General features: G+C 39.5%; 4 protein-coding genes across 7 annotated transcripts; 3 read left to right on the forward strand and 1 right to left on the reverse strand.

The window, feature by feature from the left end:
• The first annotated feature begins 10720 nt into the window (after nucleotides 1–10720).
• On the forward strand, nucleotides 10721–32565 carry LOC135467929 (vacuolar protein sorting-associated protein 51 homolog). The gene is made up of 20 exons (XM_064745859.1): nucleotides 10721–10749; nucleotides 16460–16764; nucleotides 17182–17337; nucleotides 18383–18456; nucleotides 18717–18849; nucleotides 19517–19605; nucleotides 20146–20266; nucleotides 21018–21121; nucleotides 24326–24425; nucleotides 24713–24813; nucleotides 25590–25669; nucleotides 26367–26509; nucleotides 26944–27066; nucleotides 27927–28031; nucleotides 28321–28461; nucleotides 29052–29275; nucleotides 29707–29827; nucleotides 30880–30992; nucleotides 31698–31776; nucleotides 32449–32565. The coding sequence occupies exons 1-20, from the start codon at nucleotides 10722–10724 to the stop codon at nucleotides 32476–32478; spliced, it is 2370 nt and encodes a 789-aa protein (XP_064601929.1). The 5' UTR covers nucleotide 10721; the 3' UTR covers nucleotides 32479–32565.
• Nucleotides 32566–34493: 1928 nt separating this feature from the next.
• LOC135469004 (ferredoxin-fold anticodon-binding domain-containing protein 1 homolog) lies at nucleotides 34494–39343 on the reverse strand. 2 transcript variants are annotated; one of them, XM_064747519.1, is made up of 6 exons: nucleotides 39302–39343; nucleotides 38139–38333; nucleotides 37343–37499; nucleotides 36885–37088; nucleotides 36010–36144; nucleotides 34494–35625 (listed from the first exon to the last, which is right to left on the reverse strand). In XM_064747519.1, exons 2-6 carry the CDS (start codon nucleotides 38314–38316, stop codon nucleotides 34644–34646), a joined length of 1656 nt encoding a protein of 551 aa, XP_064603589.1. In that variant the 5' UTR covers nucleotides 38317–38333; nucleotides 39302–39343; the 3' UTR covers nucleotides 34494–34643. The 2 variants fall into 2 exon arrangements, with proteins under 2 accessions (XP_064603589.1, XP_064603588.1); XM_064747518.1 differs by lacking the exon at nucleotides 39302–39343 and having other exon boundaries at nucleotides 38139–38549.
• Nucleotides 39344–43412: 4069 nt separating this feature from the next.
• Nucleotides 43413–52135, forward strand: LOC135468998 (transgelin-2-like). Its single transcript, XM_064747511.1, has 6 exons — nucleotides 43413–43493; nucleotides 47633–47724; nucleotides 49045–49131; nucleotides 49714–49772; nucleotides 50741–50963; nucleotides 51746–52135. The coding sequence occupies exons 2-6, from the start codon at nucleotides 47665–47667 to the stop codon at nucleotides 51809–51811; spliced, it is 495 nt and encodes a 164-aa protein (XP_064603581.1). The 5' UTR covers nucleotides 43413–43493; nucleotides 47633–47664; the 3' UTR covers nucleotides 51812–52135.
• Nucleotides 52136–52396: 261 nt separating this feature from the next.
• On the forward strand, nucleotides 52397–60710 carry LOC135468690 (rac guanine nucleotide exchange factor B-like). 3 transcript variants are annotated; one of them, XM_064747076.1, is made up of 6 exons: nucleotides 52397–52515; nucleotides 56938–57029; nucleotides 57438–57524; nucleotides 58143–58201; nucleotides 58913–59135; nucleotides 60094–60710. In XM_064747076.1, the coding sequence occupies exons 2-6, from the start codon at nucleotides 56964–56966 to the stop codon at nucleotides 60157–60159; spliced, it is 501 nt and encodes a 166-aa protein (XP_064603146.1). In that variant the 5' UTR covers nucleotides 52397–52515; nucleotides 56938–56963; the 3' UTR covers nucleotides 60160–60710. The 3 variants fall into 3 exon arrangements, with proteins under 3 accessions (XP_064603146.1, XP_064603147.1, XP_064603148.1); XM_064747077.1 differs by lacking the exon at nucleotides 52397–52515 and adding an exon at nucleotides 53412–53468; XM_064747078.1 differs by lacking the exon at nucleotides 52397–52515 and adding an exon at nucleotides 55666–55692.
• The last annotated feature ends 238 nt before the right edge of the window (nucleotides 60711–60948 follow it).

Raw genomic sequence — 60948 nt, forward strand, 5'->3', positions numbered from 1 at the left:
TTCGTCTATTTTCGACAAAATTACGGCTGTTTGGGACTTCGAGAAATTTTCTTACATTTTTATTCACAACGTTTCAGATAGGTATTTTTTGCTCAAAAACTTTTTTTATTCAAGTAGTGACATAATACAAAACCATGACACGACTGCTGTTGTTGTTGGCGACATTCCTGATCGCTGCTGAACTGAGCTCAGCCGCCAGTTTTTGGGACAATTTGAGGCTGGACTGTGCCGTATCCGTGTGGTCTGACTGGGGACCTACTGTCAATGGGTATCGTACCCGCACCCGGCAGATCTACAGACAACCCCAACACGGTGGTGCCCCTTGCCCTAACCTCTCCGAAACTGACCAGGGTAAGTAGACCTACATTTGTGCAATATTATTTGTTTTGACATTGGTTTAACTACGCGTTTGATTTTCACAATTAAGGATATGGGCAGTGATAAACACATAACATACAAAATATAGCAATTTTTTCCCTCCCGTCAGATCCATGGGTTGAGATGACAACTGCCGCCAAGGCGTCTATAATACAGACCAATTTCTTGTCGAGATTCAGCAAATCATCTTCTTCTCGCAAACGTCGACAGACTGTTACAGATCGTGACATTCTCTTCATCGTAGACAGTAGTGGAAGCATTGGTAGCAAAGACTTCAGAATCGCCAGAAACAACCTGGCAGACCTTATCGGCAAAATCTGCGGCAAAATTGGTTTGGGGAAACAGCAAAACAGGGCTGCTCTTATTACTTTCTCAACGGAACCCAAAGAGATTTTCGATTTTGATACATACGACAATTTGAAGGATCTACAGAGATTTGTTCGAAAATTACCCCGTATTACAGGGAGCACCTGTTCGGGAAAGGCTCTGGAGTACGCCAAGACAATGTTTACGTCGAGTAAAGGTAGGAGTACAATGACTGTCTTAACGTGTACATGTATACTTTAAATTTTTTAATGGATTATAAAAATTACATTTGAATAGGGTTATAGTCCATTGTGCCCTTAGCCATTTGAAGCTTTTCTTCTGACCTCCTCGTAGACTGTCTGCTGGACGTTAAACACCGCGATATTGACATTGACTTCCGAGACCAGACGCATAAGAATCGTTCCAACCATAAAGTGAGTGACGCGACCCCACAAAGTTTTGGATTTGAGAGGTTGGAAGAGAGACCAGCGTGTGGTGTCAGTCAAAACTTCATGCTTAATTACTTTGCTCAGTCGTTTTTATAAATGTGAATGAGTGAGTGAATGAGTGCTTGGGGTCGTATACGTCGTATACGTAACAATTTTTCAGTTAAATTGCGACGTGTATAAATGTGTAAGCATTTACTACATACATCATGCAATGTTTTAGGGATGCGGCGTGACCGGGATTCTGTAAAAGAAGTGGTAGTCCTCACGGACGGGCCATTCCAACTGTGACCTTGACGTTGTGTTGAAGGCGAGAGAACTTCAGAACAGTAGAAGCCCGGCCATAACTATCTTTGCCTTCGCTATCAGTAATTTCACCATGGAAGGCAGGAGGGAGATAGAGGACATTGCCTCCAAGCCGACTTCACAGCATTTGTTTAACTTCATATCGTTCATAAAATTTGAAGAAGTTGTTCATAAAATCTTGCAGCACACAGATGAAGATACCTGCGCCCCTCTGACGTTCGGTTAAAGCACTTTCAGAATTCGCATGTTTATTATGATCACTACAAAACTCTGCGGAGGATGGTATAATACTTATGTCATATAGGATTCGTCATTCTGCTTATACACTCTTGCACGTATAAAAATATATCGCCAATATTGTTTCCCAAAGACAAATCAATAAAAACTAATTCTTTTCAACTCCCAAGATTAAACTGACTTCACACTGTACGTCGCGCACGTCATCTTTCAAATAGGCATATGAACAGCAGCTAAACGTACTTTCTTGGAATACTTTTAATAAATGTCTGACTTATTTTGAATTTATTAAAAATGAGACTAAAACAAATATGTATTGAGTAACTGATGTTATTTGCAGCCTACTTGTACTTACCATCTTAACTGGGTTTAGAGATAACATTCCGTAAATCACAAGGCATGTACTGGTGGGATTGGTGTCAGCGTAATGTGACTCCTTTGGTTGTCATGGCTTGTGCTTTCAAAATCGCGTCCAACTGAGGCAGCACGTACTACAATTATATCAGCATTTGAAATTATGTACAAAGGAGAGCCGTCAAAATATGGCTGAAATAATGTTGAAAAAAAACAAAACAAAAGCAAAATGTCTCTCTGAGAAAGAAAAATGACTAGGGGTGCATTCAGCTCATTGAATGGGGGTTCGAAGTATTGAAACCATAAAGACAAAGCCCCAAAGACTCATTTTGGGGGTATTTATTTTTTAATTCTGCTGCACTGGAGTTTAAAAAGGTTTCTCGAGAAACTTCTCACATCCACGGTGACGACGGTCAGGTAAACTATGAGTTTACGCAGTATACCACCACCCTTAATTGGTCAGATATTTGGCAAACACCCTATAGCTAGCTAGTCTAGTACCTGGCCTCCGGATCACCAAGCTGTCTGTGACTTAAGTCAAAACTTAATGCAATCGTTAAACTTGGTATGTCCCTTTCTGTTATTTTAGATGAAATCTGTTTTACAATAACTTACAAAAAGCTTTATTGAAATTTTGACTTAAGTATTAGATCGCTTGGTGATCCCGGGGCCTGGACCCTTGTTCTAACAACATAGGCATGTCAGTCAGGGTCAAGCGTGTAGACCAACTGGCTAGATGGCTAGCTTAATGCCACGAAAAAGCGAGCTAGAGCGGACATCGAGCCTGCGAACTCATTGGTCCGTGGTTGATCGTCATCTGTGAGTGCATCGCTTCTGATGAATTAGTCAGCCAGGGATCCACAAAGTTACATGGGTTTATATATACCGCTTCAGTATAATTAGCAGATCAACGTGTGTAAAAAATGTGCAAACAGTCACAAAGGATAGATCAACTCAGACCAGAAGCTTCGACGCATCCACATTTATAAAATGCACCCAACGATGGTGAACACGAAAACACCATCCGAACGACAAGAAAAAAAGCAATAATAACGCCACCATGATGGCTTCGGTGGCCTAATGATTCCGCTCCGAAGTCAGGAGGCCTGGAATCAAACCCGGAATGGCCTGGTGGTAACATAATGTGACTGCGGGCTGAGGTGTCAGGTCTGCTGTCTTCGACATGATACTTCAGCGGCGGCAGCACTATGGTGGCATGAACTCGCCTGCCAGAAGGACACAGTATATGTACATTTAATGTCGCTTCCTCATCATATGACTGAAAACATCCAGCATACATACATTAAAACGCTGTTAAACAACAGAGCGTTCACCGCACCTAAAGAAAGCAGATTACAAAGATTACATTTCCCTTGTTAATAAATATAGAAGTGGATTGTCCAGAATCTTTGGTGCTCGGCTTCATAATTTTGTGTAATTACATTTAACCCGAGGTTACATAGAGGCATATGTATGATGTTTACTAAAATTGGCTCGCTGATTATATGCACAGTTGCGATCAAAGCGAAACTCTAGGATATACACGTACACAAAAAATCACTTCTGTTGAAATCTAACAAAACAACTTGTTTTGTTTCATTCAACACAGAATTGCCCAGCCCGCTTTCTTCCCACCATAATGCTGGCCGCCATGGTACATGTATAAGTGAAATATTCTCGAGTATGGCATAAAAAAACACCACTGAAATAAATTAAACAAACAAATCGGCACAGAAATGTGTTTCCCCAACACAAACAAATGTGTTAAGCAAATGTGAAGTATGTTTGTGTTACAAAATAAAGCACAAACAAGATCTTCTGGTAATTCAACACTAGATATAGTTGTTCAAATATGAAGCAACAGTTCTGTTGGAAAGAACACAAGTTTATGCTCACACAGCACAAGTGTTTTTTGTGTGTAAATACATGGTTCAACTTTTGATTAATGACACTTAAAATAAACTAGCATGACTTGCATACTGATTCGACGCAACAAAAATACTCACTTGAAGAATATAGATTGATTTCTCCAACCGATTAAAACTATTTTCTCTGTTGGGACCCACTGAGTGAGTGAGTGAGTGAGTGTCAGAGACGTCTCGTTTGTGATTTATCACCTGAAATAGCTTTATTCATTAAGGTTCATTCCACAAATGCACAGATAACTCTATATGTACATGTGTATCCATTTTACATGCAGAAGTCTAGCAGTCTAAGTGAGCAGAATACTGATTTGGCGTAACTTGACATAATATCCTCAGAAAAAGTCACCATAGAACACAATGTTTCAAAGGAATTTTACTCCAGGCTGAAAACATTCTAAAAAGAATCCTTGAACAATTTTCCACTGTGTTTCATCTGACATAATTCACGCCAGTATTTTTTTCTGTCCTTAAATTTACTCACCTACAACGACCGTCCCTTGCTTCTTTCCGGCATCATTGAAAACTTTTTACTGCTAAATTCTTTATACATGTTTCCGTACCAGTTTTTGGTTTTTACTTCATATGCTTTCTTAGTTCATCGGTGCTTTGTGTTGAGCGTTGTCTTGTGAATTATAAGACCACGCTTAGTGTTATAATTATTGGTCTGGAAGGCCCATAATGGTAGGCGACTGAGATAAAAGGCCCGATATGATGCTTACAGGCAACAAAGTCCAATTTTTGCCATCCAAGTTAGACGCACTTAACTGTATAGAAATATGAATTTACATATGTGAATACTGAGATGAATATGAAATGTTCTCAGCCAACCACTGATATCATTTATTTATTTATTTGATTATTTATTCGCGGAACCCGAGAATATTTCACTTATAATTATAACGACCAAGACTAGGGAACTTAGTCAAATGATGCCCAATACGAGTTAAGGGCATGGTATTTGTTATAGTTTGTAGCAAAAACATAACAATGGGAACGAAATACTTTAACATCTTGGCGTACAGGCTAACATTTCCCAAGAGAACTAGAATGCCAAAGTTGGAAAGATATTCAAATTAAGATACAATAATGTCTATAATATTATAATAGATAGCTATGAATTACAAGGGGGGCGTGTCTGTAAACATCCATCGTGTCTGACCAACGGCAACAGAGTTTAACGATAAGCAATGAAAAAAAAAAAACATTTTACATCCATATATGTTAGCAGAACACAACTGTAATACCACTGGTAAATATGCCCGTAAAACGGTCACACGAAACATTTTAAATCTGGCTTCTTTGATTTACCTGAGGATTTTATTCTTACCATGCATGACCCCCGTGGGGTTTCCGGGGTGATAAGAATAGGACCTCTCTAGGCAAGCTTGTCGTAAAAGTCGACTAACCTAGAGCTCTCCTGTGTGAGACCGGTGAATATAATAGGCTCACATCATCCCGGTTGTGTGAGAGGCAACCTGGGAGCGATCTGTTTGCCGTGGGTTGCGACCCGTAATCTGCGAGGACGGGATGCTGGTGGCTGAGGGCGTGTTGGTCTTGCGAGATACTCACGCCCAACACGACACTTTGGCCCTTACTTGGAGAGAGACGGGAGGTCGGATGGGCCCGGTCCGATCAATCGGCTTGGTCACGTCTTGCCTCGGCGTGGTCCCAAAATTTCTCCATAACACAACTCCTTAGAGAATAAAGGTTATTTCTGAAATTTCGTTTACAGGACTGCGTTTTGGGGCGGTGGCTCATGGGTCAATCAAGTAGTTCATGTCTGATGTGCTGCCTTCTTCATCGGGTGAGAGACGGAGGAGCTCGTGATCGGGAAATGGCTATGCATATCAGGGCCATCTACTTGAGTATACCTCATGTGGAAGCCTTGGTGTCTTTCCTGCTGGGTATCCCCAGTTTCAGACATCGCCCTTGTTGGCACTCCGTGGTGGGTGAGGGACACATGGGGTGAACTTTTATTACCTACATGCCATTTCTTCTTCAAACCTTTCTTCTAATGTCTCTATTATAACTACGAGGTCTTCCTCTCAGCCAATTTCAAGTGCTGACAAAAGGAGGAAATTGGAGGTTTTATCTGACTCAGTTGATAACGGACATGACTGTTGGCCGGCTTTTATAGTTCTCTCAACAAAGAGTGAACAGAAGCCGGCCTCAAAAATTCATCCATTTGTACTAAAAAGGGCCTTACAGGGTTCAGCTCGTACATTAAAAAACGTCAAAAAATTACGATCCGGAGACATTCTCATTGAATGTTTCCGGAAACAACAATCCATAAATTTATTAGCTCTGAAAAAAAATAATTGATATTCCTGTGTATACCTCCCCTCATAATTCCCCGAACAGCTGTCAGGAAATTATACGTGACAGGGATCAGGATATGATTGACTTATCAGAAGAGGAAATCTGCACAGAACTGAAATCACAGGGTGTTACCAGAGTGTAACGCTTCACTACGAAGAAATCTGGTAACATCATTAAACTAAATACATACCTTCTGACCTTCAACAGTAAATCTATTCCGTCGTATATCTACATTGGCCTGTACAGGCTTAGTGTGGACTTATATATCCCTAACCTGTCACGTTGTTTCAACTGTCAAAAGTTTGGTCATGGCAAGGGCCAATGTAAAAATAAACTGATTTGTTTTTCGGTGCAGCAGTGAGGGTCATGATGGTTTCGACTGTAGCAACACAGATAAGTGCTGTAATTGCAGTGGAGATCACACGGCCTCCTCCAGGGACTGTCCACTTTTCGTAAAAGAAAATCAAATAATCACTATAAAAACTAAAAACAATATATCGTATCAGGAGGCCCGAAAACTAGTCTCGCCTCCTAATACTTCACTGCAGACTTTATTTGCCAATGCGGTCAAGCGAGTATCATTTGTTGCTACTCAAACATCAATGACTTGGCCCATTGGAAACCAGAAACCTTGCCCTGTTTCTGTTGAACCTACTGTTCGACCTGCTTTCAAAACTTCCTCAACCCAGACTACCTCAATACAACAGATAATACCAGCGAATAATACTGACCAACACGATAACCCTAAACCTAATCAACAACCTAAAAACAAAAATACGCCCGGCATTAAACCTCCAAATAATAATAACAATAAACCTAATAAACCTAGCGGCCCAACAGAGCGTCCCTCTAAGACCACTAGGGACCCTATCCAAACTTTTAATAAGTTTGGATCGTTGGAGGACTTTGGTCCTTCAACATCAGATGCGGATGTGATGGATACATCACCCGCACTGGGGAGATTTAACAGCCGATAACAAGGAAGGGTCGTCCGTGGTCCAAACATAAAGAGAAATCCCCATACGTCTTCCTCCATGATGTCTGCTTTAGGCAAAATTATACAGTGGAATTGTCGAGGCCTTAAGGTAAATTTTATTTTAAAATAAATATGTCCGTGTTTCATTGTCTGAAACAGTCACATTATGTTCAGTTTACATACCGCCAAACACTTATTTGTTAGCTTTCCATTTACATAATTTAATGGAACAATTGCCAAAACCTTTTATAATAATGGGAGATTTTCATTCCCATAACCCCCTATGGGGCAGTAATAACATAAATGATAAGGGCAAGATTGTGGAAGACTTATCAATGCAGCAGGTGATCCTATATTAAAATTTAACGAGCTTGTTTTACGAGCTGCCGATAGAACTATCCCGAAGACCTCGACAAATCCAAAATCCAAAAGTAAACCCTGGTATGATAAGGACTGTTGCCAAGCCATTAAGGACCGCCAAAAGGCCGAACGAAATTTTAATATACGTCCTAATGATAACAACTTAAACCAGGTACGTATTTTTCGAGCTAAGGCTCGTCGATTACTCCAGTCCAAGAGACGATTTTGTTAGCGGAACTTTGTTTCGGGTATTGCGTCAAAAACACCCATGCGTAAGGTCTGGAACATGGTTCAGAAGCTTAAGGGCAAGAATAATAAAGCAAAACTTCAGCATTTAAAAGATGGAGATAATATATTAACTTCTCCACCCGATATAGCCTATAAATTAGCTGAGACAATTTCCAAGAAATCTTCTTCTGAGAATTATACTTCAGAATTCCAACATATTAAAAACCAGAAGGGGAAAATTAGATTGCCCTTTACTTTACTGAATTTGCAAGATTATAATCGTCCTTTTAATATCGAGGAACTTAAGACTGCGTTAAAAAAGGCCCACGATACTGCTTGTGGTCCTGATCACGTATATTATAAGTTTCTGAACCATTTACCACCTGAGCCACTTGAAACTCTCTTGGACTTGCTTAATGATATTTGGATAACTGGTAATTTTCCACCATCATGGAGGGAGGCGTGTATTATCCCGATTCCCAAACCGCGTAAGGATCATACTGATCCAAATAATTACCGTCCCATAACTCTTACCAGCTGTGTCTGTAAGACTATGGAACAGATGATTAATGATAGAGTTGTTTGGTTTCATGAAACCAACAAGTTACTCTCTAATATTCAATGTGGTTTTCGGCAAGGTAGATCTACCATGGATCACCTTGTTCGATTTGAAACTTTTATTCGTGATGGTTTTGTTAATAAGGAACTTGTGGTGTCCATGTTTTTCGACCTTGATAAGGCCTACGACACCACATGCAAATATGGTATTTTAAAAGACCTCACGGATATGGGATTAAAAGCTCGCTTACCTTTATTTATATCTCAATGTTGATCTAATCGTCAATTTAAGGTACGGGTTGGGTCCACTCTTTCTGACTCTTGAGAGCAGGAAATGAGTGTACCCCAGGGCAGCATTCTATCCCCAACTCTGTTCAGCATAAAATAAATAGACTAGCAAAAACATTAACATCTGGCACAGAGGGTTCTTTACACGTGGATGATTTGCTTATATGCTACCGAGCTAAAAATATGAATAATATCGAACGTCAGTTGCAGATTTGTCTCAATAAGACCGAGAAATGGGCAACTGAAAATGGTTTTAGATTTTCAACATCTAAAACCGCCGGTATGCATTTTTGTAACAAACGGAAGCTTCATCTTGATTCCGAGCTTAATTTTTGTGGTGAACAGGTTAAAATTGTTGTAGAAGCAAAATTTTTATATAATATAAAATTTGACAGTAAGCTATCTTTTATACCTCATATTAAAATGCTTAAGCTAAATGTACAATGGCTCTCGATATAATTAATCGTGCAACGATTGGGGTGCTGATCGATTAGTTTTACTTAATTTATATCGTTCTCTGGTGAGGTCTAAATTGGACTATGGATCCATCATTTACGGGTCCGCTAGGAAGTCGTACATTAAAATGCTGGATCCTGTTCATCACCAAGGTTAGAGGCTCAGCCTTGGTTCTTTAAGAACCTCACCAGTAGACAGTGCATACGTGGAGTCCGATGAGCCTTCTTTACATCACAGACGTATAAAACTGAGCCTTTAATATGCTGCAAAGCTTAAAGCACATCCAACAAACACTGCCTACGACTGCGCTTTCAATCCATTATGCGTAGACAAATATAATAAATGTCCTAACAAAATCCCTTCGTTCGGTGTTCGTGTTAGGGACCATATTGTGGAAGCCAACATTAAACTTGGGGACATAGCTCCGGTGTCTCTTCCGGAGTCTCCTCCATGGCTTCTTCCACAACCTAAACTAATATTTGATCTACGAAAACATAATAAGTCACATACAAATCCTCTTATAATTCAGGAAAGGTTTGCAGAAATCAAGGCTAATTATTCGGATTACAAATTTATATATACCGATGGGGACAGAGTTGCGGCTGTGGCTGTCTTAGAGCAGCGGGTCACTTCTCTTCGTCTACCACTTTCATCTTCTATCTTTTCTGCAGAGGACAGAGATATACTCTTGGCCTTATCATATGTTTCCTCTGGGCACGCCCAGAAGGCAGTGATTTGCACTGACTCGTTGTCTTGTCTTTTAGCAGTTGAGAATAATAAATTTAAAAATCCATTAATTCTTGAGATTATAGCCTTGCATAGAAAACTGGTTAAAAGAGGTAAAGATATCATATTCTGTTGAATACCAAGTCATATTGGTATTCATGGAAACACAGTCGTAGACAGGGAAGCGAAGGCTGCCTTAAATAAACCTGTATGTCATTTTAAAGTCCCGTATTCTGACTTTCGCTCAAATATTCTAAAATATATTCGTCGCCTTTGGCAGGGTGACTGGGACTTGCAGATCCATAATAAACTGCGTGCCATTCATCCTGTCATTGGCTACAATTCTCATACTTGTGGAATGTCTCGAAGAGACCAAGTAGTTTTAACAAGGTGTCATATTGGGCATTCTCGTGTAACACATAATTTCATACTAGATGTGAGCAGTGCTCCCAAGTGTGTTGGACGTGATGCCCAATATGGCATCAAACATATCTTGGTTGACTGTGTGGACTTTGCCCAGGTTCGGGAGAGATTCTACACAGTCAACTCTATATATGATTTATTTGACCACATCGCTAGCGATGTTGTCATAAATTATTTGAGGGCCATTGGTCTATATCATAAAATATAATTTTAATTGTCATAAATATTTACAGAAAAAGTTATATACATAAGAACGTTGTTTTTTTTTAATGCCAATCCAAAGCTTTCATTCCTATTACCTGAAAATGTAATTTTAAACCTGGGAAGAGTTTTTGTTAGAACTAGTACGAAGTGTGTACTACACCGGAAACGGACTATCCATACAAGACATCACACACAGTTAATGTTTTACATTCACCCCTGTGGAAACCGAAAATGGCTGCTCCTTCCGATACGTTGACAGGTAGGCAATCCCAGATTGTGTCATGCTAATCATGTGCATGTAATGCTCTGAACCTCATAGAATTCAGATAAAGAAAGGGTTTTTATGCTGTTCGGTATGCATATGTGATATCTATGAAGCTAATAGTTATAGAAGTATCTAGCGAGCCGAGATTGACAACAACAACAACGCTACGTGTATGGTGTACAGCTTACACTATGACCTTTCTACATTTAGCTTAACATTTTAACCGTCCTATTTGTTCTTGATAACATGAGAAAATCGGCCTAAATTGTATTCAGGTATTAGGACAGTAGGCTGCTGGGTAGGGAAAAAATTAGGGCCTACCTTTTGCTCCGTGTCCAATTTTCGTTATGTTATAATAAGCCGAGTCTTCATTTCAAGAGTTAGGTGAGTTACTTCACGCTGCCTGCGAACGGCACCTTTGAGCCAGCAGAGTATCACCACACTTCAATTGGTGGGGTCCCAGATATGCTTGGGTTAGTTGCACCGCCTCCTCCCTTCCTTTCACACACACACAAACATTTTTCCTGACAGGGAGAAATGGGCCCAACATGTAACACAAGGCAGGCAGGCCCTATTCATATTGTGGCGTATTGTTCTGAAAAGAAATAAGGGTGGTATTTACACTTTGAAATAGTTTATATGACAAAGTTTGTGTGATAATTGCTGTAGTTATATTTAGGGTAACTATTGATAATGAGAAATGTACGTGTACTCTACACATAAGAATCCACATATATACCTTATCGATCGTTTTCTTTTTACTCATCTGTCCCTTAGGAGTCCCTGTCTCTGCCATGTCTCTGAAACTACAGGAAACTCCTGAGCCTTTGCTAAGGGGAATATTGTATGGAAGCCAGATTCAGCCATGTTCTCTTTCTTGTATATTTGCCCTAAAGCAACAAAAGCGATATTTGAACGACAGTATGACATTTAAAGAAGACTCCAGTGCCATTCAAATGATAGGGCAAGATTTATTGGAAATTCCCAAGAGACTCCAATGACATTCGGTCAGTATTTTCACGCAAGTCTTACACCCTCATCAAATTCTTACATTGTCAGGTGACTCTGACGTCCTCGTTGAAATCTCGCTCCCTCGTCAATTCTCGACCAAATCTTGCATTGAGCATTGAATCTCGACGTAATCTCGTTAGAATGTCGTGTTTTTTTTTAATCTGGTCAGACTGTTGATTTCTCCACGAAATGTGTAAGTTTATGCCAAGCTGGAGTTTTGTACTGAACGACAGTGCAATATTTGGACAATACTTAGACGTGATTTAGATGACATTCAGTTGAGAAGGTGACATTTTAACCAAATCTTGCTGTTTCGTTCAAGTGATGGTTTAATCTCAACCAAATCCCGCACTTTCATCTGAATGACACTTGAATCTCGACTAAATCACAAGTTTCTGACTAAATGTCAACTTCATGTTCGTCCAATCTGTTGACCTAATCTCACCTTCCAGTCTAGTTGGGGGCTACCAATGGCAGGTCAACATTACCGCCAGGGTCCCTCAGCTAATGGTCACATCAGCAAATTCAAGATGGGCTATTCTCAGCTGAATGTATGTGTATATATGAATAAGGCATATGTCTGACTGGGGCCTACTTGCATTAGAGGGGCTACTTCCCACCCATTTGTTCACAGATACATTGTATGGGTCGCTTTTACTGCAATAATGAGTTTTAATTGTTGTTAATGATGTGAATGGTTATGTATCCTTAAAGTGCATGCAGAAGAGTCACCAAATAAGTTGCAGTGTGTGTCTTCATGATATTAACCTGTGGATGGTTTCGGGTTTTCACCCACCATAATGCTGGCCATCGTCAGATAAATGAATATTCTTGAGTACGGCCTAAAACACCAATGAAATGAATAAATTCATGATATTGCTTGGCTATGGTAAAGGTTATTATTACTTGTATTATTAGAATTATTTGAAACTTTGCAAATATGGACTTCATGGTGCATTGCATTGAACATATTTTTTTACTGATATCAGACAAGAAGCTCAGAAGTTCCTCTTTTCATTCATGTTATGCTTTCATTAGGGGATCTTTAATGTAATTGTTGGGATTCTTCTTATTAGGCTTTCAAGCTTTGCTTTTGGAGGTGAAATGACACAAAACCGCTACAGCTGTAAAGCTGAAAATGGCTGAGTGCAAAGGGTGCAAATGTGTGTACTGTATGTGTGTACTGTATGTGTGCGGAAAATCGTTGAAGTGTCTTAATAAGGGTGGAAGTTGCATTGCTTGAACAATAATCCTAAGGCATTACTATATTTGGCAGTTTGACGTCCCCATGTTTTTAAATGCATTTAAATTCATTAATGCGTCTAGGATGAATGTACGAATATTGTAAGCACTCTACCCGACGTTGATTGACATCAGGACATTGTGATCCCAGATTACCGAATTTATCATCTGATTAAAATTTTCTGAATTTAAACAATTTAAGTACGTGGTGTAGTGTGATGTTCTAATCACGAATCTGGACTTTTTACTCTTTTACTTTTCTCTGATGCACAGTTTTGCCGCAGATTTCAATCAAGTTGTGAAAAAGCGCAATTTCCACCATATTTGGAGGTCTCGTGACAGCAGGCTACATTGCCCAAAGGTCGATTTGCTCTGTTTGGCACATCTACATACCTCCTGGTAGCCCTGACAAAACTGGAAGGCGAGATTTGGTCGAGATTCGGGTGTCAGTACGAGATTCAGACGACATTAAGTCATGAATGCGAGATTTAGTCGAGGTTTAAGCGCCATTCAGTGCGATTCCAACGAGGACAAGATTCACTTGGCAACACAAGGTTCTGGCATTGGTGCAAAATTTGCATGAAATTGTCGGCTGAGTATCGTTGGAGTCTCAAGAGAATCTTTAAAAATCTTGTGTTGTAGCCCTAATCTCAACCTAATGTTGACTAACTCTCACACTGTCATTCAGATATCACTGTTCCTGTTTTGGGGAAATGTGTAGGAAAAAGCATGGCTTCATCCAGCTTCCATAATATTGGAACTTCATGTGACATCACAGGTTTCTTGCATTAATTTGGATTTAATTTATTATTTCCCACCCGTTTCTTTTCATAACAATCACTTTTGTTGTCCATCGGTGGGTCAGATTTACTTATATGTGGAATTCTACCCTGAGGAGAATTGTATGACTCTAAGGTCACCTTGAGTATATGTATGTTAGCCGTGAATAATAACTGCTTTAAGTTATGTCCAATTTTTATAAGGCTTTGCAGGTTCATTTTGTGGCCAACCGAAAACCAGTCAGTCCATGCGTATATGTTTTTTGCATTTAAATTCCCATTTTGAATTGGTACATGCGGCTGCTTTCCATGCAACCTGTATAACTGCTCCAAATACTAGTATATTGTCTGGTTTTGATAAAATTTTGTGTGCAGTTTGACTTTGTTGAACCTCTGATCAAGTTTGATAACCAGCCGAATTGGTGTTAATGTTTTCATTCTGATTAGTTGTTAAGTTTTATGCTATAACTCCTCAAAACATTGTGTATTTGTGAATTAATAAAAAGCAGTTCATTGTGACTCGATTAACATACCGCAGATGTGGAAAAAATTGTGCTGTTATTTTAGACATCCTCTACATAAAGCTGAGACTTCCAGATGTTTACTGTCATGTATCTGACTTTGAGTTAGTAATCTAATGTTCACTTTTATCAGGGGTTTCCCTTCCACCATCAACTCACTCGTTGCTGTATTCAGAAAGCCTGATTTTTTGAGTTGGTTACCTCCTCTTGTTGTGTAGACAACAGCGAAGTTGGAATGTCAGACACAGTATTGTTTTGTAATTCTGTGGTCTACAGTGTAACTTCAGTTCTGCCGTACAGATCTTTTGGATTTACAAATACTTTATTAAAATGTATCAATAGAAAGGAAGTTAGTATTTGCTTTACTAGACTTAAAATTTGCTTTCAGTGTATCGTATTGTTTACTTGTGTGATCAAGAAGCCAACGTTGCATTGTGGGAATGTCAGCGCTGCCTCGTTTTGCGTCTGCTCATTGGGCAGACAGTTCAGACCAGTGACAGATTTCCCCTTGTAATTCTCTTAATTGACATTTTTCGGAAAATACAGGCCCAGGAGGTTTAGTAAGCAGTCAAATGCAACTCATTTTTATATTTAGCTGAACCAACTCAAAATTCTGAATTTCTTTTGGCGGTATGTCCCATTAGTACAAACTGATTTTGTGATGTAGTTAAATGTATCTTTAGCAATTTTCAACCAAGTAAACTCATGCATGTACAAAATGTACAGCTGTAGCTCAGTGTTGGCATAGGGACAGGTTTCAACCAATCAACAACAGTTTTCAACCAAATAAATGTGTTCATGCATGTTCACTTGAGATCAGGGAAAGGGTGATTGATTTTTGTCAGTGTAGGTAATCTGGTATGACTGATGTTGGCCATGTTTGATATCCTTGCCCAGCAAACCTTTCTTATTAAATACTGAAGACATGAGCACATAGTGAGAATAGCAATTTTTCTCATTATTAGACAATGACAAAAAACCCATCAGCTGTTGAACTTGTTTGTATTGTTGGTCTTTTTTTTTTTTTCCTATGTGGCCAATATTGGCCTGGGAGTATTGTTGTACCTGTAGTGGTCAGCATCTGTCTGTCCTGTCCTGTCCTGTCCTGTCCTCATTAAAGTTCAAGTTTATGAAAACATTGCTAACATGATATCTTTAACAATTTACCCAAAGTGCAACAACCTTCACCACACTTACATTTTGCGATTTTCAATGATGACCTGTTTTTCTGTCCATTCGTTTCCGGTAAACATTTAATCTAGTGCTGAGGGTTTTTAAGGTTAGTGCACAGTGTTTTTATTATTTATTTTTTTTCTATTTCATATATTTTTGTTTCAACTAAAAGCAAAGACATCTAGCAAATATCAAGTACACGTATGAGCACATGCTTGCATGGTTGTTATTTCATCACTATTTAAATTTCATTTTTTTTATGGTATTACATGTACTTGCAGTTCGTGTTGTATACAGTATATATTTAATACATGTAGATCTAAAATGTACTAGTGAAACTGGGTATAAAGGAATTAAATATGAATACACATGTATACATACGTATATATACAGTTATAGTCTATGCACTATAACCTCAATGCCTAAAGACTGAAATTATATCTAAATGCTGTGAAGCCATGCTGATTAAATTAATGGATGTGAACTCATAAAGGAGCCAGGCCCGATAGCACAGTGCATGGGAAGTTGAGTGGTTCAGTGAAGTGTAAAGGTTAGAGGGACTGTTTGTGGTGAAGTCACTCAGGTATGATAGTCTGTGTACACTGAGCCTATACGTATACATACATATATATTTACCCTCTGGGCAGTGAAAAGCTCCCTGTGTGTGTGGGTTCTGCAGTTGGTCTTAGGTGTTGTAATCCTACTGTGAGACTGAGTTAGGGCTGTATTATTTTGCCAAGTCGGTCAGTTTGGTTCAGTAGCATCTGTTTAGGATGTCAGGTGTACCAGTGTAATTACCAGGTACATGCAGTCATACATAAAGGAGTATGTAGGTCTTATATTCAATATATATACATGTATGTAACAGTTTGTATGACCAAAAGCCTGTGTGCCGTTTATTCTGGATATTGGTCATTGGCAACATAATGTACCATGTACATGAGAAGTTACTGTGCTGTATGTACTGTGATTTGCTAGATGAGGACGGGGGTCAAGGAGGGGAGGAGACGCGCCGACGACGGCATGGCATGCTGAAGATTTATTACGGGATGGACGCCGAGTCCAAGGGGGAAGGGGCTACATCAGACCCCTGTGACATTAATGGAGCCCACTTCCAGCCAGACATCTTTCTGACGAAAGTGATCAAGGAGAAATCATTGACAGAGCTGATGGACAAGGAGCATGAGATGGTGAAGCAGATCAAGGCCCTGGATAGTGACATGCAGACCCTTGTGTACGAGAACTACAACAAGTTCATCAGTGCCACTGACACCATCAGAAAGGTAAGCCCTTACACAGCAGGTCTCAATATTTGAATGTTGTTTAACAATATATAGACTCAAGAAATTTTCACATATAAATTGGGAGAGCTCAGATCAATCCCGGGTCGGGTCATATCAAAGACTGTAAAGATGGTATTTATTCCTGCCTTGTTTGGCGCTCATCACTGAGAACAAAGAAAAAGGGCTGGTTGGCCGGTGTGATTTTATATGGCTTTTTGGGACAGTGGTGTCAAGTCTGGTGTCTTCGGCACGATACTTCAGTAGTGGCAGTATATGACTGCCACACATACACCTAAAAGTCATTGTACAACAAAATTCTTGAGTATGCGCACAGCACCATTCAGATAAGTCAACATGTACAAAAAATAAACATTATCGGCATATCCATATACACGATCTGTTCCTGGCGTTTTGCAGATGAAGAACGACTTCAGAAAGATGGAGGATGAGATGGATCACCTAGCCACCAACATGGCCTCTATCACGCAGTTCAGTGCCAACATCAGCGACACACTTCAGGGTCGCCGGCAGCAGATCATCAAGCTTTCTGGGGTTCACTCCCTCCTCAAAAAGGTAGGCTTTTTCTGGCCCTGGACTCATGGCATTTTTCTTCATATTCCTTTAAGTATATTCATTTTCGTCCATGATTGGTCAGCTGAACCTGAAGGTATAGGTCTTGGCAGGTTATTTTTGTAGTGCCACAGTTCTGCCACCTCTCATTTCAGGCACTTAGCTTGTGTTCAGGACTGCAAAATTACAGACCTGTAGAAATATGCGGGCTAGAGATTTGTTGGCGTCACCTTTATTTCTTGGCACTTGCTTGCCTTGAAGATCATGGAGAGTGTAAACAATGTCACCTCCCATGTGTGCAGAGTTCCCTTTGAAGCTGCAATTCTGTCCTTTTCTAGAAATCTGCAACTGTTTCAACCTGTAAAGCACTGTTTTCAGTGGAATGCCAAAAATGTCTGTGTCAGTAAAGATACAAGCTTCATAGGACTGTGTAAGTTATTTCTCTACACCCCATAGTTCTCTCAGAATGTTTCAAAATGTCCTCATGATAGGCTAGGTTAGTTTTAATATGGGACATTGATATTCAAGACAATCAGGCAGCCAAAGGTACATGTAAGGCTGCCGAAATTGTTTATACAAGAGCTGTATTGAAAAGGTAATACCCTTATGCCTCAACTTTTATGCATTTGAAAGAGCGACGTTCAGTACAATTTATGCACATTTTTCATTTGATTTTGGAGACAAAATGATGTTGGGTTGGCCAGTTTCAGGGCTTTACAAAAGTACAATTTTATTAGTCAACACAGAATAATGTCTTCAGGATATGCCTGAATAAGCACCTTGCAAACATGTGAAATGATTGAAGAATGATAGTATGTCTGTTCCAGGCACTTTCTGTATTGTTGCTGTGCAGAGAACGTACAAATTATGTGGAGAGCTGTGCAGAGATGTGTAAGATTTATCTTATCCAGATAGTTGTTGTTTGAACCTATTATCATACATGTAATTAGGGCTAATCTTAATAAATGAGCTGTCCAAGCTGCATACAATTCCGTGTTTTTCAACACTATTTCTGGTATTTATGTGTACATGTTGTTCTCTTCATCAGCTGCAGTTTTTGTTTGAGCTACCTGCCAGGCTCAACAAGTGCATAGAGATGCAGGCATACAGTCAGGCTGTTAGGTAAGAGTTGTAATTAGGAAACAGATTGTCAGCAGGTCTACCTCAGAATTGTTGTCTGAACAAAAACACACTCTAAAACATTTCATTTCAACATTTTTTGTTCATCAGTTCATGTTGTAAAAAATAAATGCATTTCTGTTTTACCTTACATGTTAAAAATATCCACAGTGTGTTGTTAAACAATGTTAGGAATTGTGTTTGCATTTAAAGTCATGTTTTGTAGTATTTGATAAGTCAGACATGTTCATTGTTGTGGACAGGTATTATGCTAAGGCCAAGAAGGTGCTGCATCACTATAAGCACATGCCAAGTTTCCAGGGAATCCATGAGGATTGTGTACAGATTATAACCCAGCTGGCAGCTAAACTGCGGGAGACTTTCAAGGACAAAGATGTGAGTGTCAGTGATAGACAAGGACTTGTATCAGGCCCCACATGTTCGATATATTCACTGTATACCTGTATATATACATGTGTATGAGTGTCTTGTCAAAGGCGAGGGTATATGCACTGTATACCTGTATATATACATGTGTATGAGTGTCTTGTCTAAGGCGAGGGTATATGCACTGTATACCTGTATATTTACATGTACTTGTGCATGAGTGTCTTGTCTAAGGCGAGGATATATACACTGTATACCTGTATGTTTACTTGTGTATGGGTGTCTTGTCTAGGGGGAGGGTATATGCACTGTATACCTGCATATATACATGTGTGTGATTGTCTTGTTTAAGGCTACACCAATTTTATTTTGTGTTTTAAGGGCGAGCTGACGCTAAAAAAATCCAAAAAAAAAAAAAAAAAAAATAAGATGTAAAAGTCACCTTTTTATTTTGTCTAATCTTGATGTTTTCTTACAATTTTCCTGTTTTTCAAGACTTTCCAATCAAGTTGATATGTCTATAACAATTCCTGGAACAATCCACATTTCAAACAAAAAAGAAAATATTTTGTTTTTATTCCTTCCACTGTATGTTTGAATCTAGCGTTACCTAGCAACTGTAATTGTAAAGGTCCTCACTATTAATTCTTTCTACTCATGTTGTCGCTGTTTTCAGTCCTCCCCCAAGCAGCTGACAGAGTGCGTGGACTTGTTGTTACAGCTGAATGAGCCAGCAGAAGAGCTCTGTGATGAGTTTCTGGATCAGTATGTACATATATTTTCCCCTAGAGTAAAGTTAACAGTGCAGCTGTTCAGATACAAAAACCTTCCTTTTCTCTAAGTTTTCTAATGTTGCTTAAAATTAATTACAGCGCATGTGAGAAGACAGAATCTGGTTTCTTTCACAGTTTTCATTTTAAGTGCAGTCCCGTTTTTAGTCAGTAATAACGCAATAAGGGTCGCTGTGATGGTAATCTCCATGTATAAAGTTATACTAATAATTGGCTCAGTTTGAGAATCTTTAATATTACAGATGGTCAGTTTATATTCTTTAATTGCTGGGTGCTTTGTATGTTAGAAAAATTGAACTCATTTGTCAGCTCAGTGTCAGTACGCTATACTTGGTCTAAGGGGGTGTCACGTCTGGTATCTTCAGCGTGATGCTTTTGTTAGACAGCAATATATGTATCTAGCATCAAATCCCACTTGAATGAGAGCTCTTTCACTGATGTCAATATCCATCAATCTGTTTCTACCCCCATTGTCCTGAGTGCAGCATTAAGACTGAAACATTGTTCTTGTCAGTGCCCGTCACAAGCTGTCATCTGACCTGTCTGAGCTGGACACTCAGATACGTCTACAGGCTGGGGAGGAAGTGGTCACTGAGGGGGACACTAGTGCCCAGACTTACCTTAATGCTCCTATGGTACGTACATGTAATAGGGGAGTTTTGGGATCGAACTCTTGTGTTGCTAAAGGTAAAAATAGTCATATTGTGGCATGTGACTTGTCAAAAATGAAGAGTGTTTTTTGTTAACATTAATTTACCGATCAGGTCCCCAGTTTTCTCCCTTGATTGTCTAAGGCTAAATTACTTATTTTATGTTCAGTGATAAAAACTTCAAATTCGAAACTGGCCTGTTGTTTCTGTATGACAGGCTGAAAGTAAATATACATGTGCGACAATATCAAAGTCTCATTTCTCAATAAGTCTGGAGACACACGTACTGTAAACAAATGTTGAGACTGGGAGTAGAAAGCATGCCCTGTGACTGGGTGGGTGTCAAGTCTGGTGTCTTCTGCATGTTGTTCCATTGAGGCAGCACTGTAAATACTTTGTCATTGGAATGATCCAAGGAGATACCTTAATAAAATTTAACCAAAATATCTGAGAAAAAAATACTAGAAAGACTAGAAAAATTGTTTTGAATGTGAAGGAAGAGATTTCCAGATACAACCAACATGAGACAACAGTTATAAAAACAGATTATAAAAAGCGAAATAGATATATTTGAAATAAAGCTATCAAACATGTTGTATATCTGTAATATTTAACCTTAACCAGGGGTTTTCAAATACCTGTATATGTTTTTGTCTTGTGGAACAGTTTCATTTAAAGTAAAGCACAGTTAGTGGTATGTCACCATAACTCTGCTGTCTTAATTCTCTTGTGACAGGACATTTTGGAGTTTGTGGACTCTGGCTGTAACAACTTCCTCAGCAACATCTGTCTGCTCATCGCCTCCTACAATGACATGTTCCTCAACAGACAGCAGGATGAGTGAGTTACCTACTTTAGCCTTTCCCCGTCATCTAACCATCTAACCAAAAGGGAGACAAATCTCACTCAAGAATTCACGATATCCAAACCCTGGAAATACTCCTCACAGCGCATGCATCTCTCTCTATCACTGTCACAGCTGGACAGTTTTGTATCTAAATGTTGAACAGTGCCAGTGTTGTTGTTGTCCCCACAGAGAGTGATAAGAGGACTGTAAGGAGTATACTCCTGTCTCTGGATTTTGTGAATGGAATAATTAGTTATTTATTGCATGTAACTGGTTTCTAATAACCGTCGCATTCGCATCTGGCAGGCTGGCGGAACAGTTCTGAAGGTATTTGTAGAGGGTTGGGATGCGGTAACTCAGGAGTTGTTGCGAGGTCAAAACCTTGCATTTTCATTCATTTGAAGATAGATATTCATGTACTTCTGTGTTAAAGTGCTTACAGGGCATGTGTAAAACTTTGTATTGAATTTATTTTTTTTATATATTTGATTGGTGTATTATGCCATACTCAAGAATATTTCACTTATACGACGGCAGCCAGCATTATTGTGGGAGGAAACCAGGCAGAGCCTGTGGAAAACCCACAACCTTCCACAGGTTGCTGACAGACCTTCCCTCTTACGGCCAGAGATGTATTGAGTTTAGAATAAGTGGGTGAAAAGTAGCTATAGACAGACTTAGTGATAACATGCACTGACAACCATGTTACTCATCTGTTCAGGTATTTTGCCAGAAATATTATATTGGGAACTCTATTTAGATACATTTTACCAGTGTAAACCTATTTCTTGTTTTCATTTAGAAGTTCAGAAATTAACCGTTAAATGGTTTTAGTCCTAAGAAATCACTGCTAAAAAAGCATACCTAAAGGACAGGTTTAGGTAAATATGACAACTATTAATGGATGTGTTCCCTTTCCACCAGTGGCCACTGGTCTGACATCTTGTTCATACAGTATATGTAAGTGAGACATGGGTTGGCTTCTCACGGTGTATGACCCTCTCCTTAGCTTCACTCTGCAGGTGTGGGGAATCAGAGCAGGGGTTGAGGTGGTCACAGCCTACATGCAGTCACTTCATTGTGGTTGTTTATCATTATCATGCAATTTTCATGCGACCTAGAAACTCCTAAATTACATGTACAATATACTGTATTGCCAGGGAATTCTGAAAAAAAATATCAAATTGTAGCGAAAGGAAATATTTTGTATTGTAAACTGGAAGATAAGCTCTTTTTTTGTCCTAGTGAGGGTTACATGTATCTCCATATGCAAAGGGAACTTGTTTACACGTGTATGTACAGCAAAATTATCTTTGATCGCAAGGCACAGAAGGGCTACAGCACAGTACTGACCAAAATAACCCCTGCACAGGTTCAAAACTTTGTGCTACAGTCCAGCAGCTGTGTGGTATTATATGGCTCACAACTGCACAGTACTCTCACATAATGATGTACTGCAGATTTGCAGTATTGCAAGTTGCATGTGCAGCTGCTGCAGAACTGGCCAGTTTTTGAACCTTTTTCAACCCTACCATTCTATTTTATGTCAAAGGCAATTGACCCGTTTAAGTATCTCTACACAATATCTATATGTTGCCATGAAAGTTACACAAGGTGCATTTTGCGACTGCTTCATAAAATGGTTCCTTAAACCGAACCGAATGGTGGGATCACTCCTTTACTGTGTGTTATGTTGGTTAGCCAGTTACATCATCTTTCTATGTATATGGTCAGAACCATGGTATTTGTGCTGGCAATTTGTTTTCATTTTTATTTGCTGCTGCAATTCATAACAGTGGAATATACCCTCAAATAATATTCAGCCTGCATGGAAGTGACACTGATGGTTGAAGTCTCAGTTGCGAGCATCTCCATTGTTTTAATTTTCTTACGTCAATTTTTGCTTTGTGGATCAAGTACATACGTGTACGTGTAAATTGAACAAAAAACAACTGTTTTTTTAAACACTTGTACGTTAGAAATGGCATTAAAGCCTATACATAGTTTTTTTTTAAAAAATGGTGCTCTCTTGTGTGGTCTTGCATGAATGTCTGTGGAGACTCGCTTGCCCTCCACTAATGTGACATACATTTATGCCACACATGGGAGAGTTTGCTGGTAACTCACCATAACTTGGTACAGCTACCTGCGGATGGTCGTGTGTTTCCCCCGGATTCTGCCCGGTTTCCACCCACCATAATGCTGGCCGCCGTCGTATAAGTGAAATATTCTTGAGTACGGCATAAAACACCAATCAAAAAAAAAAAATATCAAAACATCATACATACACGTACACGTAGTTTCTTTACTTTCATTTACAGGTCGTTGTCTATAAATGGTTTGATTTTATTTGCTCTGGGGCAGGGTCTGTGCACAGCACTTATGGACACTGACTACTGTATGTTGTGCAAAAATTAAATTATCATTGTAAAAGAGATAATTAATAATCAAACATAATACAGTACTTCTGGAGGAAATTTGCATTTCTGAACAGATGCATGAAAGTGAGACTGTCGAAGTTAATATTCTAGTGAATCATTTTAAATTACATGCGCATTTCACAAGAGAGGTTGCCTTGGTTATTGACATGTTACATGGTGACCATTATGTAAATGAAGGTGTAAAAATCAAAGGTTATGAATCTGCACTGGGCATGTACGTTTTTTGTTTGTGATGTAGAATGTTTACTGTGTAAGACATGTCATTTTGCACATCACTCCTACTTGTGTTAACATGCATATCGCCTTGTTTGCAAACTTCGTATACTTTTAAATATTATTGAGAATGTCTGTCATTGCTTTTATAAAATTGTGTGTTTTTTTTTAATATTCCATTGTGCATGTGTATCTTTTTTTTCATACATGGATCATCAAGGAAGAGAATTATGAAATACTGTCACTCTTCAACCTTTTCAACTACTAAAGAACTTTTTTCTGTGGAATTTATGAATATATTTATTATGAAAATGGCAAAAAACAACTAGTTTGTGTCACAAAGACGCAAGCTTCATAAAACTGTGTAAATTATTTCTCTACACTCCATAGTTATCTCAACCATTGTCTCAAAATATTAGTCGCAAAGGTGGTTGAAAAGGTGAAAAAATTAGAGTATATGTATATTTTAAGTCTATTTGAAGGGTTCCATTTTGATTGTGAAGTTAGCACTGTTCACATGAAATGTGTGTATCTGTTTTGTAGTGAGGGCCTAGATGCCATAGCATTGAAGAAACTGGTGAACTTTGTAAACTGTTTGATGGAGCAGTACTTTGGATTTGTACAGAGGAGAGTTTTGCTGGAGGTTGGTTTACAATACTAAAAGCGCAGTAATACCAGCTGTCCATAGTAACTGAGAAAACAACGTAGTTTTGAAGACTATATAAATGGAATGTCATTACATGCATATACGGTATGTATATGTCCATGTTTATTGATATAATTCTAGTTGATATCTAGAGTACAACACTGAACAAAAAAATACAAATGTAGTTTATGTACAGTGCCACTGATTTCTTCAAATCCACATTTCCAGCATATTTATGAACTACATGTATGTGAAGTGTGCTGTTTAAATTTCTTTTCTTGCAGAAAGAAACTGGAGACAACACAATTCTGGTGCGGGCATTGGATCGTTTTCACCGGCGTCTTCAAGCCATGAACAAGCTGATTCCCAACACAGACTTCTCCAGGTAAAGTCAATCATTACTGGTGCCATAACCAGGTAAAGTCAATCATTACTGGTGCCATAACCAGGTAAAGTCAATCATTACTGGTGCCATGACCAAGACAAGTCAATCATTACTGGTGCCATAACCAAGACTGCTTCTGTTTCTGGCATGAAATGAACATTGAAATCTTATTGTATAACGTTGACACCCATTTATCGACATTGAGGTGATGAGACTACTCGCTGGAGTGCCAGCCAGAGTTAGGTACTCGCCGTGCTTCAGATGCCTGACAAACCTCGTGACTTGAAGCCATGGATGCTGGATTCCTCCATGCAACCTCATGTGCCTGACAAACCTCATGACTTGAAGCCATGGATGCTGGATTCCTCCATGCAACCTCATGTGCCTGACAAACCTCATGACTTGAAGTCATGGATGCTGGATTCCTCCATGCAACCTCATGTGCCTGACAAACCTCATGACTTGAAGCCATGGATGCTGGATTCCTCCATGCAACCTCATGTGCCTGACAAACCTCATGACTTGAAGCCATGGATGCTGGATTCCTCTGTGCAACCTCATGTGCCAAGGGCTGATCAGGCACAACAAAAAACAAAGCTGTGACTGACACCAATGATGTTGTACAATTTGACAGTACAGGCATTGATGTTGTATACACAGTGGCACTTTCCTGTTGACAGGGCAGGCACTGAGATTGTATATCCATGATTAATTGTCTGTTGACAGTACAGACATTGATGTTGTATAATAACACAGTGACCATTTCCTGTTAACAGGGCAGGCACTGAGATTGTATCCAAGGCTGCCAAAGACAGGACTGCCCATTACCTTCAGACTCTCAAACAGCACTTCTCAGGTAGGTATCCATCAGATAGTGCAGAAATAGTCGCTCAGGTAGGTATCCGTCAGATAGTGCAGAAATAGTCGCTCAGGTAGGTATCTGTCAGATAGTGCAGAAATATCTGCTCAGGTAGGTATCCGTCAGATAATGCAGAAATAGTCGATCAGGTAGGTATCCATCAGATAGTGCAGAAATAATTGCTATATTGTTCACGCTTAAGTTTAACTTCAGCCCAAAATGACCCATTCATTACTTACTGAAATGATAAGTATGACAGCACCTTATAAAGCCGTATATCATGCCACATAAAGCATGGAATTTATCTTATCTTCTGGTATAATAAGGAAAGCAGGTTAAGCTGTCAGTGTGAGAGAACGGTAATTTCCAGTCTAGGGATACCTCAGCCTGACAGTCATGACAGTGGAAGCCTAAGACATGCCGGTTACAAATGGAACTGGATGTAGTCTTCTAGCCTACATGTTGGTTAATCTTAATCAAACCAACTCATTGTGGTCCATGAAGTAAACTTTGTGGTGGAAGCAGCTAATTATCTTTGATTATGTCGAACTTGTCTTTGATAGGCGTTTAAAAAAATTGGTGAGGTCATGAAACATGATCCATGATGCCCACCATGGAATTCAAATGTATGAGTGTACATTATTCCTTGATAGAAGATCTGAAACAAAAAGTGATGTTGTTGTTGTTGTTACAGACTGCTTGACCGATGTGCGTCAGAATCTAGCAGCACCTCGTCTCCTGGGCAAAAATGAAGGTGGTGCTAACCTTACAGAGCTCCTCAACACCACAATGACCTCTATCCTCGATCAGATCAAGTCGGTGTTGGCAAACTTACAGGTCAGTTTTCCTCACCATCAATGGATTATTTCTGGTGGGCGGTGACAAGATACATATAATTGTACATATTCATGTACATGTATACAGGACCAGATCTGTTTTAGTACATGGATGAACAAAATTATCTGAGTCTTAGATAATTCTACACCTTTCATCTGTATATTAAATTTCCTGCGCCCGGCCTAATTACCATGATGTGACATACTGACAACATAGATCACCTTGGTACTTGAAACTAGCCTAAGGTTACGACCTCTTTGAGGTCAAACATTATTTGTGGCATACTTTATTTCATACACCTTTTATCTGGATTTTTTTTTTTTTTTTTTTGACTTTATTCTCTAAATTGTCAAGGTTTTGTTAAAGTAATCAACCTTGTTTGAGGCATATGTTATTTTGTACATGTAATCCGTAGGTTATGTGTTCCCTTTCAGGCCTTCATATCCCCAGACATAACATTTGCGATGAAGCCCTATTTCCGTGGTCCATTCTGTACCCAGGATGTGAGGGAGGGCTTAGTTGTGGCTTATCTACATCATATCAACCAAGTCTGTCATGTGAGTCACCTGTCTTCATGTTATCATTGTCTTCTAATCTTTTATGAATATTCGAAAACAATGGGAAATTTGACATTGATTAATTGGTAATCACATGTGTATGCTGTTCTCCCAAGGAGCTCATTAGATCAGAGATTATAGTAAGTCACATTTAGTGCTAGATTTAAGAATACTTCCGCCCTATCCAGCTCCAGCTGATTCAACTGTGGCTTTAAGAATTAGGAACTTTGTCTGATGCCTATTATAAACAAAGGTTGGTAGTTTACTTTAGTCACTCTGGTTTCCTTCCTCCATATAAAACTGTAACATCTTTGACTTCAGTTTTAAACACTAAATCAGCACACATGTAAGTGAGGTACATGTGCTGCATACATGTGTGTGAAGAATGATTGGCTTTCTGCAGACATGTGCATGAAGAATGATTGGCTTTTTGCATACATGTGCATGAAGAATGATTGGCTTCCTGCATACATGTGTGTGAAGAATGATTGGCTTTCTGCATACATATGGATGAAGAATAATTGGCTTTCTGCAAAACATGTGCATGAAGAATGATTGGCTTTCTGCAGACATGTGCATGAAGAATGATTGGCTTTCTGCAGACATGTGCATGAAGAATGATTGGCTTTTTGCATACATGTGCATGAAGAATGATTGGCTTTCTGCAAAACATGTGCATGAAGAATGATTGGCTTTCTGCATACGTGTGCATGAAGAATGATTGGCTTTCTGCATACATATGGATGAAGAATGATTGATAATGATGGCCGTCATTATATAAGTGAAATATTTCTGAGTACCCATAAAACACCAGTCAAATAAATAAATAAATATCTGATGAGAGTGTGTTGTGTGTACAGGATTTCTGTGAAGGAGTCAATGACAGAGTCTCCGTTCCTCCTGCCCTGCTTCTTATCCTCGCCAGACTCTGCCAGGATTTTGATAACTCCACCATCTCGTATCTAGTGAGTCTTCATATATAAATGTACAGTTAGAAAAAAAGTTTAAAATTTATGCATGAATGGTTTCTTGAAGAGAATATCAAAACAATCAAAACTTAATGCCTAAATTAAAGTTTTGTTTGATTTCATCTTATTTTTACTCCTTTGTTTTCTTGGAAAAGACACAAAACTCTGTTTATGTGTATTCTTAAAGCATAACAATACATGTAGCCATTTTTACTGTAAATGAAATGAAGTATGTTTTAAGTGTTGTGTGTGACAATGTCATCATTTTGGGTTGTATCTGCGACAGATCACCCTGACAGAGGAACAGTTTATGCTAGCTGATAAGACACCCATGAGTTCTGTAACAGAACTCACCAATGAATCCAAGGCCACAGCCCAGAAGCTGCTTAATCATTATGTCAGGGTTCAGGGCCTGACTATATCACAGGTGGGTACATGTAAAAGGGTGTGTCACTTGTCAAACAATCAGGGATAGGGATTTATGAAACTAGGTAGACCTCAGAGTAGAAATGTTTTTCCGACATAATACCACACCCAAGCACATGGCATTAATGGCATTGAGTGCAAAAGATCTGCTATTAAGAACCCATTAAATGGGTTTGCAAAAATGTGTTCAATTTTGAAAAATGGTGTTATCTAAATTGGAGAACACAACATAGTTTGTGGCAATGTCACTGTCTAGGTTGTAGTGCCATGAAGTAAAAAAGTTTTTTGTAAGTGGATTTGTAATAGAAGGTTTATCATAATTAAAGGTGTGGGTACAGAGTCCACCGGGAATAAATTGTCGGTATCTGGTCTTAACCAAATTGCTCTGCCGCGTCCAGGGTACTCATTTAATACTGTTGTGTAAATGTCAGGAGGTTTGCCAGGTTTCACAGGTGGGTAGTGTGAGTTACCTTTGGCACCTTTTTCTTCAGATGTCATGAGCATCTGTGCATAGCGGTTTGGTTTAAATATTCCATTCGTACATGTAAGTTCTGCAAAATTTAATCATTTGCGTATTTGCCTTTAACCTAGATGCTAAGGAAAAGTGTGGAGACGCGTGACTGGCTAAACACAATAGAGCCACGGAATGTGCGAGCCGTGATGAAGCGAGTGGTGGAGGACATCACAGCCATTGACAGCCAGGTGGGTCAGCTGTACGAGGAGGGAGTGAGGAAGGAGAGGAGCAGTGACTCCAGCCGCAGGACTTTCAGCCACAGTGTGTCCACCCAAAGGAGGCCCCAGTACTTTACGCCTAGGTATAATGTCACTGATTCACGCCTACCATATACTCAACAACCAGACAAGTGACACTATTACAGTATTTTCCAACCTAGCTAAGATAAACCCTAATGGTTTTTAGTTCTGATAAACCCTGATCACAACCCAGTATTATCTTAGTACTTCTCACCTAATGGTTTACGACCATATGTTGTAGACCCAAATCCTTTGTGTTCTAGACCCTTAAACCTCACTAACAAAAATGGTGTCATTATTTCTCACCAACGTGTAGGTATGATACACCCTTAAAATTCACAACCAGATATATCCTGAGTGTTTCACAAGACAAAATTTACAAGTGTATTTCTTACAAAATGTAAACACAGGAGTCATGCTATGGCATATAATACATGAGTAGACATGTTTCCAGTGTGTACTGAAGGTTGTTCTATTGTTTGTCTGTTATCAGTGTTGACAACAGCCTAATGAGTAACATACAGAAGCTATTCTCTGAGAAGATCGAGATCTTCAGTGCTGTAGAGTTCTCCAAGGTGTCCGTGCTGACTGGGATCATCAAGATCAGTCTGAAGGTAGGTTTATATGGTATTTGTTAACTTTTGGGACTGGTGTTTTAAGCTTTAAGACAGTGACAGAATTAGGTCTGGATGAAACTGAGCTCAGCATGAAGAGAAACAGTCTTATTGACATAGTACCGTAGGCAAATACGTCAGCTTGATGGTATAAAGCACCATGTTTGCAAAGTAGAAACGCAGTAGGCCACTCAGTTGGAGTTCAACTGAAGTTGAATTACAAGACTAGACTGTACATCACATGTTGGAAACTTTGTTGGCAACTTGCCAGAAGTGCTTTACCCTCAGCACTCCAGTTTCCTCCACCCATTGTACAATGCTTTACCCTCGGTACTCCAGTTTCCTTCACCCATTGTACAGTGTTTTACCCTCAGTACTCTGATTTCCTCCACCCATTGTACAGTGCTTTACCCTTGATACTCCAGTTTCCTCCACCCATTGTACAGTGTTTTACCATCGGTACTCCAGTTTCCTCCATCCATTGTGCATTGTTTTACCCTTTGTACTCCAGTTTCGTCCACCCATTGTACAGTGCTTTACCCTTTGTACTCCAGTTTCGTCCACCCATTGTACAGTGTTTTACCCTCGGTACTCCAGTTTCCTCCACCCATTGCATAGTGTTTTACCCTCGGTACTCCAGTTTCCTCCACTCATTGTACAGTGTTTTATCCTCGGTACTCCGGTTTCCCCCACCCATTGTACAGTGCTTTACCCTCGGTACTCCAGTTTCGTCCATCCATTGTACAGTGCTTTACCCTCGGTACTCCAGTTTCCTCCACCCATTGTACAGTGTTTTACCCTCGGTACTCCAGTTTCCTCCACCCATTGTACAGTGTTTTACCCTCGGTACTCTAGTTTCCTCCACCCATTGTACAGTGTTTTACCCTCAGTACTCCAGTTTCCTCCACCCATTGTACAGTGTTTTACCCTTTGTACTCCAGTATACTCAGTTTCCTCCACCCATGGTACAGTGTTTTACCACTGTGTTTTTCAGTGAAATCATTTTAAGAAAGTTGTAATGTTATGAGCGTGCATTTTATATAAATCTGCAGACATTCATGGAGTGTGTGAGGCTGCGGACGTTTGGTCGCTATGGTTTACAGCAAGTACAAGTGGACACACATTACCTTCAGCTGTACCTGTGGAGGTTTGTCTCTGATGAGAAGTAAGTCATTCTTATCTTTCAAGTTTGATTTAGCTGAAGAGTGTATTGTCGGCCTTCTCTATAACAAAACTTTCACGGCTGACAGCATGAAGATTTTAACAATAGCAAACACTGCATTGATGACAGTAGGATGAAAAGGGTCCATCTCAGTCTCCCCAATGCAGTCGCTGTGATTTCAAGTGCAGATTATCCTGGCTTCCTCTCTGGCTGTACATGGGAAGGTTTGCCAGTAGCCTGTGGATGGTCGTGGGTTGCCCCGGTTTACTTCTCCTAATAATGCTGGCTGCCGTCGTATAAGTGAAATATTCTTGAGTACAGCGTAAAAAAACAATGAAATAAATAAATGTACATGTACTGGTAAAGCTTATGGCTGATACTACATTGGATGTGCTGTCAAATTAATCCGTGAAAATAATGTTACTAATCTAAACTGGCCGGTTACATGGAGTTTCTCTCCAAAACCATTACGTACATGTACTGGGTGGTCTTGAAAGCTTGTTGATGCAATAGAAGTGACCATTTTAAACAGTGCGTTGTGAAATAGAAAATGAAAGAATTAGCTTAAGCTGTCAACTTCATAGGTTCACATTTGAGGACTTACATGTAGGAAGCATGTACTATGTATATTTTAACCCATGTGTACATGTACGTATAGACTTGAGACCATTTAAGCCTGGTGTGATGATCCTGTCTTTATGCTTACAGCCTTGTACAAGTGTTATTGGATGAGATAGTCTGCAGTAGTGTTCACAGGTGTCTAGATCCAGTCATGATGGAACCCAGTGTAAGTATTGTAGACATGCCTGCTACCTATAGTATGGGTCTCGGTATGTTGACTGGGCACAAAAAAACAGGCTGTTATTTGTTTAACACAATCTCATGAATGAAAAGATTGTGGTCAGTGTCATGGTTGGAGATAACCTAGGTGCTTGAGTTAAACCACCAAACTTAGGCAAGTCACTGACAAACTTTTCTACATGTGATGCATACTGTATTGATGCAAGGAAGTGGTTTTCAACAAACATAAGCAAATCGTCCCTTGAGCATAGTTGACTTCTTCTTTTTCGTAATGTGGTCCTTTGAATAAAAATAGCATGGAATCTGGAAAATATCCTGTCCAAGGCCTGGTACTAACTTGGAAGTACATCAAACATGGGGAGCAAGTCGTGGCCAAGTGATGAACACTCAATCACTAGGATGCAGGTTTCCCCTGGGTTCTGCCTGGTTTCCTCACCTTGTAATGCTGGCAGCCGTTGTATAAGTGAAATATTCTTGAGTATGGCGTACAACACCAATCAATCAAATTAAATCCCTAGGATGCACAAAGTCTGGGTTCACACTGAGTGATCTGCAGTACTAGTGCACGTCCATGTATCATGCAGTATGTTGTATGCTTTATGTTGATTAATTTCGTCTTCCTAACCCTATGTTTCACCTTGTGTTGTTGTGGTTGTAGGTGATAGACCTGATATGTGAGAGAGGCTGAAAGGGGAAGACTAACCAAACACACTTTCACAAAGACGTCGGACTTGTACGATATTGCACACATGGGACAGTAGTATGTTAATAGTGATTTTGTCGGCCGCTTTGTGAAAGTGGCACCTGTGCTGTACCACTGAGGTACATGTACATCATACTGCAGTTCATCTGCTTGGTCCACCAGCAGCAGACCTTTGATGGCATCAGTCCAGTCCAGGCTCACAGTCCTTGAAACAGTGTACAAAGGCGCTTCTCAAGAAATGCATGCAGACTGTCTTGCCACTCCTTAAAGCAAAGTCCGGTAAATTTGTGCAGGAAAATCACAAAGATAACGCCATTTTACAGAATAGCCCTGATGGTGTTTTTGTCTGTGATGTTTTATCGGTCATTTTTATTTACATCCACCTGTTTGTATTACCAGAATCACCAAACACAAGACAGAGTGGTACATAAATTTACCACCCGATACCTTGACCTTACAAACATCAGACATAAAGCTTGAAAAATCATAGTATGTTAAATGTATTTTTGAACAGTGAGCTTACTCAAGACCTTTGTAAAATGTCACAAAAAAATTGTCAGTGTGGGACTAAGTTGTTTTGGGCTGAGTTGCTGTTTCTAAAAAAGTGCTAATCTAGTCTTAAAGCAATGAAATATACTACACGGGTCACATGTCATGAATGATGAAACAGGAAACATTTGTCAATGAACTCTTCACAGCAATCCATCCATCCATGTATTGGCTGTAAATGTTGTAAAAGATGTTAAAATGGTTGTTACCGGTTACTTATACCATTGCAACTGTCATGTAGTGTATGGGCTCAAATGTATTATGGGGGTTTCCCTGGCTCAGTTGGTTAGCGCGCTAGCACAGCGTAATGACTCAGGAGCCTTTCACCAATGCGGTTGCTGTGAGTTCAAGCTCATGCTGGCTTCCTCTCCGGCAACCTGCAGATGGTCCTGGGTTTCCCGTGGGCCCTGCTCGGTTTCCTCCTACCATAATGCTGGCCGCCGTTGTATAAGTGAAATATTCTTGAGTACTGTGTAAAACACCAATCAAATAAATAAATGGAAAATAATTCATCTCCACATAGGGTTTTGTACAGTTTGTGATTCGCCATATAAAGTGCATGTTGAGGATGTCTTGAGCTCACCTGCTGTGTATTAGCTGTTTTCATCAATACATGAAAGTTAATACAAACTCGCTCGTATTTAAAGTAAGTTAAAGTCAAGCAGTCAACATGTATGAAGTAGAAGAGCATTGTTTATTACATATATATTAAGTTATTAAAATCTTCTCAAATATTGTAAGATTTGTACATATATTATTATGTAAACAGTATGTCAATAAAACGTACATGTGTATGGTTGACGTATGACTGTCATTCTAAAGCCATTTCACTGTGATTGATAGTTTAACAATTGTCACTTTCAGCAGCCTGGAACTAGCAGGTCATGGCCACTGTAACTACTGCATGATGTACATTGTACATGTATCTTATGTCAGTGTGAAATTCATGTAAGGCGAAACCAAGCTTTGGAGCAAAACTTGCATATTACCTTCATGTATTAGTAGTGTCATTTTGACAATAATTCATGCTGAAAAGCGTTTTTCCACATTACATGAACTGTATCCCCTTCAGTCCCATTCACAATGAGCAAATTCAAGAGCCTTTGGATCAAACCAGGGGCAGGTCATACCAAAGACTTTGAAAATGGTACTTGTGGCGGCAAGGAAATAGGACTGGATGGCTGGTGTCAGTGTAATGTGGATGAGATGTCAGGTTAGGTGTCTTCGTCCTGATTCTTCACTGGCGACTAGTCTTGAACTAGTCTTGCCACAAGAAGACACAGTACGTACATATATATATATATATATATATACACACACACACACACACACAGCCATGTCATCATATGACTGAAAAATTGTTAAATATAATATGCATAACCCAAAGCATACAAGCAGTACATACATACGTACATTGAGCAATTTGTCATAATTTCTTTAAAATGGTGTGATATATGAAAATCATTTAATTCAGATCTAAATGTATATATATATGCATGCTATGAAATAGAGTTGTTCTACTAATTTTCATTTGATGAGTTAATACAACAAATTGCACTGTATCAATGCAGCTTCCACAAGACTTGCCCAGCTGTGTACTGTCACCTTAGCGTCACTGCCATCTGCTCTGCTACAGCCAAACGTATTATACTTTGTATCTGCCAGGAAGTTGAATAAGACAATGCTCGATCACATGACTGGAACGTCAATCTGTAACATCGGCTGACACGTCCAGTATCTTCATCCTTGTACCTGTCAATAAGAGTGACATCCCAGATTGTCTCCCCTGACAAAACACGGATCACACAGAAATACAGCATCTCGTCAAACTCCACTCCTGGACATTCCCAGAAACTCATGTCATGACTGTAAGTCATGGGGTACAGACTGAAGGGTTTGAACGGGTGTGAGCACACTGCTGTTTTGGGGAACTGAGACGAAAAGCGACTATCGGAGGACCAGAGCATCCTCCGATCCACAATTCCACACACACAGCATAGAAGTTTGTCCAGAGAAAGTCTAAATGCCATGCCTAATTCACTGTCAACATCTTGAGCGTTATCATCTGCAGAAGGGAAGTACACTTTGCCGAACTCTGTAGTGCAGTTACCCTTCTCGATAAATATCCTGTGCGCCAAAGTCAATCCCAAAACACTGGCATTGCTTTTCTCTTTTTCATCGCAAATCCGCACAACAGTCTGATTGGTGTCAACTGGCTGACCGTTGATGCAAATTTCTTGGAGCACCGCCCGCAACTTGCTTGTCCATTCCTCAGTCTGATTACAACCAACCGGTGTCCTCCTCACTCTAAACACACCACTCATCTCCAGATAAACTGGCACAGCTTGGAACACACCTGGGCTATCTTTCCACACAGGCCCACGAGTTACAAATAGTTCTGCTGAAGAGTTAACACTGTCCCTCAGCATAAACTTCAAAACGTCCAGAGTATGGTTTACTGTTGTAACTTCACCGACAGTATCTCCATGGGCGATAACTCTGGTTGACCAATATTTAGTGAGCTTATCAGTCAGCTCTTCTGTAAGTGTATATAATGGATGGTCAGGTTCTGCCAGTAGATTTCTGAAACGGACAAGTTTACAGATGTCAACAATGAACAAGATGTTATTTCCTGATTTATGGGAGAATCAGGATGACAATGGGTTATCATCTCTCGGCAATGTCAGATTAAGTTACACATGTACAGTGATCATTTATGCACAAATCAGAAAGGAAATCATACTATTGAATAAATGTTCCAGATCTGTAAATAAAAGTGAACATTATGTTTAGAGAAAAAATACCTATTTGATGTCAAAAAAATATTGCCATAACAGTCAATAAAGAAATATATATATATATATATACACAGTATAAACTTCCACAACTTTCACCTTAGTAGAGATCCAACTCTTTTCCAATCTTGTTTTACTGCACACAGTAAACTGCAAGAATGATACGACCTACCTGTTTATCTTGTCCTGACAGTCGTGTGCTCTAGAAATGGCAGGCACATCCGAGATCTTTGGCACAGATATAGGAGCAGCCCGAGTGAACATGTGAGTGAGAGCTCCGTCTATGTGAAACCATTTGTCTTGACTCCTGCAACACAAAAAGGAAGAGCATATCTGTAAGACTAGGGTATGGTAATAAATTTATGAAACAACTGCTATCTTAGGATAAACCTCTGAAAAGAAATTTCGAACACTTACTTATTCTAGAGTATGGCAGTGCCGAGGATTCAAAAATTGCTTATACAAACTAAACAAGATGACATCATCAACGGGCACTGCAGTAGTGTATCTACTGGAGGAATCTATGTATGTATGTATGTACATATATGTCCTTCAATTTTCTGATCAACTGTATATCTGATCAACACTTGCTGGATGTATTGCTGGAAAAACAAAGTATTCCAAAAACTGTGTACTGCATATGCAAATTAGGCAATGATGCCATCACAGATACTGCACTACAGTGCAGTATATGTAGTTGGACGAATGGAGAACACTTATACAACATGTCAATGGCAGAGTGCAAGTATGTTATTTATTTATCTTTTAAGCCATCCTCAAGAACATTTCACCTATACAAGGTGGCCAGCAGGAACGCAACAGGGCCCGCAGAAAACCCATGAATATCTGCAGGTTGCTGGCAGACCTCTCCGAATATGACCGGAGAGGAAGCCAGCATGAGTTAGACATGAACTCACATCGATTACAATGGTGGGAGGCTCCTGGGTCATTGCACCAGACAATTGCACCAGAAAATTGTCCACAGAGCCCCCTGATACATTATACATATGTTAATGTTGCATCAAGTGCATCAAGTACAGCCCCTACCTGAAACCTGTGCACAAGTAGCCTGGGAAATCTCCTGGATGAAATGGATGGATCTCTGAGAGAATGAGGCCAGCATTGGCTGCCATTGAAACCACCTGCCAGCTGTCCGGCCATGCACGCTGAGGCCTGTCTGCTGGTGTTCCACCTTGACCTTTGCACAAGGTCACCATAACATGACCTTGAGGAGCGAGAATATTGACTGCACTGTCAAAGAGAATCAAAACAAAGTTTGGTTAACATTGTATTTGAATGAATTCACTCACAATAATAAGAATTCATTAACTAAGGTGATTTGGCAAAAATTTGTTAATGTCATCGGACCTATCAGCTGATTTTGTACTTGACAACATACTTGATCGATTTCAGTTTTACTTGTATGACAGTTTCAACTTTACATCAATATTATCCAGATTTAATCCAATATTTGACAAATGTTTACCAATACCGCAGTACCTCACCTGCGGAAGAAGTCATCCAGCAGTTTTCTGTTTTTCTTGTGGTTGGACTTGCCACCTGCGTGCGGGAAGTTAAAGATGATCCTCTGAAAGCTTTGTTTCCTGATTGCAGGGTAAGAGTTGAGGCGGCACCCATCTACATCTAACAATACTTGAACTCCTGAAACAAAACACAAAAGCATCAAAGTATTTGTCTTGCTGATGAAGTTTAATTTCCAGACAACATCTTAACAGTACATCATGTATTGTTGTTTATGCTGCGAAATCAGTTTATCATTTTCTTCCATTCAGCAATTCAACTGAGCTCATACCGATGTGTGTACATATGAAAAGACGACTTGTTTGTTTGCAGTCTTCATGTCACTTTCAGCACCATTTCAGTCATTTGACGATGTCTTGTTGTTGCAGACTGGTTTTAATGTTAACATAAAGTGGCCAGGTGCCAGTTGTTCAAAAGTGTGTTAAAAGTTAAATAAGACTTAACTTTTAACACCAGTCTTGTCCAAATACAGAACTAATGGGATTTTAGTTTTGCCTAAAAGCTAATACTGGGCTTACCTGCTAAACAGGGCCCTTGATAAGTCCATGTCAACCCAGTGACCCAATACTAAGACTGGCTATGATGTCATGTCTGGTATCTACTCTTAGCTAATGTCTTTGACATAGTGTTCTAGTGAGGCAGCACTATAAATAGAGTTTGTCAGTATTAGAACAAGCAGGTCCTACTGTGGTGTAATGATATGATAACAGCAATGTTAAACCAGAAGCAATGAAACGAATCCTTTATTCACTTAAATACCTTGCTTGGCTAATCTCTCCCTGTTCAGTAAGGCATCCTTGTGTTTGAGGATTGACGATTCAGTCTCCAAGCTTGTGGTTGTAATATGTTGAGGAGAGTGGTATCTTAGTAACGACGTTGTTAAGGAGAAGTCCCCATCTCCCACAAGCAGGATATTTCCCTCCACCACTGAATCCATGTCAATTTATAGAGAACCTAGAACAAGACTATACAGATATAAAACCAGTATTATAAACAACCAGAGGAAAATGGTGACCACAACTCTATCACTGGCTATTTCTCACGGCCCAACACAATATGAATGTGTTTATAGGTCTGACTTGACATGGGTGTAAAAACCCCTCAGACTACTGCTTCTGACAGATGTTTTGGGTACATGAGTAGAATCATTAAAAATAACACCGGTCTACCGCTGTCTATGTTGTCAAAGTTACTGGCACATATTAAGGCAGAGACCTGGAGTCTATGTAGGCTGCAAAACTGATCCATCTATTTTTATCCTAAAAATGGAGTTGGAGTGACCTAAGTATTTTCGTGAGGAATTTTTTTTTCCTTTACGTTTTATGTTTTTACATTTGACATCAGATTGTATGCTATGGGTTGGATTTACTTTTTTAATCACACTAAAAATGTTCTGAACGCTTGATTCACAAATAAATATGTTAATTACGCCTTGTTCATAAGAATGAGGTCAATGAATAGACAAAAACTGAATGATTTTTTTTTTTTTTTTTTTTTTTTTTTTGATTGGTGTTTTACGCCGTACTCAAGAATATTTCACTTATACGACGGCGGCCAAAACTGAATGAGAACATAATCGTATATGTCTACGCCTGAATTAATACAATTAAAAAAAACGTTTGACAATTTGTCAAAATACCTGTGGCTATTAACAATATCGCAGTTTTCCTCTTAGTATTTTATGTTAGTCATGCCACATTTGAAAATCTCTTCTCAGTACCGGTATCGAAAAATGGGCACTTTGTGACTCAGGATTCAGTTAATTATCATTCCTTACTGCTTACTAAGTCTTGACATTTGATATGGCAATGTTATCAGCAAACACAAAATACAGTGAAGGGTTTAGTGCAGACATAAGGAATGGGTTTTTTTTCCTTTGTATTCTGGACTTTGTGAGCTTGTATATGTCTTGATTGGCTTACCTGCAGATATCATTCGCCGTCAACATTCCCCAGCTGGTCGCCATGTGAGACGTTATGGGGGTGTTCGCGGTTATCCCCCCTGACAAGGATAACCACCCAATGATCGAGCGCCCAAAAGGTGATCCGCCGCTGACAGGGGCATAGATCAGGGGTTTGAAAAGCATATATATTCCCAAAAACCTGATTTGGAGAACAAATTAAAGATGTTGTGCATTTTTACTACAACAGCTTTTCCTGCTTATAGTTGAAGATGACTAATGTACACCGAAAAATACAGGTAGGCCTAGCTATCGGGTATTGATCTGTGTTGTATTTTCCATTTATAAGCCTATATGTTTAATGCTAACGAAATACGCTACAACCTTTTGTTATCATTTGCCTATTGTTCTTGTCTTGCTTGTGTTAATAAGGCCGAGATTATGTGAAATCCATGCATGTCGCAATTATATATGTTGCAATCTTATGTAAATGTCGCAATACTTGGAATGCACGCATTCTTTGCATATGCCTGGTTGATAGCTACATTAAGACGTATAGCAGACCCGTGTCATAAGAGATAGAATGTATCAAATCGGGTTTTTCTGGTAACTGCACTTTTCGTAGTAAAACATAAAATTCTTAAAAAAATTGCTAGCATATTTTATGCAGGCTATATCGGTACTTTTCCGCATGGAGGTTCCAGTCATACAAACCCGGTATGCTCGATTGCGTTAATATAGGCCTATCACCAAAGCATTGATAAAAGCAAGTTCTCTGCAAGATAAGCATACGGTAAATTGTGCCTATATATGCCTACATGTAGGCCTATGCATGCTTTGGCAGGCTCATATACATTATCACCAAATATAAAACCATTTGACCCACTCTTGTAAGAATAGTACAGCACATGCACAAAATGCATGGGTCTGACCTGCATGGATCACAGATCTTACATGTAATCATGTCTCATGGGAATTGGAATTCAACGAAGAATTGAATAGTACTTCATGAACACAGGGGATTTTCTTGACAGGCATGTGTAGCCCACGAAAGTGGCCGAGGAAAGATGTAAAATTCCTTTTGTCCAAAACCCAACTATTCAAATTTTGCTTCATTTCTGACACGTCAACGATCAGGTCTTTTAATGACGGTGTGGCCATTTTGTCCCTCTTTCTGTCCGCGTTTGTCATGTTAACCAGATTCATATTTCAGCATATATGTAAGTCCAATGCATATACATGCAGGTGTTAGGCCCACTGAGTGTCTAGGTTATACATGTAGTTGCATACGGACCGACTGGAGGATGATTTGAGGAGGTGGAGGGGAAGAGGTTGCGGAAGGAGGGGAGGGGAGGATCTTCACAGCACAACAGGCGAAGGTTGCATAGATCCAGGAAGCTAACAATCAGATGGCCGGAGATGCGTTGATTTCGGTAGTCTGCTTCATTTAGCTAGTCGCCTACATTCAGCTGTGTGTAAAATCAGCCTCGCTGTCAAAATTCCCTGTAGTCAGTGACACGTAATAACACAAGCTCACCATATGGATATGCTGAAAGTTCATATTCTTGCAACGAAAGCTAAAACATTTTTTCTACACTGGAAGGGGATTTTGATATCATTTTATCTGCATTATGCTCCAGACATACGCCGGTAGAGATTTCTTGCTGATAAATATACGTAAACTACAGTTTCATGCTATAGAGTTCAAGATAGTTTCAAGTGAAAATTGTCCCATAGAAGAACATATTGTATATTTCATTTTATTTTCCTTAATATTATTATGTGTGTGGAGGGGGAAGCTTAACCGCCAGAGGCATGTTTAATTTTTGGTGGATATATAGATATACATGTAGGCCCCATACTGCGTTTTCGTGCCCTGCAACCACATGTCTATTTTCGCACGTTTAACAAGGTATCCAGATGTCCACTGTTGACTCGGAATACAACTTAATTGATTTGCATGTTCAGCTTTACCTTGTTCAGTTTTAATATTCTCGATGATGCATATAGATATAGAAATAAAAATCTGTCGAACCTTGTATTTTTCTATTTCTGTGGTTACCACTGTGACAAGATTGCCAACATGGATCCTATATTTCCTACATAAATAGGAATATATTACCTTAACTCATTATATGTGGACATGAATTCTGTTCGAAAAAGATCCGTACATGTAATACTGTATGTTTCGCACTAACTGTATCCACTAAACAGCATGTATTACCTGATTTTGTGGATGATACGGTGGCCCATATACGACATTTTCCTTTTTTCTTAACTTTTGTAACTTTTTCTTAGGTTTCCACCTGGGTGGAAACGTTATTTACACAGGTGGAAACTCACGTGATGCAAGAAGCCTCGTTCTCATTTCCGTGGGCAGCCGAACTTAAGGACGGGTTACTAATGGAAGGTGAAATCATTTTGACCACAGATAAAATTTTGGGACACTCATTAGGGAGGTCGTGTGGAATTCCATGTGACTTGTCTCATCCACGCCTTTCAACGTCATGCTGAAGTTCTTACAAGTTGTAGTTCATCATCATTCTGCCCACGGAAACGAGAGCGAGGCTTCTTGCATCACGGGGAGGTAAAAAACCGTTTCCACCCAGGTGAAAACCTAAGAAAAGTTACAAAAGTTAAGAAAAAAGGAAAATGTCGTATATGGGCCACCATAATTTTTGGACCAGAACAAGGCATTTGGTATCACGTGAGTTTCCCCCTGGGTGAAAAGGTTTTCCACCTGGGTGAAAATTCCACCAGGTGGAAACCTTCGCACCCAGGTGGAAACCTAAGAAAAAGTTATGAAGTTAAGAAAAATGGAAAATGTCGTATATGGGCCACCGTAGGGTCTGGATCTTTTGTGAAGATGTGTCAAAGACACGTCGCCGATATAATAGCAACTCCACTACTCGGTGTTGGCAAAAATGCAATAAGAGACGTTTTCATCTCAATGTCTCGCGAAACTATTTACTTTTTCTTAATGAAAGAAAGGGTAAATTTACACATAAATATGTGCTTTATTCGCTTAGAAATTGCGGGTGTTAAGTCTGAGATAATAGCTCTGACTCTAATTCTTACAGTTCTTGCACGGCTGGATCAAGATACTTGCATTCATTTCTCAGAGACAACTAACACGAGGATTAAAAGCTTCCCAAAGTAAAATAATTTCTTTCTCCGTTCTTTCTCCGTGCAAATTTCTTTGCTTCCACACTCTTACTGCAGACGCCACATTAAAAAGAGGACTTCCACACGATGGAAAGTGCATATTAATGTGATATACATGGGGGGGAGTTATTTTCAGTTGATGGTATAGGAGTTGAAATATTTACGGACACATCGCTTAAAAACTTGTAAATATTAGTGCAATATGCGCAAAAACAAGTTCTAAATTCCTACACTGCCAACATATAATGTATGGTAAACGGTGCTGTCTTGTGTGGTGTTGCACGAAGTTCACTGCAGCCCATTTGCCTTCCAACAACTTAACACACGTCACATGAGGAAATTCGGGAGTAGCTCGTAAAGGGTCGGTGGTTTTCTCCACCGATAAAAACTACATAGCCGCCCTAGTTCTTGCGTATAGTGTTCATCAACAGTCCAAAAAATATCCGCTGTGTATAGGTCTCCCATCAATGGTGTCGTTGTTCTGGGAACCGTTTCAGATCATGTATGTAAGCATATTGGTTAATGCCCTAGCACGTTGAACAACACACACTGAGGACACGTGTATCTTCGATAAAGTTGTATAGCTATATCCAAGAAGCTATGTAGACTGTACATGCACACTTTAAACGGCATTTGCCATAGTTGTATACGCGAAAAGGAATTTCAACCAAGAGCCGTTCACGAAAGTACCTTTTTCAAACTGCGTTCCATCCAAAGACTCGCGAGTATTAGAGATATGGTCTACAGTGAGACAAAAGAAAGACAACTGCAGAAAATAACAACCTTCTACATCCATTCACATCGCAGTAAAGTAGAAGTTTCCCCCGCAGAAGATACCTTCCCCATGAGATGTCCCCTTTCATATGGTATCTTATTTCACAACATTGGCTGGTTTTAAACGACTTGGCTATAAAAGGGAGGGAGAAAGTTGGAGACTAAAAATAAGCTGAGAATGCCGAAAAGTAAGTATGTCATGGTGTATCTCGAGGTTATAGCCCAGTCTTTCTCGGCTTGAGTAAAGAGGCCTCCGCCAGAGTGTGCTGAAACCTGTAAGTATATATAGTATATTTATATACATGTAACTATGTGGTTAACGTTATTCAGTCTGTTTACCAACAATAGATATCCATCAAGTTTGACATATTTCTCTGTGATGGTTACCTATGTATCAAGTAGAATTGTAAACAATGTGTATTTTTTGCATTTCCATATTTTGTTATATATTTCTCCAATTCCAGTTTTTCTCCATCATCATGAATACCAATACTTAATATACTAAAATATGGACGGTAATTGGCAAAATTAAAACGTACGACTATCGTATTCATGCATTTATCTGGTCTTCATTGCGATTTTTATTTCAGAAAATCACTGTATATAGATGTTTATATCTTCAAAAGCTTTTATCAATTTGTAAATCTATCATGGCTCACTCGGTTGTTGCTGAGCAAATTTACACAAATCTGACAATATCAGAAGACAAAATAGAGAGTCAGAGCATACAAAAGTGGTTAAATCAAATATTATTCTTGTCAATATGGATTCTTGTATTTTAAGGTATTAATTTGCTGCGTTAGATGGTAACCTGAATATAGGATAGGAAACTATACGGCGTTGATTACCATCTGGTAGATTAACAGGTATAAACACGTGTGCATAATTCGTAAATTTTGGAAATCCAGTTGACCACACCCTTTTTGTATTTCGTTCATGAAATGGTGAAACTCCTTAACAAAATCAAGACAAAGGAAGCGGTTAAGCTGGTGCTTATACAGCCCCGAACCATTATTGGACTTTTGTTTTGATTATTTATTTATTCCAGAACGAAATGTTTCAAAATAGGTATGGTCTGGTTCATATGACTCCAGCGGCATGCAAGACGCCAAAAACTTCAGACTCACTGGAATATCGGAATAACGTTTCATATACCACTTGCATGAGTCAGAATCGTTGATGTATTTTTTTTTTCATCATTTGGCCCAATCACATCAACAAATTTTATCTCTAGTATCCTCTATGATTTAAAAACATCTCCAGTGTATGTTTGTATAGTATTGTGTGTATACACGAGTGTGGTCAAGAATATGTCCAAAAAGCTTATTTATGTAAAGTTCACCAGTTGATCCATGTAACCTGATACAAGCCCATGCGCTTAAGAGCACTCTGGAAATCTCTCATGAAAGATATGGTGGGGCCTAGCGAAAGACCTGTGTCTGAGAGCCAAGCTACATGAACGCACACAATTTACGAAGATTTACATTGCCCACAGCAATTAACAAACAAAAATTTGCAAACTAATTAAGATCTTTTAACAGGTCGATTCATTCAAAAGCGTTTTAGTACAGTTTTTGTTTCCGGATTTTGCCTGTTTCTATAGCATGTACCCCTTGTCGAGTTTAAATCAACATAAACAGTATTTAACTGCCAAGGAAGAAGGTTCTGTAAGGCAAGTGGAAATTTTCCACTGAGTGCGCAGCTCACAATGAAAGTCTGTATACCTGGCAGGTTGCCATGGGAACGCCAGTCATCCATCATTCCTTCAGATGTGCTTCATCAGCGTAAACAGCACAGCTTACTCATCGTTTTCAAATTTTAATGAATATCCAAATTTTTTGCATTCCTCATTTTTTCACGCATGCTCTGAAGCACACCCTTAATTCTTTGTGGTATAGGTCCAGAGTGGTGCTAGTATGGAATATTTCGACTGTTCCTGTGTCTTGATTGCATTAGGAATTTTCCAAACCTGGGAATAACTTTCTATATGGCTTTGGGTTATGTGTGACTTAATTGTGTTGGTTTCTGTGAAGGCTGTTTAAATCTGGTGGAAGTTATTTTGATCTGACCCAAGGGCCAATGACCATCGGGTCAACCACTGTTTATACCTACAGTGAAGACAGCTTGGATGCTTACACAGCCAGGATGTATCTACGACGTACGCATTACTCATGCGCATTCCAGAGCTCACCCCCAAGACGGTTTACGGCCACCACACGTGGTTAGTGTTTACAGCCGGCTGTTGTATACACGTGGCTCTTATGATTTCAACACAACAAATGATGCATGGGTAATTTGGAGTTTCATTACCAGATATCACATCTGTCAGGTCCAAATGGATCATATCCATTTCGACCCATGACAAATTCGGTATAGACAAGCTGGGCACAAAGCGTACAGCAGAAAAGACAACACTGTGATTGTTTGCAATTCCTCACACGTATAGCTGGTGAAATACGGCCTCCCAATTTACTTCAGCTGGGGTTTTATTCAAACTGTTAATGTAAGATATTAAATGATAATAACATAGCCCCTACCACCCACCATCAGAACCACGGCTTAAGAGGGATAATGCGGTGAAGTTATTATACGTCACCGGTGTAGACTCCAATACGTCAACTCCAATTCAACCTCTTAAAATATATTTTTCTAAATCTTCGACTTGAGACTCTCCTCGAACCCTTGTAAAGTTTCAGATGTCACAGCGGGTACAATACAATACACGGATTTTGCTGAGCTGTGTGTAATTGCCGATGGTCATAATCCTTTAACACGGTCACGTGGATTTGTTTGTTCCGCATCAATGAAATCTCGATTATGCGCATTGGAAACAGCTACCCAGATTATTCGATCTTTAGCTGGACACAGGTCTGCATAATGGAACTTAGGAAGGATGCCAATCCCCGCGTTGCATATATGGTTTGGACTCTCAATCTGAAAGAATCACCCTAATCTTGGGTCGTGGGTTTTTATATTCATCAGCCTGAGTAGCACTGGCCCATGGATTTCCTGTATTCCCAACATCCTTAATTCATTTGTTCGGCATTGCCTCAGATTTTATTACAAGGCATATCCGTACATATAAATGATGCATGATGGGAAATTACATGCGGCAATTAATCCCGTGCCCTTGTTCAGTGAATTTGTGTATTCCTCGTCCATTAAATATAATATATTTAAAGACGCACAGCATAGAGAGTAAAACCAGGAGAGTGAGGACAGTGTGGTAGCTGATAGATTGTCTCACGTAACCGGTAGAATACGGTCTCTTTTCAATTTACCCCGTTTAGGATTTTATTTTAACTGTACAATGCACCATGACCTAAGCAGAAGTGGGGAAAAAATATTCAGTGTTGTTAATTGCAATATATTATTAAATATTATATATTGATGTTATTGGTCTAGAATTATTCAGAAGGCTGTGTTTTCATCAGATGTAGTAAACAATCACAATAAAACAAAGACCAGTGTAGAAGGTCGGAAAGTTTGTTAGTAACTTGCCGAATGTGAGGGATTAAACCCGGTATTCCGGTTTATTCCACCCACAAAACTGACTACCATCGTTTTAGAGGAAAATTCTATAGTATATGAACACTACTATGCCGTAGCATTGCTTCAGGTCGAACTAAAATGTGAATGTTTGCATGTTCGTTTGTTCCATCGTTAGTTTGTTTCACATATAGACACATCATTCACCAATACTCACTGTATATGTAACAGTGGACTAAACTAGACTAGACGGCAGCTCTATAGAATAATTACGTGGACGAAGTAACAAGCGCAACAAATCAGCTCAAGTGCCGAAAAATAAGTTTACCTCGCAATAATTACGTCCAACCAGTTCTATGCTTTACCGAGTTATATGTTATGTTATCAATGGCCGAAAGTTATCAGGGCTGGATAGCTGTTTTCTGTGTTCCCAAATTTCGATCCATTCCAACTGCCTTAACCCCTCTCACTCTCCAACTACTGTCAAAACTACTGGCCCAACTACTAGCTTCATTTCAAGGAGAGTTTATATGTCATATCACGGGTAACAGATGAACTATTCCGTTTTAGTTTCCGACTAAAACATCACCCTAAGGCTTTATTCTTAGAAAATTGGGTTAATGAGACAAATCAACACATTGATGTTTTGCGTCAGGCTGGATGTTACTTGCGTTGGTAACAGATTCTAGCAGCAAGACCTTGATGTCTCTCCTATATGTTCAAATGGGGCAAAAAGTGCCATAAGATTATACATTACGCCATTTGCATGTACATGTAACATTTTGGCAAGACTGTCCATGGGAAAATGGCTTTTGTAATATGAGTCAGTGGTTAAACGCAACACAGATTTGACCAAATGTGAATCAATATACATGCATATGTAGCAAAATTATTAATCTGATTTACACGTAATTCTATTTCTTAGACGTTTGTGAAGGGAAGATCACCTGAAGAAAGATGGCAGGCAGGGCGAGTAAATCTGGTATTGGATACCAACAGGAGAAGAAGATGGAGGCTGTAAGTATAGACTATATGGTCGTTCACATTCGCTGATCTGTTACAAATATAGTAAAAGACGTACAGCATAGAAAGTGAAATACGGCGCAAATCAATTTACCCCAGTTAGGGTTTCATTCTAACTGTTCTTGTAAACGCTTAAATAGCAGCAAATTACATGCCCCCTAGCACCATGTCAAAATTAGGTTTAAAAATGCAGTGATGTTAATAGCAATTTATTAAATGTCTAGAATGATTCAAAGTGCTGTGTTGTCAGAGCGTTTAACGTTCATTAACATAACAGCGAAAGCCTATGCATGGCTGTGGTTGCCCCTCCTTAACCCCTAATCCCCTAATCTCTTCGATCTACTTACGTACACTGGATTCCGTCGCAAAAGCCACACAGAAACCCATTCGTGAAAACATGATTTTCTTATGTAGCTCATCCCAACTTTGAATTGTGACCACCATGACCGTGGCCAACGAGATTGCGAGTGCGAATCGAACTCTCGCTGCTTCTGCTGTGGCTTTAATGAAACAAAGCGACCAAGCGACGAACGGTGGTCTACTCCGGATCCTCTGGCTTCCTCCACCATAAATTTGACTGCCGACATATAAATGAAAACCTGTTACCAGCTTACTACTGATAGAATTGATCTTGACAATATGAATAAAGACGTACAGCATAGAGAGTAATAAGTTGGAATATGTTGGCATATGGTCACACGTAAACGGTTAAATACGGGCTCTTGTCAATTTACAGTTCATGTAAATGTATAAATAGTAGCAATTTATAATCCTCTCCTGACACCTGGATGAATCTGACAAAAACACCAAACTGAAGTCCTTTTTTCTTTATGATTATGCACTCCCTGAGTATGGGTCATTAAGGCACCTTTTCAAATCTTTTTCAGAAAACGACTTTCAGTTTCACAATCAATATTCGGGGGTTATGCACAGTTACTTGCCAGTACAGTTACCGAGTAATCGGTAGGGTAATGCAGTCGAAGCAGTTACAAGTTCATGTGGGCTTAATCTTCATCAATAGGTCCACTTTAACACGCAAAGTGCACACAGCATTACATACTAACATTTGCCACGTATACGCTTATGCGTAACTGTAGTGGGATGCTTTGTGAAACCTTCACCATGTTTGTGTTATTTTGTGTTAATGTTTCTTAAATATGGCCACAGCACAGAATTTTGGGTAATTCTAGGCCAGGGACCTGTAATAAATTGCTATTACTATCAATGCATTTTTGAAAAAAAAAATGATCCCACTGTCGTCATTGTTAGTGTCATGTTTGTAATTTATGCCCTGCATACCTTTTTGTCTTACAGAACTATGACCGCGAGGAGGCGGCAGGTACCCCTCAAGCCATCGTCACCTGGGTGAATGGCGTCATTCAAGGTCAACACGACCCTTGCGTAAGTTACACAATCATTCTGTTAGACACATGCTGCCTGCATTTTTTTCTCACAGCGTTTACTTCGATGTGCAATTTTTCACATGTGTAAGCACAAAAACACCTTGATTAAAATCAATCGCGTTGAAAGCTGGCCGTAAACCACAACTGCTCAGTTCTGTTATAAATTGGTTCCAAGAATTTAAATCCATTTGTTGAATTCCTCAAATTCTGGCCCTGGACCATTAAGGTCGTGTGTTCAATTCCAGCTCACGGTGATTTAATTCCGACTTTAAGTCAGGACATTCGTCAGGTATCAGGCGACTGTAGGTGGTTTACTCCCGGCACTCCAGTTTCTTCGAGCAATAAATCATATCTGATGTAGTGAAAAAATTCTGTATTAAGGTGCTAAACACCCATGCATCAATCACATTAGGTGAAATCAATCTGGTTCGGTATAATTGGTTTCACCAGCTTCACCCATTTCATTTCTTTGAGAGTATTCCTTATCCGCAATTGTTGGCCTCTTCCCTGACCTCCATTTTCACTCAGCACTCATGTATAACGGATCTCTCCTCTCTTTATCGATTTTTTTGTCTTTCAGCCCAACGCGTCTTTTGAATCCATCGCAGCTTACTTCAAAGATGGGATCGCATTGTGCAAGTGAGTTTCGTTCATGAATTTGCGAATCAAAGTATCAAATAGTCTCTAGAACAGTTTGCAACTGTCACAAAGGCGCCGTCATGTGATGCCATCTGTAGTTGCAGTTAATGTATAACATTTAATTGAATCTCCCATAATAACGACTTCAAAGAGAGCATTATTGGTTTTTATGAGAAACAGCCCAACAATCTTTTTATCACAAACATTACCACGCCATGCGATGCGATTACGTCTGAAACATGCATGCACAGGCATAAATATAGAAGAGTTCGTCAGTGATTGTATCCATCTCTACATGTACCTGAAAAAACAAGAGAATAAAATGTTTCATGAATACAGTTATCACAGTTTGTTAAACATAAATTTCTTATCTGACGGGTCAAATTTGTGATAACTTTGAGTTTTTATAACACTCTTCTCCGGAACTTGCTTTTCTTGGTTTTTCGGTGTTTATGCAAATTAGTCTTCTCTGGTTATGTTCAATAGGCTACGTGACCTACTTTTCATTTATGTTTCATGATCCCGGTAACTTCATCATAAAGTGAGTTAAATTTGATCTTTTCAAATTTCAAATATGTCAATATTTCTTACCGGAAGTTTCAACATTTTACCAGAAGTGGTAAAAAACAATGAAAATGGCCGATTATTTTGGCGAAAACTCAGAAATAACAGGGCGTTTTATGTGTAATTTGGCATCCCATGTATATTTTATGCCTCTAAAATGGTATTTCCCGAAATCCGCAAGTCATACTTTGTCAGATCGGCATTAGACTCTTCTGATTCTTTTGGTGACTCACAAAAGGTGGATGAGTCCTTTAACTTCTCCTGCGATTCAGAAATACGACAAGGTGAGTCTTCCAGGACTCGGCCGGTTAAATCATATTTTCTTGGTTGAATGAGCTGAGTTGGTCATTTTTTTGCTCTCAGTGTGGATGTATAACTTTTGTGTGGCCCTGTCGTTTCAACAGGCTGATCAACACTCTGCTGAAAAACACAGGAGGATCACCAGTCTCCTTCAGCAAGAAAATTACTTCTCCTTTCGTGGCCATGGGTAACCTTGAGAATTTCTCAAAAGGCTGTGAGAGCTTCGGCCTGCCCAAGACCTGCATAATCCAGAGTGGAGACGTATACGAGGGCAGCAAGGCCAAATTCTACAACGTCCTCAACACCTTGCACAGTTTGGGCATGTTGGTGAGTTCTTAACCTTTTCGAGTGTTCGCTTCGTTTATATATAGAAAAAGCTTAATTGGCCCAAATACAATAACGAGAGGCAGGTGTAGGCAACAGGCAATCTTGCCACCCGCAATCTGAAATACAGTACTAATCTGGCTACTTTCGTGCCTTTAATTGGCGAATCTGCTGTTCTCTGAGCTCTATCCGTTTCTTCTTTTTTTAGCTTCGAATTATACCGAAGAATTGATTGTCGCTTTATTTACTCGGTAGTGGTATTCAGCATTTAGGGTATTAAGAATGGATGATCATGTCATTACGGACCATCGGCATTATATTGCAGCCAAATCATAGCGATACTGGTAACAAGAAAGACAGCGTCGCCATATGACAAAAATAAAGTAGAAAATAGCGTAAAACTCGAAGAAATAAAGCTTCAGATTCCGCTTCTTCGTTTGATTTATCTTTGTTTATTTGCTTGGAGTTTTATGCCGTACTCAGTAATATGTCACTCACACAACGGTGGCCAGCAATATGGTCAGAGGACACCGGGCAAAACCCGATGGAAACCCACGACCATCTGGTTGCGCCAGCGTGGTAACCGCCAGACCATACATAGCGTGACCCAGTGGGGTTTTTAAGTTGGGCAGCATCATCAATAAAAATGTTGACGGCTGGGAAGCTTGATTTACAAAATTTTGTGCACAGACGAAGAATCGGTTGACTTTGAAGTATACGCAGATAAAATTAAGATACACTAACGAACAGCTTTGACACAATTTGCCTTTGTGTTGTTTCCACAGGCCAACTCTAAGAATATACAGCCCCAGTACACCGGCAAGATGGTCAAGCTTATGGACAACGAATGAGTTCAATGACTGTGAAAACTTTTCGTATCGTAAATGTGAACAAATTTGAAATCCAGTTTATATAAGGGACAGTAAGGGAATCTGGATGAAATCATGGTGATGTTGCCATATAGTAACTGGGTTTGAAGAGTTCTGGTGGAAAATATCAGTGTTTTGTACTACAACGGAACTGGGAGCAGGTATTTGTGCCTTTACATAGACTGTATGATCTTTTGTCTCTTGCAATAAACATCAATTTTTGTTTACATCAAATCGTTCAAATTGGAAACAAATTTTTTACACATTGTGTTGACCACAATAACGAAATAAATCTTTGAAACTTTATTTTAAACCCTCCGGATTTTTTATTCTTTGATCTGGTCTTAAAATACACGCTGTAGAAAATATGTATTATAGTATAAAGAAACTACAGTACAGAGACTTTGTTTTGAAAAAATATCGTGGGCAGTGGACTGTTCTGGAAAGTCTATGTCCAGAAGTTCCTTCCTGTGGCCGAAAAGGATTCGGCTCTGATGCCTCATGTACCGGTAGTGTCTCAAATTTCCCAGTCTGAGCGTATTTAACGTATTGGCTATAAAAGGATACCAGTGGGTTGAATGTGTGCCGAAAATAACCCGGCAAGTTGAGTATAGAGGAGATCCGGGCGGCTTGGTTATTACTACAGAGGGAGGATATAACAAGTACAAACACACACAGCCTTATCAGTAAGTACGATTGCCTTAGTTTTACCGATTAAGATTTTTCTATTATCAGCAAATCTAGTAGGTTACTTTAGTTTTTCCTTCGTATCGAAGAGATACAGCAGAGGATTTATGTTGTCTCGTGCACGCTACAGTGCAGAAATTGATTTGTCCATGATGGCTGATATGTACCGGTCGTGTGTAGGCCTAAACACATAGACATAGAATTTTTAAACACTATATGCTTAAAATGAATTGGAATTTCCCAAATCTGCTGTGTGTCCATCATAATATTACGTTATGTAGATTGGACTGATTCAATGTTTGTTCAAAATACACCCATGACAGGATTTTACTGCTTGTGTGCCCGGTGGGACTTAAAGGTAGCGTATATAACATTGCAAACAGAAGTATATCCTATAATTAAGCATATCTAATACTGATCGATCAATGTGTTGAAACAGACACTCGTATAGCAGCCGTCAACCAAAATGGACGCCCAGGTCAATAATCGGATAAGAACCATATCTTATATCTTACACTCTTCTGTATACTTTAACCTAAAATGACATTTCCATGAACAGTTAGATTGAAATCCTAGCTGAGGTAAATTGATAAGGGGCCGTATTTCACCGGTTACGCGTGACCATTAGCCAACTATCACACTGTCGTCGCTGCTCTGTGTTTTTTGTCTCTCTATTCTGTACGTCTTGATTGTCTTTAATAATCATATATTTGTCTGCACTAAACACATGTCATTCAGTCAAAGTGAAGCAGAATATTAAGATGAAAAAGCAAAATTAATAAATAACCTATAGGCGCATACACTCAGTACAGGATACGTATTCATGATATGGGTATCGATGCATATCGGTTATATAGGTTCACCGACAATACATGACTTTGATCTGGCAGGTTTGTCACAGGTGGGGCTAAATAAGAAGCAGCCTGGAATCATGTAACAGACTGTACTAAAGGTGAGCCAGAAACTGATCTGTGAGTTAACGGTATACTGAGGATAGATGCTGTGTAATACAACACAAAGACTTGTGTAGCCGCGAGCTGTGCTGAAAATACCATCATGGCTTTTGCAGCATCAACATCTTATCTGTTACGGACTTAAAAACAACATATATAGTGCACAGTCGCGTATCTTTGGAAGTTGTTTGAAACATCACTTTAAAATCTGAAATTGAGTCTTGCCAAAATGTGGAAAAAATGAGATGGCACTGCTTATAATTCAGCTCCAATGTCAGCATTTTATAAGCCGTGTATGTAGAGCACCTCATGCTCCTTAGTTTGATGAACACAAGCAACACAGTGTAGGTTCTCTCTCACACATGTGCTAGTACCTGGGGAAGATGTTTAATAACTGGTGCTTCAACACTCATGCACCCATCACCATGGCAACAGGCTTCAGAACTGTCTAAAAGTACCGCATGCGTCGAGCGCGAGTCGTATAACCGACCATCCCACTCTTAGTAAACTCTCAAATCTGAACCACATGGGAACAGCTGATTAAAGATATGCTCGGAAAATAACTAATGGCACATGTGAAGCATCTATCATATATCTACCACACAGACGCCGTCGTTAAATAACAAGTACTATAGGTAATTAGCTTCCCTCCCAGCCACAAACAGTACCTCAGGCCTGTCCCCTCACAATGGTCATTGGTGTGGTATGTTAACCTCTTCTCTTTTTTAAGACTTTTTTTTTTTAAATTGTCTGATTGTCTTGACAATCAGACGACGAAACTTATAGTCTCGAACATTCTCACCCATATAGATAGATGATTCATGTTCACGGTAGGCGTATTACTCGTATTGCCCAGGCCGAATGACCTTCCCTGAAGTCCAATCCACACTGTGAAACTTGTAGCGCATACTCGATCAGCAGAATTTCACAAATCGATATATATGTGGGGAAAAACAGGCTAAAGTTCTGTTCCTTAAAAACTCTGAGCGTCATTGGGACTACGTGGCCGAGGTAGTTAGTGTGCCAGCGCGGATCAATAACGTATGAGCTTCTCACATATGCGGTCGTTGTGAGTTCAAGTCCAGCTCTATCTGGCTTCCTCTCCGGCCGTACGTGGGAAGGTCTCAGCATCCTGCGGATGGTCGTGGGTTTCCCCGAGCTTTGCCCCTCCCACTGAAATATTCTTGTCAGTACGGCGTAAAACACCAGTGAAATGTATAAATAATTCTAAGCTTCATAACATAATTTGTCACATCAATTGTCATCCACAAGCGCGACCCATTTCAAAAACAACTTTCAACACGAACTTCTAAAGTCGAATACTTTATATTCATTTCATAAAATGTCATAAATTTATTGTCTGACTTATATGTTGTAGCTTTTCGGGTGTCTACGACGTATCGATAGACCTATATCAATACCTGAAATGTCATGTAAAACCTGGTGCAATTCAAAATAGACGTACATGTATGTGGTGAATGTATTTACTTACTTCATGGTTGTTTAATGCCACAATAAAATTAATTTCGTTCTCACGTTGAGTATTTTAATCTCCTCTGGGTTATGGTGTGCTGAATAGTTACAAACTTTATATACATATATGCTTCTAAGCCTATAGACAAGTGGACAAGAAAAAAATAGAGGACATTTGGGTCAAAAAGTCGGTACAAACTGAACAAAATAACCACCGACAAGAAAATGTCGTTCATTCCTGTCAGTGGTCGATCGGTGTGATAAGAACTGTCTTTATGGATGCTATTTCTGGTACTGAACTTTCTGGCAGTAATTCTTACACTCAATCTATCTTTAGTGGGTTTCCGTATCTCCACCAGTAAAACAAGCACAATTATTTACCGGTGAGTAAGATGATAGGGACGTAGATTCCAGACGTTTATACAGGTGCTTTGCCGTGTTATGGTTTTAAGTATAATTTCGACAGATATTCAGCGACATTTGGTTTCCAAAGATGAATTGCAGCTCACGCATCGTGTACACGGTATATACTACGGGACGTTTTAATATTTCGCTATATTGAGGGGTTAATTTAGGATTATCTGTTTGAATGGGATTTTACGTCACCCTCCAGAACATTGCACAGCATACGACCACGTTTACGTTTTATCACTGTAGAAAACTGAAGTTTGATTTCTAACAGGTGACTTCATTGGTCACTGCGCTGTCCTCTACAGCGAGACATGGGCCGTTTTCATGAAGTGCACATAGGTAAGTCAGCCCTTATCCACCCTGACAACGTGTGTTGTATAGATATGAAGCACACTTAGGTAAGGGCTACTTAACACTAATTACACTTCATAAAAGTGGCTCCAGGTCTTAACTTACTGAATGACCTGTTCCTTAATGCCATACTCAAGGACTTTTCACTTGTGCGATGGTGGTCGCACTATGGTGGAGGAAACTGGAGTGCCCGGGGTAAACCAGCCAACCATTGGCAAGTTACTGATGATCTTATCCTAATGTGACTTAGACTTTGCACACCGCACCGATGGAAGACAAGAACAAGGTCTTCCTGCTCTTCGAATGTCTGCGACTTTATAAGCCCATGTTCACAAGGTGTTGGTTTCCTCTTAGTTCAACTTGGTTTCCCTCACTGGTAAACCTGACCGCTGTCATATATACAGGTGACAAGTCTTTAGCACGGCGTAAAAACAGAAATTAATAAATTTATATAAATGAATACATTGTTTCCAACAAGACAAATTTCGACACTATGAAATATAATATTTCACAGTTTTAACTCATTAGGTAAAAAAGGATATTTCAGTTTTTTTTTTACTTCAGTGAAAAACTGCATGGCACTGTGGAATTATTCCCCACATTTTCAGATAACGCTCATAAAAGGATAAAAAAAATCTTAATGTATAACGTATAGTGTTAGACATTTTTGAGTGAACATGTTTTCTCTAAGTCTCTTATTCGTTGTTAGTTCCTTTTTCTTACATGCCAGTAGGTGCAGACTATATAGTTCACTACATAATGTATTTTGAAGGTTATCATATAGAGTATATAGTCTAAAGCTTAACCGATATACAGATGATTGTGGGAGCGTAAAGTTATTAAATAAATAAGGTGCTTGCCTTTTAGAGGGATTTTTTTTTTTGCTTTAACCCCTCAGTGCTGAGCGCCAAGCGAGGCAGAAATAAGTACCATTTATGAAGTCTTTGGAATGACCCGACCCGGGTTTGATCACGGGTCTCCCGACTGTAACCAATAGGACACCGAAGCTGTCTAGGAAAGTTCGTCAGTGTATAACCCTGGGGGCTCCGGTTTCAACCACCCATACTCTTCCAGCAACTGCCATTGCCTATCATAAGTGAAAAATTCTCGTTAAACAACAATCAAGTAAAACACAGTTCATTGGGGGTAAGAAAGTACATTATACATGTTGTGATGTGTTCTGAAGGTCTTCCCTTATATACATGTAACATATATTGTCTTTTCATCTTGAAGGTTAATCTGTAGACCACTTATACAAGATGACCAGCGCACTGAGAGCAAGCAAAGCCGGCCTCGGCTATGAGGTCGAGAAGAAGATGGAGGCTGTAAGTCCACATTAATATTAGGCCAGTTGTGTACATATTGTACATATAGGTGACAATTATGGACTGGCAACTCATATATGGTGTGCTGTCCTGCACATTTAAGTCAACGGATTATTAGTAACGAGCACTAATTCGCAATACCTGCAAAAATGCCCACCGCATTTCGTGTCGTCTTGCACTGAGTTGCTGGACAGACTCGTTAAGTCATTGGACCGACCAAGCAACCAAGCGATGATCGCAGACATGCAGCGTGTCGCCATACAGTACCTGAGTTCAACTGAAAAGCTAACCATACATATTTTGATTTACTGACGATTCCCTTTAATTGTTCCCATGCTCATTATATAGTGAATTAAGAATAAACAGCTATCCCTATAATCATCGGATGACACAATTGCTATGTTTCAGAACTACGACAGAGAAGAGCAGGCTGGAACCCCGCAAGCCATTGTAAATTGGACGAACGCCATCCTTAACGGCAAGCACGAACCTTGTGTAAGTTACTTACGTCTGACTGATGATGAATAATGCGATATTGTGTTGCACTCTGCTCTTGGTCTGAGCCTGGAAAGGTTTCTTCCGTTGCGTGTGTACTACATATACTCATACTTAAAAAAATAACTGCACAAAAACCATGCTCTAATGAAGTCAACATAAATATTTGTGAATAATAATCTCTGTGACGGCTGTAGCATGAACTGGTGTAGGTCGGGAGGGGACGGTGCCTGTATATCTTAGAGACATGTGTCAGTGTCACAATTGTTGACAGCCCTGTCAAACTTCAAACTTTCAGTGACCGTTTCGAACTTTTATAAATAGGTCTATCGACCCAATGTTATAAATGCCAAAATCCATATATAGGATGTTCATAGATGTATATTGGGGTTAGATTTAATTGTAACAGCGTTGTCGTTATTGAAGAGGGGTAGGCCTACGGTGATATAGCAGAAATTCCAGTCCTAAAATTACCCGCTCTGGGTTTCGAACCTCGGTGAGCATTCTTATATCTAAAGGTTTCTTTAATGGAAACTGCTGAAATACCTGTCATTCTATGAGAATCTATCTTGAGTTCTCCCAGACTAACCCCATACAAACCTTTATGCTTTATTTCAGCCAGGTTCGGGCATTAAAGACATTGGTGCATATTTCAAGAGTGGCGTACCCCTGTGCAAGTAGGTTATAATACATATTAAACGTGCATTTATCTACATATATCTGGTGTAACTCCAATCCATACCTGCGTTCAGTGGATTTGCAATAATAAACTGATGGCGCATTTCAACATCGGCTATTCATCGCAAATGACAAGAGATTCTCAGTTACATTTCGGGTGTTGCTGGCTCACTGTAACAGTCAGGCCATAGCCAATGATGGAGGTCGCGCTTTCGGATCAATTCTTGACTGCTTCTGCATATGTGCTGATGGACGGAGAGCTGCAGGCTCAGGCTGCAGACGTTGGGCGGATCTAGTCTAAACCAAAACGAGGCTATATGGCATTATGGCTATGCAGTTGGAGAGAGAATACCTCGCGTGAAGCATAGATATTAGCAGTATATGGGAACTGTGGTGAATAATAAACCCTGAAAGTCAGGGTAAGAAGTCTGTTTTATTTATAATTTGACGCTTTTAATCGAACGATAGGTCCTTCCCCGCCCAATTTTTCTAGCTTTCACTCAGTAGTTCTCCGTCCATAAACATAAATAAACACGAGAGCTACAGTACTCTACTTACTTTGCCTGCAGCTTCAGGTCAGGGTGTTTGCCAAGTACCAGTCAAAGGGCGGTGATTTTGGTCCAGGCACTCCGTTTTCCTCCACTCATGCCCTGGCTGCCGCGTGATACAAGTGAAAAATTGATAACAAGCCCTTTAAATTGTCTTTCCAGACTCATCAACGAGCTGTTGGCGTCCGAAGGTAAGCCACCCATCCCTTACCAGAAGAAGGTCATGTCCCCGTTCGTTGCACTGACAAACCTGGAGAATTTCGCTAAGGGTTGTGAGAATTACGGCCTCAGCAAGGAGTGCACAGTCCAGTCGACAGACGTCCACGAGTGCAGGAAGGCCGGGCTCTACAACTTTATCAACACCATGCACAGTTTAGGATTCCTGGTAGGATTTCATGATTCCATGTGATTGTTTATTAAATATGATGAGGGCACAGCGTTCAGAGTTATGCTAGATAAGTGACGTCTGATAAATTGCAATTAAGTGCACCGAATCTTCTGTCTTTTCTCTAATTTCGCGTAACTCATGAGACAATAGGGGGCGTATACGTTGCTATTATTTAAACACGAACGGTTTAGAATAAAACCCGAACTGATGTAAATCGACAAGAAGCCAGATTTCATCGGTTACTTTTGACCATATATGTTAACAACATGCATCACACTATCGTTGCTGCTGCTGTTTTACTGTATGCTTTGTTTTATTCGTCTTTTACATTCAGTGCATTACAAACACAAGCATAATCAAGTAATGCTCTTATTCCCCAGCATTTCTGAATGCAGTATGAGGTTATCTTTTCTTTATTAAGATGAAAGTGACCTTTGGTGGAATGACAATAGCTAATTATGATCAGGGCGTCAGATAAACGCTGATGTGATAAACTTTACAGAACTATGCCCTCAGAATACAGCCTAAATAAACTATGCGTAAAAATTCCACAAAAGAGCAAATAATTACACAGTGAACAGTCAAAACAACTTCATTTTGATGGAAATCTAAAACAATCATAACTGATTGTTAACTTGTTCATTGACTGAGGAAGAATTCAGCCAATCTGAATTTTTATTGGTGTATATCGTTTGACAATAGCTTTATCAATTCTTCATTTGTTGCTTTTATCTTTAAGCCAAATTAGAGTCTCAGCTGTGTAACAAACCGTTTTAAACCTTCTGTTCGTAATAGGGGTGAAACAAGTTACTATACGAGCCAATGGTACAAAATCAGTGTTTATGAATTTCCCTCCTGATAACTTGTCGTTTTTTCTCAATATTACTTATTGAATGTTATTACTATTTTCTTTATCATTATGTTATTGAGTGTACCATATTTTTTCACTCTGCAGGCAAATTCGAAAGGCTACATGCCAGCCTACACAGGCGAAATCGTGAAGTACCTGGACAACGAGTAACTCCACAGATGTGGTAAATCGGCGTCATGGGCCGCACACTAGCGTCCTGAATCCAAAACAGACGACTCTACGGGGCATCCTGCTTCATGTGCACGGGGTCCTGGCGCCGCAAATAGTGCCGCTGTTTTGCTCATGTTCATATTTACCGTCACGCAGCGGAGAGGATACCAACGGACGCCTGTGACGGATCAAAAAGTTAACAATTCGGATCATTTAGATTGCTCTGTTGTCGTCATATCATATCGTACTTTAAATGTGAAATAACTGTCAACTTCGAACTGAAACCTTCATAATTTACTTTTGCAGACATTGTTGTTTTTCCGAACAAGGAAGTTGGGGTCGCTCACTAATGTGACGTGAAGTTTTATATAGCTTAGACAGTGGTGTTTTTCATAGAAGTAAGAAAGTGCCTGTAAAAGAAAGATGAAGTTTGATAAGAAATGGCAGATTAACACAGAACAGGTGTCGCTATGTGCTCTAGTTAGCATACATCTCCTGTAAACTTTATATACAAGCAACTATCATCACAATAAACTGTTTATCTCGCCTTCGTCCATTTTCTCTTGGTTTCTCAATCTCAGTTTTTTTCTTTTACGATTTTAGTCTACGTTTGTATGGTGTTATATTCATGTAAGGCAATATAACGCGTTAGTGCGAGATTTGCATGTTATCACATAGATTTGTGTTCCTGTGTCAGTCCTGTTTTTTTTTAAAGACAATTCAAAAACTAACGTCAGGGTGCACTCCATCCTTCAGGGTGTATCAAAACCTGATACAGTTGCCGTGGCA

This window comes from Liolophura sinensis, chromosome 6 (assembly GCF_032854445.1).
Source record: "Liolophura sinensis isolate JHLJ2023 chromosome 6, CUHK_Ljap_v2, whole genome shotgun sequence".
Lineage (NCBI taxonomy): Eukaryota > Metazoa > Mollusca > Polyplacophora > Chitonida > Chitonidae > Liolophura > Liolophura sinensis.

Bases quoted from the DNA above. Each gene is read 5' to 3' on its own strand.
- LOC135467929 (XM_064745859.1), top strand. From the start codon at position 10,722: ATGGCTGCTCCTTCCGATACGTTGACAG. The intron at 10,750-16,459 runs GTAGGCAATCCC...GTGATTTGCTAG, and splicing joins TCCTTCCGATACGTTGACAG to ATGAGGACGGGGGTCAAGGA. The intron at 29,828-30,879 runs GTAGGTTTATAT...ATAAATCTGCAG, and splicing joins TCATCAAGATCAGTCTGAAG to ACATTCATGGAGTGTGTGAG.
- LOC135469004 (XM_064747519.1), bottom strand. From the start codon at position 38,316: ATGGATTCAGTGGTGGAGGGAAATATCCTGCTTGTGGGAGATGGGGAC. The intron at 37,500-38,138 runs GTATTTAAGTGA...GTTTTGTTTCAG, and splicing joins GGAGAGATTAGCCAAGCAAG to GAGTTCAAGTATTGTTAGAT. The intron at 36,145-36,884 runs GTAGGGGCTGTA...TTTGTGTTGCAG, and splicing joins TACTTGTGCACAGGTTTCAG to GAGTCAAGACAAATGGTTTC.
- LOC135468998 (XM_064747511.1), top strand. From the start codon at position 47,665: ATGGCAGGCAGGGCGAGTAAATCTGGTATTGGATACCAACAGGAGAAG. The intron at 49,132-49,713 runs GTAAGTTACACA...TTTGTCTTTCAG, and splicing joins AAGGTCAACACGACCCTTGC to CCCAACGCGTCTTTTGAATC. The intron at 49,773-50,740 runs GTGAGTTTCGTT...TCGTTTCAACAG, and splicing joins GATGGGATCGCATTGTGCAA to GCTGATCAACACTCTGCTGA.
- LOC135468690 (XM_064747076.1), top strand. From the start codon at position 56,964: ATGACCAGCGCACTGAGAGCAAGCAAAGCCGGCCTCGGCTATGAGGTC. The intron at 57,525-58,142 runs GTAAGTTACTTA...GCTTTATTTCAG, and splicing joins ACGGCAAGCACGAACCTTGT to CCAGGTTCGGGCATTAAAGA. The intron at 59,136-60,093 runs GTAGGATTTCAT...TTCACTCTGCAG, and splicing joins TGCACAGTTTAGGATTCCTG to GCAAATTCGAAAGGCTACAT.